The 72089-nt window shown below is 45.1% G+C and overlaps 1 protein-coding gene across 2 annotated transcripts; it reads right to left on the reverse strand.

The window, feature by feature from the left end:
• Positions 1-3474: 3474 nt before the first annotated feature.
• Positions 3475-54637, reverse strand: LOC115162375 (cysteine-rich motor neuron 1 protein). 2 transcript variants are annotated; one of them, XM_029713612.1, is made up of 15 exons: positions 53882-54637; positions 45647-45808; positions 45256-45429; positions 34229-34471; positions 30276-30455; positions 22546-22749; positions 20047-20175; positions 19596-19749; positions 16532-16653; positions 11504-11722; positions 10705-10920; positions 8415-8627; positions 7517-7642; positions 6611-6789; positions 3475-6010 (listed from the first exon to the last, which is right to left on the reverse strand). In XM_029713612.1, exons 1-15 carry the CDS (start codon positions 54168-54170, stop codon positions 5819-5821), a joined length of 2802 nt encoding a protein of 933 aa, XP_029569472.1. In that variant the 5' UTR covers positions 54171-54637; the 3' UTR covers positions 3475-5818. The 2 variants fall into 2 exon arrangements, with proteins under 2 accessions (XP_029569472.1, XP_029569473.1); XM_029713613.1 differs by lacking the exon at positions 30276-30455.
• Between the last annotated feature and the right edge of the window lie 17452 nt (positions 54638-72089).

Below are 72089 nucleotides of genomic sequence, written 5' to 3' on the forward strand. Positions count from 1 at the left end.
AGTGGCTTCTTTGCTGCCCTTCTTGACACCAGGCCATCCTCCAAAAGTCTTCGCCTCATTGTGCGTGCAGATGCACTCACACCTGCCTCCAATTCCTGAGCAAGCTCTGTACTGGTGGTGCCCCGATCCCGCAGCTAAATCAACTTTAGGAGACAGTCCTGGCGCTTGCTGGACTTTCTTGGGCACCCTGAAGCCTTCTTCACAACAATTGAACCGCTCTCCTTGAAGTTCTTGATGATCCGACAAATGGTTGATTTAGGTGCAATCTTACTGGCAGCAATATCCTTGCCTGTGAAGCCCTTTTTTGTGCAAAGCAATGATGACGGCATGTGTTACCTTGCAGGTAACCATGATTGATAGAGGAAGAACAATGATTCCAAACACCACCCTCCTTTTGAAGCTTCCAGTCTGTTATTCGAACTCAATCAGCATGATAGAGTGATCTCCAGCCTTGTCCTCGTCAACACTCACACCTGTGTTTTCGAGAGAATCACTGACATGATGTCAGCTGGTCCTTTTGGGGCAGGGCTGAAATTCAGTGGAAATGTTTTTTTTGGGATTCAGTTCATTTGCATGGCAAAGAGGGACTTTGCAATTAATTGCAATTCATCTGATCACTCTTCATAACATTCTGGAGTATATGCAAATTGCCATCATACAAACTGAGACAGCAGACTTTGTGAAAAGTAATATTTGTGTCATTCTCAACCTTTGGCCACGACTGTACACTCAATTAGTATTTGGTAGCATTGCCTTTAAATTGAAACACTTGGGTCAAATGTTTCGCGTAGCCTTCCACAAGCTTCCCACAATAAGTTGGGTGAATTTTGGCCCATTCCTCCTGACAGAGCAGGTATAACTGAGTCAGGTTTGTAGGCCTCCTTGCTCGCACATGCTTTTTCAGTTCTGCCCACAAATATCTATAGGATTGAGGTCAGGGCTTTGTGATGGCCACTCCAAAACCTTGACTTTGTTGTCCTTAAACCATTTTGACACAACTTTGGAAGTATGCTTAGTTTCATTGTCCATTTGGAAGACCCATTTGCGACCAAGCTTTTGGTCGCAGATGTTGCTTCAATATATCCACATAATTTTCCATCCTCATGATGCCATCTATTTTGTAAAGTGCACCAGTCCCTCCTGCAGCAAAGCACCCCCACAACATGATGCTGCCACCCTCATGCTTCACGGTTGGCATGGTGTTCTTTGGCTTGCAAGCCTCCCCCTTTTTCCTCCAAACATAATGATGGTCATTATGGCCAAACAGTTTTATTTATTTTTCATTCAACCAGAGGACATTTCTCGTCTGGCTTTTTTATGACGGTTTTGGAGCAGTGACTAGTTTTACTGTTGATATAGATACTTTCGTATATGTTTCCTCCAGCATTTTCACAAGATCCTTTGCTGTTGTTCTGGGATTGATTTGCACTTTTCGCACCAAAGTACGTTCATCTCTAGAAGACAGAACGCGTCTCCTTCCTGAGCGGTATGACGGCTGCGTGGTCCCATGGTGTTTATACTTGCGTACTCTTGTTTGTACAGATGAACGTGGTATCTTCAGGTGTTTGTAAATTGCTCCCAAGGATGAACCAGACTCGTAGAGGTCTACCATTTTTTTGAGGTCTTCGCTGATTTCTTTTGATTTTCCCATGATGTCAAGCAAAAAGGCACTCCCAGTGGGTCAGAAGTTTACATACACTCAATTAGTATTTGGTAGCATTGCCTTTAAATTGTTTAACTTGGGTCAAACATTTCGGGTAGCCTCCCACAACCTTCCCACAATAAGTTGGGTGAATTTTGGCCCATTCCTCCTGACAGAGCTGGTGTAAACTGAGTCAGGTTTGTAGGCCTCCTTGCTCGCACATGCTTTTTCAGTTCTGCCCACAAATTACCTATAGGATTGAGGTCAGGACTTTGCCAATACCTTGACTTTGTTGTCCTTAAGCCATTTTGCCACAACTTTGGAAGTATGCTTGGGGTCATTGTCCATTTGGAAGACCCATTTGCGACCAAGCTTTAACTTCCTGACTGTCTTGAGATGTTGCTTCAATATATCCACATAATTCGCCTCCCTCATGATGCCATATATTTTGTGAAGTGCACCAGTCCTTCCTGCAGCAAAGCACCCCCACAACATGATGCTGCCACCCCCGTGCTTCACGGTTGGGATGGTGTTCTTTGGTTTGCAAGCCTCCCCTTTTTTCCTCCAAACATAATGATGTTCATTATGGCCAAATAGTTCTATTTCTGTTTCATCAGACCAGAGAACATTTCTCCAAAAAGTACGATCTTTGTCCCCATGTACAGTTGCAAACCATAGTCTGGCTTTTTTATGGTGGTTTTGGAGCGGTGGCTTCTTCCTTGCTGAGCGGCCTTTCAGGTTGTGTTGATATAGGACTTGTTTTACTGTAGATATAGATACTTTTGTACCTGTTTCCTCCAGCATCTTCACAAGGTCCTTTGCTGTTGTTCTGAGATTGATTTGCACTTTTTGCACCAAGTACGTTCATCTCTAGGAGACAGAAGGCGTCTCCTTCCTGAGCGGTATGACGGCTGCGTAGTCCCATGGTGTTTATACTTGCGTACTATTGTTTGTACAGATGAACGTGGTACCTTCAGGCGTTTGGAAATTGCTCCCAAGGATGAACCAGACTCGTGGAGGTCTACAATTTTTTTTCTGAGGTCTTGGCTGATTTCTTTTGATTTCCCATGATGCCAAGCAAAAAGGCACTGAGTTTGAAGGTAGGCCTTGAAATACATCCACAGGTACACCTCCAATTGACTCAAATGATGTCAATTAGCCTATCAGAAGCTTCTAAAGCCATGACATAATTTTCTGTTTAAAGGCCCAGTCAACTTAGTGTATGTAAACTTCTGACCCACTGAAATTGTGATACAGTGAATAATAAGTTAAATAATCTGTCTGTAAACAGTTGGAAAAATTACTTGTCATGCACAAAGTAGATGTCCTAACCGACTTGACAAAACTATGGTTTGTCAACAAGAAATTTGTGGAGTGGTTGAAAAACGAGTTTTAATGACACCAACCTAAGTGTATGTAAACTTCCGACTTCAACTGTATATATATGATTTTCTTTTACTCTGAAAACTTGGGGTGCCAAATAAAACCTGCCGCGGGCCGCCAGTTGGGGAACCCTGCTCTAGGCTTTGAGAAACACCACACGCAGATCTCTGGCCGTCCACATCCTCTAACACAACACAGATAAGCAGAGCAGAGAAACTAAGCTAAAGAGAAAAGGGAACATTAAAACCTTTGGCAAACTAAGGGAGAGGGAAAGCTGATCACCTTCAGCAGCACTGGGCAAGAGTAGTTAAAGGAACAGATGTCATATCTAACCATGTTACCTCTTTTGAACCCAACAAGCACAGCACACTTCCTCATTGCAAACATGATATCACCATGGAAATGATACAAACACTGAAATGTCTTCCAAAACATTAAAGGCAAAGTCATTTTTGTTCACACATTTTATTTTTTCAAAATAAGTGTAAATGTTACAGTTCAACATCTAAGAAAAATGTATTTACAGTTTGCAACAGTGAAATAAATAAGCTTGAATAACAAAGCAGATAGAAATGGTAAATGGTTTTCAATATCGAAAATGTACAGCGGCTTTGGCTACCAAGTTCATTTGCCAAAAACACATCTCAAACTATAGATTAGTATTAATAAATAAAGCTATGTGAAAAAATAAATAAGGTACTCTTCTGTCCACTACTTTTATCTACCTTTTTTACACATAGGAAAAACAAATAACTGTAAGCTTTTACAAGTCGCATCTTCACTTCATTTAAAGCACATGGTTGTGATTCAAACAGACCCAAATCTACAGAATTACTTTTATAACTCTTCAATAGAAATCTACATTTGTCTCCACCCAGTTTTGACATCACAATGTATCGAGAGAGTGGCAATGTAATTATGAAATCAGGCCCAAAGATTTCCTATTAAACCCCAGTCTGTTTTGTAAAGCTCCAAAGTACAGCTCTTTCACTAGATCGATCAGATTGTTAGTAAGCGAAGACTGTGCTGCAACAGTATGTTAACTTGAGTGGTTTCTCATTACGTGCTAAATATGCCTATTAAATCCCCGATTAGGCCTTTATCCCTCTAGGAATTCTCCCCCACAGCTTTTTAAAACACTGGATCCTTACAAAAGTGCTAATTTTCATGAACATGCTCTGATGTTGTAATGTACTATTATTTACAGTTCATAGCAGTCTCCTTGAACCCCTTGCCCTTGTTCGCTGTAATACGTTATAAACTGGTGGAATGGGGAGACCTTCAGTCAGGTTACCTGGGTATGGAATACACAGCACATCAGTTGGACTCTTCAAAATGTACTGAATTGGGGCTAGAATATGTTATTATAGGAGAAACAATGAAATATGAGAAACATTTAAGGCTATAAAATTAAGGCCACTAATGCACATGTTAACGTTCTCTGGAAACAGTAGCTCCTGTTTGCGCATGGCTGTAAATTAACTTATATAAGTGAGGATTACTGTATATCGACATTCCTCATGAGTCACTCCAGAAGGTCTGGCACGGCTTCTGTAGTTTCTTGTAACGAGTCCTCTTATCTGCAAGCTATAAAATAAGTCTGGATTCATGTTAATCCACTTCACCTTGAAGTCCATTGCCATTTCTACATGATGAAGTTCAGTCAATGGGATGATTCCTTCTGAAGGAAACCAGACTAAGAGTTACTGAGTAGAGAAGGATGAAGGACCATACTGTATTACAGACAGACACACTGGCTTCACGGCCGATGCAGACTACATTCACTCATACTGTATTTGTTCCCTCTCTCCAGGGTGGCTGGTTGTTTTCTGAATGGAACGACTTGGTCATCATCTTTGAGGCAGACAGGAACCACTACAGTAAGTGGGAAGAGAAGAGCATCCTTACTCTGCGTTAATGGAGAACGTTTAGTCTGGTGTTTACAATGTTTTAATCTTGCCACCTTGGAGACCATCACAAAACCAAGAAATACACTACAACTAATACACATAGAAATACAAAAAAAAGAAGCTAAGATGGATACCAAACGTTCTAAAGCAGGAGTATGGGTCTATTTTCCCTGAGTCTGCTGGGTTCTGATGTTGCATTGACTGCGGAGAGGAGAGAGTCATGGATCTAGCCATATATCTGCTAATCCCTCCCATCCAATTTTTTGATTACAACTGGAAGACCAGTTAATTTGGCTTCACATCTAATACAATTGTTGATCAATTGAGTGCTGCGCTGCAGCACATGGAAACCAGCAGACTGGAGACCCTCTAGTCTAGAACCCAAACTGTTGTCCTAAAGCTTTTATACTTCTCCTATTAGCTTCATGTTCCAGCTCCAGAGGAGGCGAGAAGCAAAAATGATCATGTTCACAGTGCAGAGCTCTCTGGCTGAGTAGTAGCCTCTCTGGCTGTCTTTCTGTCTGTGGTGAACTGTATGGCAAAGTCCCAGAATGGCCACATCCTCCTGCCTCTCCTGTCTCTCCTCACTGCACCAGCAGCCAGGCAACAGTAAAGCTCCAAACGCAGGATATAGCAGTATGATAAAGCAACAGGAAGTTGCAATGTTTTGTGTTTCGTTGTGGATCATCAGTTTTACTGCCAGCGAGAGAGAGAAGAGGGGGAATCCCAGACGTGTGTGGCTGTACAGTACAATATATAGTTTTGTGGATCGATCACCATGGAAATGTGTGAAAGAGAGAAGAGTAAGTACTGGGTAGCCCTGCGGGCAGTGTAGAGTTTGGGGGTCCGTTTAGGGGGCTGGTGGTCGGGGGCCTGTAGGGATCTAGCGCTGCCCCCTGCCCTGGCCCATACTCAGCTTGGCCCGGGGGATGCTCATTCTCTCCACACACGGTGAGCTCATCTCTGGGGAGAAGTTGATGCTGCAGTCATTCTTCACGCTCTGGAACTTGTTCTCCTTTGATGGTTCCATGTACACCAACGAGTTCTTATTCACATGCTTCTTCAGGATCACAGTCTAAGAAAGGAGAAGAGAGAGGAAAGATTCCCAGGGTTTCAAATATCAATTCTCTTGCCAGTTATTGATTGGATCCTACTGCTTTGGGTTAGCGTGCACTGTGTCTAGTTTGGACGGGAGAGACTGTGCAGAAAGTATGTGACGATTTACGATTTTCTGTGCCACTAGTTTTATTTCATGGGGGTGTTGTAAAACTATCACATTTGATGATAAACTTGACACAGTTCAAAGTGCTCCTTCAGAATTAAGTCCTGGAAAAAGACATGAATCCCTACTTTATGACACCCTGAACACGGGTTGTAGCAGGAGCTGGAAGATCAAGGAAAACCCACGACCCACCCACAGATTAAAACCCAAAACAACCGCCCGCCCCACTATGGTGCTATGATTTAGCACCACAGGGGTCTAAGTTTGGGCAGCAATGCTGGGTTGCAGCAGGTAGTTTAGCGGTTAAAAGTCTGTGCCCTTGAGCAAGGTACTTAACCCTAATTGCTCCAGAAGTCGCTCTGGTCTGCTCAAATGTAAATGTTGCAATTCATTGGTGAAACTGTGCATTCAGCACAGGGCCTAATGAGCTGATTTACCCACAATGCCTCTCACCTTCTTGGGGGCGCTGTAGCAGGACATCTGCACCCACTTCTTTTTCTTGTTGATGAGGAGTGCCACGGTGAGGAAGATGATGATGGCCAGGAGTAGACCGGCCAGTATCCAGGCTGCTGATTGGTAGATGAGAGCCATCTCAGTTTGGCTGGGGAAGTTCTCTCCCAGGCTGTTCCCGTCTGCAAGGAGAATCAAACAGTATTAATATCAGCTCTCCCCCACAGACTAGACTACACACACTGCTGTCACACCAGCCAATATTTCCATTACATTATTCCAATTCTAATCAATTGAAATGAAAAGCAGCTCGTGTCCTTCCTTAGAGTTTGGCAGTTTTCCCTCGCCAATACATCAGGTACAGTCTTCAGATGAATGGTCTCTGTCCCAGGACTCTTATGGGTTAGTATTGTTTTGGCCACATCGATCCATCATGTGTCATTGTGCATTTATCTCATTTGTCAAAGTGTCCCTATATAATATGATATATATTTTTTTATTTAACCTTTACTTAACTAGGCAAGTCAGTTAAGAACAAATTCTTATTTACAATGATGGACGACGCTGGGCCAATTGCGCGCCGCCATATGGGACTCCCAATCACGGCCGGTTGTGATACAACCTGGATGACATGTCAAGTCACAGGGCTGAGCTGAGGCAGGTGTTAACACCCGGTCCCATATTATTACTATTATTAGTTAACCATCGCTGTGGGCCATAGGAGGAGTGAGTGAGTAAGTGAAAGACAGACAGACAGACAGACAGACAGACAGACAGACAGACAGACAGACAGACAGACAGACAGACAGACAGACAGACAGACAGACAGACAGACAGACAGACAGACAGACAGACAGACAGACAGACAGACAGACAGACAGACAGACAGACAGACAGTGTTAGTGTTACCTGTAGCAGCAATGATGGGAGGTACGGTGGCAGTGGTGATCCAGACTGTGTTGTCCACTGTGGTAGTAACCCTGGTCTTGGGGTCCTTGGTCGACACCATCATTGGAACAGACGTTGTTGTCATTTCTGTAAATCAGGATATCACAACCATAACTCATATACCCATTCGCTCATGTAATGTCAAACACGAACCAAAAACAAATCCCCACATAAGTCAATGTAACAGAAGGTTATTGTTTGGATGAGTGTCTGTAGATAAGGTGTGTTTACAGGACGTGTTCCCTAAGCTTCCATGACCCTCCTTTGTCAAGTGCTGTTTTCCACCGAGCAAATAACCAAAACAAAGATGAAACGGCTACAAATCACAGGGAACAATGCAGGCCTGTGCCGAGGTTTTCCTCTATAGGAAAAGCTGACGGAGCTTTGCCTTCTTGTGCCGCCATTGAGAGTGGCGGGTCGGCTCAGCCGGAGACAGGAAACACGTGTGAATGTGCGGATGCTTGGGGAATGTTTTCGGTCGGAGTGGGTTGTGTCACATGGAATGTTGCTGTGAGTAACCGTGTTTGCCCAAGCAGCGCCAGCAAGACTGGCACTCAGGACGCGACTCACACATGCTTGCCTTATTCTAGCTAAAGACTTTTCCTCCCTTCCTACAAGTTACACTGTGAATAATACTTTTCTCAATAACAAGCTGTACCTTGTCCCAAAGGAACGACTTGTTTTAATGGATACTTAATATGGGTTTCTCACAGTTTTCACAAGACAAGACATAAATACTGTATTCTACACACCAGAATTACAGTGGACATCATTAGAGAGGGTAACAAGCAGTGTGCTCTCACCCAGCTAGACTTTCACACGCACGCACGCACACACATACACACACACACACACTTACCCAGACAGTGAGGGCAGCACTGGCCCTTGCGCAGGACGGGCACCCTGCAGTTGGCAGGCGGGCAGCGCTGGGAGAAACACTGAATGGTTCCGTTATTGCAGGAACAACTGGTGCAAGCGTTGGCCTTCCAGGTGTCCCCAGCCAACAGCACGTCTCCCTCGCTAGAGATACAATACTCCTGCTGACTGGTGCTCACTGGTAGCAGGGGACCCTCTGTGGATGGAGGGATGGATGGAGAGAGAGGCACACCAAGGGTTAACTTTATCACAGATATTCCCCTGGCTCCCAGGCTAACACCGGCAGTATAACATCTCCCAGGCTAACACCGGCAGTATAACATCTCCCAGGCTAACACCGGCAGTATAACATCTCCCAGGCTAACACCGGCAGTATAACATCTCCCAGGCTAACACCGGCAGTATAACATGTTAATCCAGAGCGGTTATTGGAACTGTAGGTCTGTGTTTGAGATAAGATGATTTTAACTGTACTGTAAAAACTAGCAGGAGGCTAGCTAATGACTAGGGAACACATGGCTGCTGTGCTCTCTGTCAGTTAAATCTCAGGCTTATCTCTGTGTCTCATTGCCCCCGGGCCCATAGATCAATGGCCTTCCTGTGACCAAAGCCTTAGTTAGATTGTACACATATCGGCAGTACTGTACACATACTGTACATCATGGGGCCTGTCATTGAAATGTGTGTTATTCCCACATTCGGGAGGAGGTGGTGGGGCTGGAGGAGGAGTGAGGGGCGGGAGGAGGTGGTGGGGCGGGGGAAGGAGTGAGGGGCGGGAGGAGGTGGTGGGGCGGGGGGGAGGAGTGAGGGGCGGGAGGAGGTGGTGGGGCGGGGGAAGGAGTGAGGGGCGGGAGGAGGTGGTGGGGCGGGGGGAGGAGTGAGGGGCGGGAGGAGGTGGTGGGGCGGGGGAAGGAGTGAGGGGCGGGAGGAGGTGGTGGGGCGGGGGGAGGAGTGAGGGGCGGGAGGAGGTGGTGGGGCTGAGGGAGGAGTGAGGGGCGGGAGGAGGTGGTGGGGCGGGGGGGAGGAGTGAGGGGCGGGAGGAGGTGGTGGGGCGGGGGGGAGGAGTGAGGGGCGGGAGGAGGTGGTGGGGCGGGGGGAGGAGTGAGGGGCGGGAGGAGGTGGTGGGGCTGAGGGAGGAGTGAGGGGCGGGAGGAGGTGGTGGGGCTGAGGGAGGAGTGAGGGGCGGGAGGAGGTGGTGGGGCGGGGGGAGGAGTGAGGGGCGGGAGGAGGTGGTGGGGCTGAGGGAGGAGTGAGGGGCGGGAGGAGGTGGTGGGGCGGGGGGAGGAGTGAGGGGTGGGAGGAGGTGGTGGGGCGGGGGGAGGAGTGAGGGGCGGGAGGAGGTGGTGGGGCGGGGGGAGGAGTGAGGGGTGGGAGGAGGTGGTGGGGCGGGGGTAGGAGTGAGGGGCGGGAGGAGGTGGTGGGGCTGAGGGAGGAGTGAGGGGCGGGAGGAGGTGGTGGGGCGGGGGGAGGAGTGAGGGGCGGGAGGAGGTGGTGGGGCGGGGGGAGGAGTGAGGGGCGGGAGGAGGTGGTGGGGCGGGGGAAGGAGTGAGGGGCGGGAGGAGGTGGTGGGGCGGGGGGAGGAGTGAGGGGCGGGAGGAGGTGGTGGGGCGGGGGGAGGAGTGAGGGGCGGGAGGAGGTGGTGGGGCGGGGGGAGGAGTGAGGGGCGGGAGGAAGTGGGCCGAGGGGAGGAGTGAGGGGTGAGGGTACTGAAATAGTGCAGATGGTCACCAACTCTGTTCTTCTCAACAGGGGGTGAGGTCATGTGACCTGACCAGGAGAAACTAGTTATATAGGCTATAACTAGGGCCCAGAGTTTTTCCTAGTCATATCACATTGCCAGGAAAACTCCTGGCCCTACAAATGACCATTGGAAACAGACAGGGTTGTCCACATGTGTTCCTGTCTGGAGGATATATAACAATGTAAACCCAGCCAGTTTGGTCAGTTTTTTTTATAAGCCTGACATTAAACTGTCCGACAGCGTTTAACATGCACCCAGGAAAGACAAGGCAAGGCTCCACAGTCCACAACCACATGCTGCTGATAATGGCTCCAGCTTAGATTTATCCCACTCTGACTGACCACAAACTGACATTTCTTTCTGGAGTTATTCCTGGATGTACTGTAAGGGCTTTTGATATTATCTGAAATTGCTCTTGTCAAGGCTAATTTGATGATGGAGTTCTACATTTACAGAGAAGAAAATGGCTTGGCATTAGATGCTTCCTAGTAAAGCAGCCTATGACAGATGCAGGGGATGTAAGGTACTGTACCTGGGCAGACATGGCAACAGGTGTCCTTGTTCCTGGTTGGGAACTGACACACAGCAGGGGGACACACTTCAGTGTCGCACAGGACGCGGCCCTTCCTGCAGGTGCAGCGTGTACAGTCGTCCAGGTTCCAGGTCTCTCCCTCCACATAGAGTTCCCCCCCAGGGGCCCGGCACACCACCAGGTCCATGCCCTCCGGCTGACCACTTCCTGATTCATCTGGACAGATTATATATAGGTTAGGAAAGAGAGATAACAGCAACACAACAACACACTCAAAGAGTGCAGAGTCTACAAAGAACAAGATTCCCATCTTACTACGATTAGATGTGTGACATCAATGCTGAAAGACTAAAGCCTGGCAGTTACACAACTATGTGTGGTTGACCATAGTTTCCTCTAGTCTAGTACAACTGTACAGATAAAACATTTGACTCCCCAATAGGATTGACATTTGTAAGGAGTTAATGTCTTGTCTACTGACAAACGGGCGACTGAAAGTTGTAGACTTCTTTCACATCTAAATATTTGAACAGTCCGCTGAGTCACTCCCATATAAATATCCTGAGTGACTCTGGGAGGGGTGTGGATGAAGAGGCGTGGGTGTGTAACTGTGTATCAGTGTGTGTTGCTCCTTACAGAAACACAAAGTGTTCATGGAGCCTGAGGCCTGGGTTGACTACTGGGGCAGTAAGTGGGCTCTTAGGAGAGTGAGATCCTAGGGGACTGTGACCTGCCAGACCTGTGTGTGTGTCTGTGTATGTGTGTGTTGATAGACCAGGTGGCTCCAGACAAGACGTACCTTCACAAGTGGGGCAGCACTGGTCAGGCCTGACCACGAGGTTGGTGCAACTGGGCACAGGGCAGGATATGAGCACACACATCTCTCTCCCAGTGTGGCAGTAGCAGTCGCGGCAGCCGTCGTGCCAGCTCTCGCCCTCCTCATAGCGGTGCCCGTTGGAGGTCAGGCAGTAGCTGGGCATAGGGGTGGGGGCAGTGGTGCTTGGCAGGTGGCCACTATCTGGAAAACAAACATGAACACAGACAAACAGACATTAGGCAGGGAGGGAGGCTGGTGGCTTGAACCTGTGAGAAACAGTCACCAGGAATGTTTCAGGGCATGAGAAATTCAAAGTGGAAATTTCATTAAGAAGAACTATTTACGGTTTATAGTAAAGGCAGCAAATGTTATTGTCTTGGCTCTGTTACAGTTCCTGGATCCTCTCAGCTCCACCTTCACCAAACACCAATATGTGACCTTCATTTTAAAGTCCCTTTATTTCCCAATAATACATTTACAACAGCACCACAAATAAATTAAGTTTAATAATTTCCCTGAGGTTTTTGGCACCGGACCCAAAACTGAGGTCCTGTGTTTCTTTTGAGGGATAGGTTTAGTTTATAAAACCCCGCAAATGCCAATAACTGGCCTCCAATGTGTTACAAACCCAGTGTGGCTGTTAAGTCCTGGGAGAACAGAGTTTTAGAATAGAACGAACTGCAGTAGTTCAGTGAATCGCTGTCCTGTCCCTTTGTGGGTAGTTGTTTTTGCATTGCTTTCGTGTATAGCCTGCGAAACGGTTGGACTGTCGTTTCTTTGTTTATTGTTTTTTTCGTGTTCACTTTAATAAATAAATATGATGAGCACGCAACCCGCTGCGCCTTGGTCTAATTCCTACGACAGCCGTCACAGAACTAACCATGGACCAAGCAGCGGAGTAAGGAGCAGGAGGAAGAAGGATGGACATGGGCGGAGATGAGGATGAGCATTTCCAGGGCTATGGAGGAGTTAAGGGAGCCCGAGAGGCAGCTCCAATAATGTTTTTTGGGGGGGCATACGGGTAGTTTGGCTGGGCGAGGATTGAGCCCCAAGCCAAATCCCCATGCCTTTTTTAGGCGACATATGACTGGACAGGTCCCGTGCTTAGGGGTGGTGCGTATTGTGGCGTGGCCAGGTATTTTCAGGCCGGTGTGCGCAGTGCCAGCGCCCCGCATTTGCCAGGGGGAAGTGGGCACCCAGCCAGTACGAGCGGTGCCAGTTCTGCGCTCGAGACCGCCAGTGCGCCTCTACGGTCCAGTGTTTCCCGCTCCTCGCACTAGCCTTGAAGTGCGTGTCTCGAGTCTGATACCTCCAGTACCAGCAACACGCACTAGGCTTCCAGTGCATCAGCCCAGTCCAGTATGTCCTGTTCTCGCACTAGCCCTGAGGTGCGTGTCTCCAGGCTGGTACCTCCACTACCAGCCCCACGCATCAGGCTTCCAGTGCGTCAGCCCAGTCTCGAGCTTCTGAAGACAGTGCCCCGTCCAGAGTGTCCGACGACAGTGCCCCGTCCAGAGTGTCCGACGACAGTGCCCCGTCCAGAGTGTCCGACGACAGTGCCCCGTCCAGAGTGTCCGACGACAGTGCCCCGTCCAGAGTATCCGGCAACAGTGTGCAGTCCGGGACCGAGTGAGACGGCCTACAGTCCGGGACCGAGTGAGTCTGCCTACAGTCCGGAACCGAGTGAGTCTGCCTACAGTCTGGAGCTCCCAGAGGACAGTCCAGGGTCTGTAGTGACTGGCCTTCGGCAAAGGTATTCAGTGGGGGTGGACTGGTCAGGGAGGGGACTAAGACCTGAGCCTGAGCCACCTCCACTCTAGCAGGTTTGGGGAGGGGGGGTGTATGCACGAGTGCCGTCGTTGACGGCAGCCACCCTCCCTTCCCTCCCTTTAGTTTAGGGGTTTATTTTGGGGTTGTTGTCAGGTGCATACGGGGTCTGCACCTTTGGGGGGGGTACTGTCACGTCCTGACCAGTATAAGGGGTTATTTGTTATTTTAGTTTGGTCAGGACGTGGCAGGGGGTGTTTGTTTCATGTGGTTTGGGCTAGGTATTTAGGTAGAGGGGTATTTGTTTTATATGGTTCGGGGTGTGTGTGTACTTAGAGGGGTGTTGTATTTATGTGTTCCGGGTTTTTGGTTTATGTTTTTGTATTCTAGGTTGTCTATGTTGTGTATTTCTTTGTTGGCCTGGTGTGGCTCTCAATCATGTACATCGTTGTTTCTGATTGAGAGTCATACTTAAGGAGCTTGTTTTTCACCTGTCCCTTTGTGGGTAGTTGTTTTTGCATTGCTTTCGTTGGTCTAATTCCTACGACAGCCGTGACAATCGCACCATGTTTTCACATCCAGGGCGTATGTTTGTCTCTTCTCTCTTAAAACACTGATATAACACACTGTTATACACACGGAAAAAGGTACAGTTCCCCAAAAGTTTCCTATCCAAAAATACTTGAACAGTCCATTGAGTACCTGATCCAAGAGTATCAAAATAAGGTCAACAACAGGACCGTGGAATAGACAGAAGTGTCTATGTGTGGGGAAATGGGGTGCCACTGCACTGGCGTCTCGCTAAGCAAGAAAACAAAAATATATGCCAAGCTAAAATATTTATAATATTACTGAAAAAAATAAAATAAACACATTAAATAAAACTGGCAGTGTATAAATAAGCTGTTCGCAAACTTTCTTTAACTTTTGTGGTTGGTGAATCTAATCAGACATGCACACACAGGAGTCAAAACATCCATTCATAACAGACCAGCTAAAGGTCCCAGCAAATCACATCTGCTACATAGTGGGAGAAAGTCAACACTTCAGAGAGACTCGTATCTCTCTAATTCACAGTATATCATCTACTCCTCACCCTGGATCCATTTTACAGGACACAGACACGATCACCCTCACAATCACCCACACAAGGTCACACACACACAAACACACACGTACTGTATTTATTTATCTGTATATGTTATGTATGTACAGTTGAAGTCGGAAGTTTACATACACCTTAGCCAAATACATTGAAACTCAGTTTTCACAATTCCTGACTTTTAATCCTAGTAAAAATCCCCTGTCTTAGGTCAGTTAGGATCACCACTTTATTTTAAGAATGTGAAATGTCAGAATAATAGTAGAGAATGATTTATTTCTTTCATCACATTCCCAGTGGGTCAGAAGTTTACATACACTCAATTAGTATTTGGTAGCATTGCCTTTAAATTGTTTAACTTGGGTCAAACATTTCGGGTAGCCTCCCACAACCTTCCCACAATGAGTTGGGTGAATTTTGGCCCATTCCTCCTGACAGAGCTGGTGTAAACTGAGTCAGGTTTGTAGGCCTCCTTGCTCGCACATGCTTTTTCAGTTCTGCCCACAAATTACCTATAGGATTGAGGTCAGGACTTTGCCAATACCTTGACTTTGTTGTCCTTAAGCCATTTTGCCACAACTTTGGAAGTATGCTTGGGGTCATTGTCCATTTGGAAGACCCATTTGCGACCAAGCTTTAACTTCCTGACTGTCTTGAGATGTTGCTTCAATATATCCACATAATTCTCCTCCCTCATGATGCCATATATTTTGTGAAGTGCACCAGTCCTTCCTGCAGCAAAGCACCCCCACAACATGATGCTGCCACCCCCGTGCTTCACGGTTGGGATGGTGTTCTTTGGTTTGCAAGCCTCCCCTTTTTTCCTCCAAACATAATGATGTTCATTATGGCCAAATAGTTCTATTTCTGTTTCATCAGACCAGAGAACATTTCTCCAAAAAGTACGATCTTTGTCCCCATGTACAGTTGCAAACCATAGTCTGGCTTTTTTATGGTGGTTTTGGAGCGGTGGCTTCTTCCTTGCTGAGCGGCCTTTCAGGTTGTGTTGATATAGGACTTGTTTTACTGTAGATATAGATACTTTTGTACCTGTTTCCTCCAGCATCTTCACAAGGTCCTTTGCTGTTGTTCTGAGATTGATTTGCACTTTTTGCACCAAGTACGTTCATCTCTAGGAGACAGAAGGCGTCTCCTTCCTGAGCGGTATGACGGCTGCGTAGTCCCATGGTGTTTATACTTGCGTACTATTGTTTGTACAGATGAACGTGGTACCTTCAGGCGTTTGGAAATTGCTCCCAAGGATGAACCAGACTCGTGGAGGTCTACAATTTTTTTTCTGAGGTCTTGGCTGATTTCTTTTGATTTCCCATGATGCCAAGCAAAAAGGCACTGAGTTTGAAGGTAGGCCTTGAAATACATCCACAGGTACACCTCCAATTGACTCAAATGATGTCAATTAGCCTATCAGAAGCTTCTAAAGCCATGACATATTTTTCTGGAATTTTCCAAGCTGTTTAAAGGCCTAGTCAACTTAGTGTATGTAAACTTCTGCCCCACTGGAATTTGAATACAGTGAATTATAAGTGAAATTATCTGTCTGTTAACAATTGTTGGAAAAATTAAGTAGACGTCCTAACCGACTTGCCAAAACTATAGTTTGCTAACAAGAAATTTGTGGAGTGGTTGAAAAACAGGTTTTAATGACTCCAACATGTGTATGTGTATATATACAGTGTGTATGTATGTATATTATTGTACTGCTCTAGGGATGTCATTTACTATCATGTATTGATTTTTTTATTTTTTTTATTTTTTTTCACTCTTTATGAGATGCAGAGAACCCCGGAAGAAGAATGATAATTTAATTACCATAGTGAATTATTGTAATATTTGTTTATGTGTCAATTAATCCCATAAGGGATGGTTTGCCAATTGCCGATTTGACCCGAAAATAAAATGTAATTCATTCACTCACTCACTCACTCACTCACACATGCTCACTCACACATGCTCACACACACACGCTCACACACACACGCTCACACACACACACACGGTCACACACGCTCACACACACACTACTTTTGTTGTTATGGAAGTGTAGTCGTGTGACCGGCTGACCCAGAGGGATGAATATTGATGCGGACCAGATGAGACAGACAGACAGATGAGCACCATACCTTTGCACATGCAGATGGAGCAGCCCTTCCTGTTCTGCCGGTAGCCATCACTACAGTGCTTGTCACAGGTGAAGGGGGGACACTTGACACAGCGACACATCTCACAGCCGTGCTTATTCGTCCTGTGGGATAGATAGAGCACACAGATGTCTTTATCAGATATGTAATGTGAGAGGGCAAGATAAGAAGGCCGTCTTTACAGCTCAAATGGTGCATGTTTCAGTGAAAGCTCAATAGCCAGTGGTCTTGTGAGCGGTCTGGTGGAATGCTGCTGTGGAGCCAGATGGTCAGGTATGGTATAATAGATACATGGTTCTGTTATCCCCTGGTATATTAGTTGCCTTTGAAGAGGCCAGATAAAAGCAGCACCCTGGAACACGTGAAAGCCCCATGGTGCACAGCGCAAACACCATACCAATGCTAGAGTCTAGGGCACTGGGTTTAAAGCCAATTTGGATGCTTTCCATTTGATTCAACCTATTCAGATAGTTACTGTATTGCTACCAAAGCCTTTGGCTGATATGTGAGGCCCAGAGCAGGGCCAGATGATATTAATGCAGCCAGGTTGATTAAGGGACATAGGTACTGAGAGGCCCTGCTCTCTATGAACTATGAGCTCATCATCATGGTTGATTTGTAAACAGAGCAGGGAGTTCAGTTCTGTAGAGAGCAGATACAGACCCAGACACAGGGACGAGTTAGTACCAGAGGAAAAACAAACCCTGAGGAGTTTGAGAGATGATCTACATGGGGACTGAAATAAAACTAAACCCCCACTAAATGGCCTAAAGCTATGGAGGATACAAACAGAGAGAAAACAGCCTGTAATTTAGATAGGAACAGACGCAGATCATGTGACCTAGTTGGATCCAGCTATGGATGTCATCTAATGCACACTGATCGCACAAAACATGAAGAACACCTTCCTGGCCTCCCGAGTGGCGCAGCGGTCTAAGTCAGGCTTTACTTGGCTCATCGCGCTCTAGCGATTCCTAGTGGCCGGGCGCCTGCAGGCTGACTTCGGTCGTCAGTTGAACGGTGTTTCCTCCGACACATTGGTGCAGCTGGCTTCCGGGGTTAAGAGAGCGGGTGTTAAGAAGCTCGGTTTGGCGGGTCATGTTTTGGGGGACGTATGACTCGATCTTCGCCTCTCCCGAGCCCGTTGCGGAGTTGCAGCAATGAGACAAGAACGTAATCACGAAAATTGGGGTGTAGGGGTAAAAAATTACAACAACATTTTAAAAAAATTAAACCTTCCTAATATTGAGTTGCACCCCCCTTTGCCCTCAGAACAGCTTCAATTTGTTGGGGCATGGACTCTACAAGGAAAGTGTTCCATAGGCATGCTGACCCATGTTGACTCCATTGCTTCCCACAGTTGTGTCACGTTGGCTGGATGTCCTTTGGGTGGTGGACCATTCTTGATACACACAGGAAACTGTTGAGAGTGAAAAACCCAGCAGCGTTGCAGTTCTGGACACACTCAAACCGGTGCGCCTGGCACCTACTACCATACCCCGTTCAAAGGCACTTAAATATTTTCTCAACAGTTTCCTGTGTGTATCAAGAATGTCTCAAGGCTTAAAAATCCTTCTTTAAACTATCTCCTCCCTTTCATCTACACTGATTGAAGTGGATTTAAGAAGTGACATCAATAAGGATTATAGCTTTCACCTGGATTCACCTGGTCAGTCTGTTTCATGGAAAAAGCAGGTATTCCTAATGTTTTGTACACTCAGTGTAGATGAGCTGCAGGTTGAGAAATTATGTTGTTCAGATGGGCTCATCTATTACATCACTCCAGCCTCTCTTTCTATTTGTGTCTCCCACGCTCTCTCTTTTTCTCGAACAAGTAACCCATCTTTTCAATTAAACATTGAGCTCGTTAGGTGGGATTAATTATACTATTAGTCTCTGTCGGCCACATAAATAAAACAGGAGATTAACCCTGTGTCTCACAGCAGCCGATCCACTAGCAGAGGGCACATCTCTGCTGAAACAGCAGTAAAGGCAGTATGGAGAGGCCAGGCTGAGCTCTGAGCTGGCTGGACCCTCAGTGTACAAACACAGAGACAGAAAGTCTGGCCACCTTGGGAGCTGGGCTTTGTTTAAAGGTGGTGTGTGGAATTTTGTGCACCATGCTTGGCTCTGGGGCTGCTGTCTCTGTGCCGGCCCGGGCAGCAGGAGAATGCCGTGCACGTCCTGTCAGATCCGATGATGATTTAGACCCATTGAGGAGGGGAAACGCTTTAAGTCCTCCTTTGTGTCCTGCCCAAGGCGCTCAACTGTGCCAAATGTCAATGTAAACACACCTTTAGGGCTCTGACCCACTCTGACAGCCCACTGCTCAGTGGTCACGCTTTCTCCCCTCTACACTGTTGAGATAAGAAAACTGGACTGTTCAAAGCAAGTATAGTTTATGAGGTTTGTATTAATCGTGGTTTAGTCACATACGCCACAAATGATATAGTTGATGATATACTCTAGAGTTCTCTGCAGAGGTCATAAATGCAGCCAATTTATACAAAGCCGTCTCTGTGTCTTTTCATTGGTCCATTTTAGAAGCACCACTCTGCTAGAAAGGTGATGCATTACTTAGCTCATCGAGGATTCAGACTTCTGAAGCCAGTCCTGACCGATGCTTATGAGTGATGAAGCCACCGCTTCCTGCTCCTCTTCCCCCTCGGGTTGCCTCTCTGCTGGCATCCTGTGCAGACATATCAGGCCCATCTTGAGCGGAGGCTCCAGAGAGCATGGTTCAGATACCAGAAGAATCTCATCGTATACAATTCATAAAGGCCGCTTTTGTGCAGATGTGGTTTTTTTAGCGTTGTTTTGAGACGGAAAGATTATTTATGAAATGTGTTTTTCCAGCTAAAGAGAGAGTGGATTGTATGTCAGGACCCATGTCAATAATAAACCACACAAATCACCATTCCTTCAGGCTTTGGCCTTTCAGTCGTGACCAGTGGGTCTGTAACAGCCTTTGAGCTGCGTGGAAAATAAGGGGTGAATAATGAGTAGTGCTTAACTTTAAGATGTGGAGACCATTCAGAGGACTTACACATATCCGTAGGGGCAGGTCTTGCTGCAGGTCAGGGGTCGGCACTTGGGCATTGGAGAGCTGCACTCACACACCTCGCAGTCAAAGTCATCCTTCTCGTATCCCACGGGGCATTGCAGCGAGCAGTATTTCCCCAGGTCAGGGCAGGAGTAATCTGAAACAGTTCACATGGAGGTCACCTTACCATAGGCTGGCTCATCCATCAACACCATGTTAGTTTTCTATAGGGCTTTTCATTAGCGAATTCCAATGACAAAAAAACTGCAAATACCATGCAGCCATGGTAACAAATGAGGTGCGACAGATATTTGCTTTATGTTTCTGTATTGGAGACAATGTGCCAGGGATTTGACATTTGGAACAAGGTCCAGTATGTGTGTGTTTATGGTATGTGTGTTTATGTGTGTTTATGTATCCGTGTTTAACTCTTTGCGTCTGGTGTGAGACTCACGGTTGAGGCACTGGCAGAGCAGGCAGCCGTTGTTGTCCTGCTGGAAGCCGTAGGGGCAGTCCTTCCCTGAGAAAGAGCAGTTCTCCAGACGAGGACACAGCATAGGGCTCACCGTCTCATACGAAGGCTCTGTGGGACAGAAAAGCAGGTTATAACCTTCATATGCTGCTGCTATAACTCTCTATGACATGTCATACTATACCTGCCTCTGTGAAGCCTATAACACTCACAGACATGTCATACTATTCTCAAATGAGGCTTTTATGAGAGCAACGAGTAAAGAGCAGTACACTTAGACACACAATGTTACACATCCATCTCCATGCCAACAGAACTGGTTCAGTGTTCACGTTGCTGCCATCTGAGAGAGAGCGCTGTGATTAGAGATAAACGCAGGGCCATTACACCAGATATAGGTGCTCTCTATCAGAGGCTTTGATGACTCTCACATGTTGTCTAAACGACCTGGAGGAGTGCAGGAGCACGGCTTGGCTCTAGCCCAAACAGAGAAGCCCCTGTGTGGGAGTCTGGTGAGTCAGAGGCTGGCACTGGACAGACCCAGAGGGCCACATCATCACTGGAGCCCACCAGGGATGAGGTGTAATGCTGACTTGAGTCACACATGTACAAGCCACAACCAGGGGAAGCTAGGTGGGGGTCTAGTTGGGGGGGCCCTCCATTATCTTGCTACATTCAGAGGGAGGAGCACCAAACGAGCTGTAACTAATTACGCTCACAAAAAAAAAAACAGTGATCCACTCCAATTAAGCTTGATCCGGCAATGCAGTCCGGAGGCTCCGTACGGTAGGTGTGACGTGATTGCGGAGCCTCGGGAGGCTTGCGGAGGCCAAATCAAGCTCTCTACCGCATCGCCGTGAGCCTCCTATAATTTTGGAACAATGCAGAGAGCTCCGTATAGGTCCGCACTGACATGATTGGTTGAAGGTAGGTTGGGGCGGTACGTCCTGTATAAACACAAACTCACTTCCTTGACAACTTCCTTCACAACAGCTACACTCTGCTCCGTGAAGTGCAGGAAATATGAATGCCCTGACTTCTGCAGAGGCCGCATGGCAGTAAATGCTGTATGGCCAATACAGACACCGGAATGACCATAAATCGGATTTAACCCCTCAGTCTAAGCCACGCCTCATGCAGGTGGGTCTCATATTGCGGGCTGGGCCAATAAAAAATCACAAAGGAGCCTGCAGCTGAAGAATGCTCCGTGGCCTCCCCTTTAATGAGCGGCCAACATGGCCTCCACATAGCTTCAGGGGGAGAGACTATCTTACAGTTCAGTTCCACCAGTCAGGTTCCGAGCTCAAACTGACTGTATTGTCAAACACAAATGTTTTTGTAGTTTGGTCCAGCGTAGTAGGAACAGTTCCATTTACCGATGAAGACGTTAATTGCCAGATGTACATTGACATGTTATACATCGGATGTAGCTACATTGACATGTGAGGGGGTGGCCATTAATGGGGGTGAATTCCTGAGAATCAGCTGGCGAGTTGCAAGTTGTTTATGATATTAGTTTTGACAGGTACACTATGTTGGCTATATCAAGAGCTCAATGGAATGCCAGATGCAATTGGTGGTTGTGCACCTGACCCTTACACAATACATCAGAAACAATTAAATTAGACATTGTAATTAGATTAAAAACTGTGAGTTCATGTAACGCTCTTTCCTGCCCTATTAGGCTAGTTGAACTGAAAATTCAATCTTCCATCAAAACGTTTGGTATGTCCATTGTCTGTACATGCAATATAATACTTCAGAAGAAGTGCAACGTGAGATATTTCCTTGTGAGGAAATTGACTGCTTATGACTATGTGGGCTATGTCTAGAACATATTTAGCATTACATTTGACCTGTTCCTTATGACTATGTGGGCTATGTCTAGAACATATTTAGCATTACATTTGACCTGTTCCTTATGACTATGTGGGCTATGTCTAGAACATATTTAGCATTACATTTGACCTGTTCCTTATGACTATGTGGGCTATGTCTAGAACATATTTAGCATTACATTTGACCTGTTCCTTATGACTATGTGGGCTATGTCTAGAACATATTTAGCATTACATTTGACCTGTTCCTTATGACTATGTGGGCTATGTCTAGAACATATTTAGCATTACATTTGACCTGTTCCTTATGACTATGTGGGCTATGTCTAGAACATATTTAGCATTACATTTGACCTGTTCCTTATGACTATGTGGGCTATGTCTAGAACATATTTAGCATTACATTTGACCTGTTCCTTATGACTATGTGGGCTATGTCTAGAACATATTTAGCATTACATTTGACCTGTTCCTTGCTAGTTTCAGACCTAAATCTCCAACTACTTCAACACTAGCCAATCGTTTTTTCTCAGTTGTATGTTTAAGGCAGTTATAAGCCAGCTGTAGTCCCTGCTACAGGCTGTATGTGATCAAATACAGTATGTGCATACAGATATTATTGTGTGTGTGTCTCCATACGAACCCTCGCAGAAGGGGCAGCATTCTCCAGGGATCTTGACTGGGTTCTGGCAGCTCTGTTTGCAGGCCATGGCGGTACAGTGGGGCTCTCCATCCACACACTGACAGAAGGTGCAGTCATCCTCCTTCCACTGCTCCTCGTGGCCACGCAGCTTGTTGTTCACCCAGCAGCTGGCCTCTGTGCTGTCCATAGACAGGAGCTCCACATCTGGACACACAGAGAGGGAGACAGACAGAGGCTGGGATCAGAAGGAGAGAAGCGTGGGAACTATACTGTGCTGTTTGGTATGCCACCCTTACTTGTAAACGCTGTGTGGTACATATGCCTTGTGACACACACTCTACTTCCTAACAGATTCAATAAAATCATCATCAATGCCGTTGTCATCATCAACTACAGTGGAATTAGACACATTCATACAACGCGTCATAGCCACGTAATTGAGTTAACAAAGGACATGGTGGAATCAGAGGTGAGGGAAGCAGGATATTCCTGGTGGGACCAGGAGAAACTGGCCAACCACCAAGACCGGTGGATGAACCCTCAAGAGCTCCTCAAGGAGTCAGAGAGTGGATGTAAAGCAAATGTACTGGGATCTAATGTATGTAAGTAGAGCTGGATGGAAAAGCATGTCATATTGGAGAAAGATGAGTTAATTAAAAACACAGCGAGACATACATATCTCATTTCCTGTCTCTGCAGTGTCTAGTCTTTCCCCATAAGAGGAGTTAACCTCAGCCACGTGCATGTCACACAGATAGAGTTGCATCCGTGCCCCCGAAGGCCAAAGAACAGTTCAGGGTTCAGTGCCATAAATTTCACTCCAAAGCAAAAAAATCCCATTTAAGAGCATTAGAGTGCCTTCAGAAAGTATTCACACCTCTTGACTTTTTCCATATTTTGTTGTGTTACAGCCTCAATTTGAAATGGATTAAATAGAGATTTATTTTGCCACCGGTCTACACACAATGCTCCCATAATGCTACACACAATGCTGAAATGTCTTGAGTCAATAAGTATTCAACCCTTGTTATTTCAAGCCTAAATATGTTAAGGAGTAAAAATATGCTTAACAAGTCACATAATAAGTTGCATGGACTCACTCTGTGTGCAATAATAGTGTTTAACATGATTTTTGAATGACCACCTCATCTCTATACCCCACACATATAATTATATGTAAGGTCCCTCAGTCGAGCAGTGAATTTCAAACAGAGATTCAACCACAAAGACCAGGGAGGTTTTCCAATTCCTCGCAAAGAAGGGCACCTATTGGAAAAAAATAAGACAATGAATATCCCTTTGAGCATTGTGAAGTTATTAATTACACTTGGATGGTGTAGAAATACACCCAGTCACTACAAAGATACAGGCATCATTCCCAACTCAGTTGCTGGAGAGGAAGGAAACCGCTCAGGGATTTCACCATGAGGCCAATGGTGACTTCAAAACAGTTACAGAGTTTAATGGTTGTGATAGCAGAAAACTGAGGATGGAACAACATTATAGTTACTCCAAAATACTAACCTCATTGACAGAGTGAAAAGAAGGAAGCCTGTACAGAATAAAAATATTCCAAAACATGCATCCTGTTTGCAACAAGGCACAAATTGATGTAGTTCTGTCCTTGAGCTGTTCTTGTCTATTAGTGTTCTGTATTATCATGATTCATGTTTTGTGTGGAATCCAGCAAGAGCGGGGATACTAATAAAAGACCAATACCAATGTAATACTGCAAAATAATGTGGCAAAGTAATTAACTTTTGGTCCTGAATACAAAGTGTTATGTTTGAGGCAAATCCAATACCACACATTACTGAGTAGCACTCTCCATATTTGCAAGCATAGCGTCGGCTGCATCGTGTTATGGGTATGCCTTTCAGGAGCATAAATAAATGGAATGGAGCTAAGCACAGGCAAAATCCTAGAGGAAAACCTGGTTCAGTCTGCTTTCCACCACTGGGAGATGAATTCACCTTTCAGCAGGACAATAACCAAAAACACAAGACCAAATCTACACTGGAGTTGCTTGCCAAGAAGACAGTGAATGTTCCTGAGTGGCCGAGTTACAGTACCAGTCAAAAGTTTGGACACACCCACTCATTCAAGGGTTTTTCTTTATTTTTACTATTTTCTACATTGTAGAATAATAGTGAAGACATCAGAACTATGAAATAACACATGGAATCATGTAGTAACCAAAAAAGTGTTAAACAAACCGATATATGTAAAATTGTAGATTCTTCAAAGTAGCCACCCTTTGCCTTGATGACAGCTTTGCACACTCTTGGTATGCTATCAATCAGCTTCACCTGGAATTGTCACGTTTGTGTGTATAGAAGGACCAAGGCGCAGCGTGCTCTGAGTTCCACATTTTATTTTTGTGAAACTTTACAAACAAAAAAAATAAAAAAAATAAAAGAAACAACCAACACTTCGTGACGACAGAGGTGCTACATGCACTGACTCAAAATAAGATCCCACAAACAGGTGTGAAAAGGCTGCCTAAATATGATCCCCAATCAGAGACAACGAGATTGGAAACCAAATCAGGCCAACATAGAAATACAAAACTAGAGTACCCACCCTAGTCACACCCTGACCTAACCAAAATAGAGAATAAAAAGGATCTCTAAGGTCAGGGCGTGACAGGAATGCTTTTCCAACAGTCTTGAATGAGTTCCCACATATTCTGAGCACTTGTTGGCTGCTTTTCCTTCACTCTGCGGTCCAACTTATCCCAAAGCATCTCAATTGGGTTGATGTCAGGTGATTGTGGAGGCCAGGTCATCTGATGAAGCACTCCATCACTCTCCTTCTTGGTCAAATTGCCCCCACACAGCCTGGAGGTGTGTTGGGTCATTGTCCTGTTGAAAAATAAATGATAGTCCCACTAAGCGCAAACCAGATAGGATGGCGTATCTCTGCAGAATGCTGTGGTAGCTGGTTAAGTGTGCCTTGATTTCTAAATAAATCACTGACAGTGTCACCAGCAAAGCACCCCCACATCATCACACCTCCTCCTCCATAATTCATGGTGGAAACCACACATGCGGATATCATCTGTTCACCTACTCTGCGTCTCACAAAGACACGGCGGTTGGAACCAAAAATCTAAAATTTGGACTAATCCCAAATTTGGACCAAAGGACAGATTTCAACCGGTCGAATGTCCATTGCTCGTGTTTCTTGGCCCAAGCAAGTCTCTTCTTCTTATTGGTGTCCTTTAGTAGTGGTTTCTTTGCAGCAATTCGACCACGAAGGCCTGATTCAGGCAGTCTCCTCTGAACAGTTGATGTTGAGATTACTTGAACTCTGAATAATCTATTTGGGCTGGAATTTGAGGTGCAGTTAACTCTAATGAACTTATCCTCTGCAGCAGAGGTAACTCTGGGTCTTCCTTTCCAATGGCGGTCCTCATGAGAGCCAGTTTCATCAGAGCTTGATGGTTTTTGCAACTGCACTTGAAGACATTTTCAAAGTTCATGAAATTTTCCGCATTGACTGACCTTCATTCCTTAAATTAATGATGGACTTTCATTTCTCTTTGCTTATTTGAGCTGTTCTTGCCAAAATATGGACTTGGTCTTTTACCAAATAGGGCTATCTTCTGTATACCAACCCTAACTTGTCACAACACAACTGATTGGCTCAAACACATTACAGTTTTCTCCAACTGCTTACACACAAAATCTTTTCATGTCACACGATTTTTGAAACCTCTCACTCAAAGTGCAAAACTACACACCAAATATCCAAAACCATAAGCTATTTCTCAGCCTTTGACTCAGTTGTCAATTGCATAAGACACTTTTTTCAAAACACTACACACAATTCTCTACCTAAAACACAAAAATCTAACAGGAAGTGACTTTCTTTCCTTTTCCAAACACAACCAATCAAAATGCTACACTTATTCACCAGGTCACACACACACTCCTCACATGTGCAAACACTAATTGCTTAACTGATCACTAACCAATCACTGCTTTACTGTAGTATAGGCCTATAAATAGGTCAAAGGTCAGATTACCTGTTTTGAACAATGGATGCCAACAATGGACAGAGAGCAAGAGGAGTAGGAGGGAGAGGCAGGGGACAACAACGAGGACAAATTCAAAGACTTGAAGTTGGAGGAAGAAGAGGATGAGGGCAAAGAAGAGAAGGAAGGAGAGCCATCTCTGATGAGATTAGGGCAACACTTGTTGATCATGTGATCAACCACGGTTTGACCATCAGAGAGGCTGGACTGAGAGTCCAGCCCAACTTGAGTCGATTTACAGTGGCGTCCATAACTCGAACCTTCAGAAATGAGAACAGGTATGCAACTATCTAATGACTATTTTAGCATTACAGTAATGTACTGTAAAATACGTATGACTGCATAGTATTGCATAAACATTTGTAACTGTAAGCCATCCATTTACTGCACTGCATTGAAAGAATGAGGTTGGTTATCATGCTGTACTACGTTTTTGTACATTGTTTACAGTTCCTATGCTGAACACATACTGTGTTTGAATTCTGTACAGAGTGGAAAGGCAAAGACATCATCGAGGACGCTTGTTTACAGATGTACAAGAGACTGCAATTATAAATATGGTTTTGGCCAACAATGCAATTAGGATTTGAGAGAATAGACAGCATATCTTGAATAATGACACCATATTTAACAACATCAATGCTGTAAGCCTGTCGACCATACAACGCATCCTCCAACGGCACCGAGTGACGATGAAACAACTTTACAAGGTGCCATTTCAGAGAAACTCTGCCAGAGTCACGAATATGCGACATGACTTTGTAGAGGTATGTATGCAACACTACTTCCAGTACTTCAGACATACCATATTTACTCATCTGTATGTCCTTTTGTCTGTTACAGAGTATTGGAGCTGGATGCCCATGTAATTCGCCATGAATTTATGTGGATGAGGTTGGCTTCAACCTCACCAAAACCAGGCGCCGCGGAAGAAATGTAATAGGACAGAGGGCAATTACCAATGTCCCTGGACAGCGTGGGGGTAATAACTTTGTGCTGCCATCACTCAAAACGGGGTCCTCCATCACAATGCCACACTGGGTCCGTACAACACTGGCCATATGCTCACTTTTCTGGATGCAATTTACACAATGCTTGTCCCTGATCCAGATCAGGAGCCTGATAGATTTGTGGTTTTATGGGACAATGTTAGTTTTCACCGGGCTGTTCTGGTCTTAAACTGTTTTGCCACCCATCCACAATTTGTAGTTTTGTACCTACCCCCATATTCACCTTTTCTAAATCTCATAGAGGAATTCTTCTCAGCCTGGCGCTGGAAAGTGTATGATCGCCAACCCTATGCCTGCATGCCGCTTCTCCAGGCAATGGAGGACGCATGTGGGGACATAGAGGTTGCCTCTGTCCAAGGTTGGATACGCCATGCTAGGAGATACTTCCCTCGATGTTTGGCAAGAGAAAACCTATCTTGTGATGTGGACGAAGTATTGTGGCCAGACCCAGCCCGGAGAAGAGATGAAGTGTAGCTTAGCACTGGTGACTGGTAACAAGTACAGTGTACTTGTTACCCCTCTCAGCAGGTTACTTTCACTGTAGAACATTGTATTGAAATGTAGATATAAGCCTATGAAAGACCAAAGAGCTTTAGATTTAGAACAGTGTTTACATGGTATAGCCAAAGATTTACTATTATGAAAGCAGTGTTTGCCATTTGATGCAAATGCTTCATTCTGACGTGTTTATGGCATTTCGAATGCAGTGTTACATTTTGAAGGCGACGTGAGGCATTTTGCATTGTACGTGCAGTTTTGGGAATGGTGTGTACAGTTTTGAAAACGTGTGTAAGCAGTTGTAAAAAACTGTAAGAAGGAAAGAAATTCCACAAATTACATTTTAACAAGGTACACCTGTTCATTGAAATACATTCCAGGTGACTACCTCATGAAACTGGTTGCGAGAATAAGAGTAAAGCTGCCATTAAGGCAAAGGGGGGTTACTTTGAAGAAGCTCAAATATAATATATATTTAGATTTGTGTAACACTTTTTTTGGTTACATGATTCCATATGTGTTATTTCATAGTTTTGATGTCTTCACTGTTATTCGACAATGTAGTAGGTGTGTCCAAACTTCTGACTGGTACTATAAATCTACTTGAAAATCTATGGCAAGACCTGAAAATGGTTGTCTAGCAATGATCAACAATACAATCTGACAAAGCTTGAAGAATTTGGAAAATATTCGGCAAATGTTGCACAATCCAGATGTGGAAAGCTCTTAGAGACTTACCCTGAAAGACTCACAGCTGTAATCACTGCCAAAAGGTGCTTCTACAAAGTATTGACTTAGGGGTGTGAATACTTATGTCAATGAGGTTTTACCCATTTGTTTGAAGTCTAGGACCACAACATAATGAAGCCTGTTTGAGAGGCAACCCAGAAAACACATGGAGCTCCATTTGAGGTGATGTATGTCCTCTGAATTCTGGGAATCTATTTTGATGACTTAAGAGTTTACCATAAATGATCATGATTGTTTTTATTCAACAATTTATTGTGAAGAGAGGCAGGCCATTACCACAGCAGTGCTGTGAGGTGGAGTTGGAAGGTGGTCTGAGGGTAGTGTACTGAACCTGTGTGTGTGTGTGGTGAAGGAGTGGGTCTCCCTAAAGACGGAGTCCTATTTGCCCGATTTGATTCCAGCAGAGATTTGGCTGCTGTGATTCCTCCATCTGTGTGTGATTATACTGAATATGAAGCAGTTCTGCTTTCCTCTCAATCTATCCTTTTATTTCTCTCTCTAGCCATCTCTCACACTATCAATAGCAAGCCTAAAAATACAAATTATAATGCCTTCACACACAGCCTTGAAGCACTTTTAGGGCTGTAGGTGACTTGACCTGTCTACAAATAGATTAGAACAGGTGTGCAGCTTGGGTTGCTCTTAATAACGACGACAAACCAAATACCACCCCCCAGCTTAGAACAGTAACACTGACAATGGCTTCATCAATGACTGGAGCTTTCCATGGCCAAGCAGGGACACAAGATGAAAGCATTCCCCAAAATCTCAGGGGCTGAACATTCCAGGTGTACCTCCAACACTGACCTCCAATAACCTCCCTCGGTCTCCCTCCCTCTCATGTGTCTGATCAAAAACACTGGCAGCCAAATCTGTCCACCACCACTATGCTTCACGAGACCGTCATTTGTTGGCCATATGCGCTGCCGAAACCCAAGCCTTTTAACAGCTCCAACCGCAGGTACCAGCGTTTTTACCTGCCTCTGAGGGCATGTGTTTTAGTGTCGAGGACAGGTACAAAAGGGGTCTCCCTCCATTAAGGCTACCAGATATAATGAAGCCAAAGCACTCACTCAAAGGAGGTTTATGTTCCTGACCTCCTACCCATTGCTCATTCTTTTGACCGGTCCTTGTATGTGAAGCATGTTAATGACTGCTGAGTCCAGCTGAATGTAAACGGAAGCCATTAAGGTAAGGATATTGTACAGCGTGTTGGGAGCCCTGGGGGAGTCTATTACAGCCCTGTCTGCTCCGTACGCCTGCATGCCTGCCTACTAGCCTCCCTGCCTGTCTGGCCACACTCAGAGCAACACTAATGACAAACGGCCTCCCAAACTGTACCAGCTCACCTACACCAATCATACAAAATCTCACATACCTATAAAACTATCTGTAATAGATACTGTTGTATAACTTTAAAATGATGTGTGTACCTATGCATACAGGGCAGCATTCTCCCTCTGGGATGTAGAAGTTCTCACAGTCCAGTTCCGCACATTCCGCTTTGGAGCAGAAGGATATCCCTCCTCGACACTGGCAGAGCCAGCAAGGGTCCATACGGTACACCTCCCCCTCGGAAAACTCCTTCCCGTTGTGGACACACTTGGGGGAAACTAGGAAAGTGGAAGGGGAAACAGACGCTGTCAACCTGAACGACATGTGGGGCTCTTGATGGCTAACATACATTCACGGCTGATGAATGAACATACTATGCTAAACCATCCCATTTGGTGTGTATTAAATAGCTTATCCACCCCAGGTCAGAATGAGTTTGTTGCTTCTGTAACCGTGCATTAACTCAGATGCAATAATTACAGTGTAGCTAGCTGTAGACGGAACAGAAGTGTATTTGTGTAAAGTCGTGCTGAGCTATGCACTTGAGCCGAGAGCCCTGGGGACTGGACTCCAACAGCATTAGACAATGAAGCCAGCTCCATTGGGTGGAATTTAGCAGAGATCTGTGGAGTCTTGGTGGAGGTAGCTCAGCTCAGCTCAGCCCAGTGCTGGGTAAAAGAAAACAGCAGCGGGCTGGGCTGGCACAGTGTGGTCTGGAGTGCTGGGCTGCAGACAGCAGACAAGCCATGTAAAGCCAGCGTAAGTACCGGAAACCTCCACTGTCTGTCTCCAAGCGCCGGTCCACAGAACAATGACTACTGTACGGATCATTAGAGACCCCTAACAAGCCCTGAGCAGCCGCCTCGCAGACGCTACCGTCCAGCCACTGCACACGAAGCTCCTGGAACACCCCGAGAGAGTGGGTGTTTGTATTTGTGTGAGAAAGAGAGTGGTAAAGGAAAAGCACTCTCTTTATTTAGTATTTCATTCATCAAAGACAGCTTTTATCGCCATAAAGGTCTATAATTTCAGTGATTGCCATATGTAATTTTATTGGATTACCAGATAAACCATTTGTCTTTGAAACTGTCATTGGCTATGACTATGACTCAGTGACTCAGGGCCTTGAAAGACCACATTAACTTCTCATTAAAACCATGACCATTAAGTTACTGCAAGAGAATGGTTACGTAAGTAGACCCTGGTCATTGTTTAATATACGGTGGAGCGGAGGGACAGGTACCAGCAAACCACACACATGAGAAGTCTGCCTCTGGCATTCAAGGGTGCCCAGATGCTAACAAATGTAGCTAGCCCTATTAAGGTTTCCATGGGGGGAGGCAGCATCTGTATACCATACCCTGGTAGAGTGCTGTTCTGACCCCTCACCTTTCTCCCTGCTTCCTGGACCAGCCCTGCACTCTAATACAAAGCAGGTGGGCCAACTGAGTTGAAAGTAAAGTGAGGATTTGTTCTCTCTCTCTCTCTCTCTCTCTCTCTCTCTCCCTGCCTGCCTGCCTGCCTGCCTGCCTTGCGTGCAGCATAACCAAGCAGACAAAATGCAATAAGTACTTTGCCGGGCAGAAATCAAAAGGCATGGCAACATTTTTAATGCTTGGGAAACAATAGGAAGTCACATGACAGGATGTTCACATGTGATTTCCGCAGTATTTGTTAATGGTAATCCCTAAAACAAACTTGCGGCAGAGACACTAAATTCCATTCATGCATTCTGATTTCCAGTCCAATCCATATTGAGGATGGGATAGTGGCTGGGGCTGAAGGTGCCATAAAACCCTGTGCTGGCCCACCCTAAAACATTCATGACAAACTCACATGGTGTGACTTGTCTTTCCCAGCAAACAAAAATGCAAAACCCAAATGATAAACAATAAATCTTTATTTTTATTTATTTTTACCCCGTTTTCTCCCCAATTTCATGGTATCCAATTGGTACAGTCTTGTTTCATCGCTGCAATACCCATACGGAGGCGAAGGTCAAGAGCCGTGCGTCCTCCAAAACACAATCCAACCAAGCCGCACTGCTTCTTGACACAATGCTCACTTAACACGGAAGCTAGCCACACCAATGTGTCGGAGGAAACACAGTGCACCTGGCCACCGTGTCAGCGTACACTGCGCCCGGCCCACCACAGGAGTCGCTAGTGCACGATGGGACAAGGACTTCCCTGCTGGCCAAACCCTCCCCTAACCCGGACGACACTGGGCCAATTGTGCACCGCCCCATGGGTCTCCTGGTCGTGGCTGGCTGTGACAGAGCCTGGACTCGAACCCAGAATCTCTAGTGGCACAGCTAGCACTGTGATGCAGTGCTTTAGACCACTGGGCAATTCGGGAGGCCATGATAAACAAGAATTCTGAGGGGATTTTTCTCAGTTTACGGCTTTAAAGTTCTTGAAAAGCATGTACCATACTAGTCTACATCAAGTGTCCTGTCCTGACCTAAATCCATGCCACATGCGACTCCAGACTGTTTGCTCATCTAAGGGTTGATAAACAGTAGGCTGCTGTAGCATGGTCATTTGGGACCATCTGCAATGTCAGATAACATCAGGTCAGAAAGACCTTGCCAGCTCCTGTCCAGTCACCCAGACTCATTCTTCAGCCAGAGCTGGAAACGGTCTCTCATCAAACATGGCCAAAACACACAGGTCCATTGTCATATTAGTCTGTCCACTGACCAAAAACCCACCAAAAGCCAACCTCTGGTCTGTAAAATCATGTGCTCAATGCCTAAGGTTGCTGACAGCTGGGTACTATTATGTGTTTCACAGAGAAATATTATAGGACGCCCAAACTTTATTAATAATAGTGTGTTTTGTGGATGGGGCTTGGTGTTTGTGAGTGACCCAACATATGTGGGATGTTTCTTTTCTGAGGAGGTCTTTGGGGAGACTGGGGGGGATACTAGGGGGTAGGTGCCATGTCTTCATCCTCAGTCCCTCTCTGTGTGATTTCTGATGTGGGCGCAGTCATGCAGGGCTAACCGCCAGTAGGGCAGGCACAAAGGGCGTCAAGTCCGGACCCAAAGAGCAGCAGACACTTGTTATCAAAACACTGATCCCCTAGCCTCTGCAGCCGCCATTCAGCCCTCACCGGCCTGCCTGACTCGATTACACTCCCCCTGGCAGACTGGAGCACATAAAAAGCATTCCCATCAATGAACTGTTGAACCTTTTCCTTTTGGACGTGTGACCAGACAGGAACTCTTTGACACTGCACTTCTGTTGAGCATATTGGTAGCCTAAGCACTTTTCTGGTCACTGCACTCATTAAGTCCATTCATTCCGGGACACGGCACACATTTATGGACGCAGAGGGGCCAGAATGGGAATTTGTTCTGTTGGTAAAACAGCAAATATTTGCTGGGAGCGCAGAGTAAACAGCCAGGTTCAGGTCCCCTCCCTCCCTGCCTAACTCCCTCTCTCCCTGACTCTGTGCCTCCCTGACTGGCTGATTGGCTAGCTGCTGTGAATGTGAAATCTAACTCCGGGCTGTTGGAGGAGGAGAGTGACTTGGCTGCACTACCAACATCTGCTCTCTCTCTCTCTCCCTCTCTCTCTCTCTCTCTCTTTCACACACAAACAAACAAACAAACAAACAAACAAACACACACACACACACACACACACACACACACACACACACACATACACACACAAAGGGCGAGAACACCAGTTGCGAACACGCTCCACAGAGACAATCTGCCTAACGAGGCTCATTATGATTACTATGCCTAGAGGCGTTGAGATTATTTGCGGATATACCCCTGAAAAAAAAAGTGAACCGTCGTCACACTCTGCAGCGGCGGAGAGACTGATAAACAACCCAACCGTAATTACCATCTCATTACTGACTGTCCTTTTCATCACAGGACATTTAGTCAACTGGGATTCTTGGGGGAAATTGTTTTCTGATTAAAATAATTACCTCCGCAAAGGCATAACATTTCACACCAGCACCACTTCTCTCAGCAAGAAAACAAAGAAGACTACACCAATTCTTGGCCTGCTAGGTTTATATACATTACCTTTGAGGCATTCGAACACATCGCAGCAGTCCCCTGGCTTGCCGGTGGCCTGGCTGAGTGGCGCAGTCTTCTGGCCGGAGGGGCACCGGGGCTTGTGGCACGCGCGGAGGTCACAGGTGCACTGGGGGGGCACAGTGGGGCAGCAGCCAGCAGGGGGAGTGTAGCTCTTGGTCAGAACCGAGCCCTCAGGGCAGGAGGGCACGGACAGAGCAGGGCATGTGATCCCGACACACTTCAGCTCCTCTGAAATATACATACACACACACACCGAGTCAGTCACATACAATAACAACCCTCAGTGAGGCATACTGTAACACCACCTTCCACCCGGCTCCAGTCTACAACAGTGCCCACACTGTTCGCAGGGCGGCAGGGGAAAAGGGGGGAGAGGAGTGGGTCTCCCTGGCCTGCATGCTAGTGTTAGTGGAACAGTGTAGAACAGTGGTGCTCATGTTGCAGGCTTGGGGCTGAGTTCACAGCTCAGTACAGTCATCAGATCCCCTTCACTCCGTGGCAGCTTTACAGCATCCTGTTAGGACGGAGAGTAAGAGCTACGCTAGGTTCTAGACACGACAACCTCTCAGCACATCCTGTCTAATGCCTGCCCTGATCTCTGCCTAACCACTGGATCCAGCTCTCACCCCAAACAGCCTCTCCGTCTCACCACCCATTAATACAAGGCCATGTTCAACACTGGACTTTTTCTCCTGCCCTGAGCCTCATTTTAGAAATCACACTACACTTAGCATAGCAGGAAGCCAGAGCCAACATAATGGTCCTGATACCCTGGTTAGGGGGTGCAGGGGGCTCAGGGGTATACTTTGGACACCATTCAGGAAAAGAAAAGTGGACTGGAGTGCCCCTCTGTACTCATATTGTAGAAGAACAGTAGCTACCTTACAAAGCTTGGCTTACCCGATCCTTAACCACTGTTTATTTTTGGTTCTACCATGTCACTGTAATATATACAGAGTCGAGGGATTGGGTGCTGCAGACTTACATCCTGTCCAATAATTGTCAATGTCTAAGTCATTTCACAGATCTGCTCCTAGGACTAGGCTAGAAAGTAGATCTATGACTTTAACGGAGGACTAGAGAAGAGAGAGTGGAATGGTGGAATAAAGCAGTGTATGATGATGACAGTGGAGAAAATTGGTAATTATGTTTCTATTTCATGTATTCCCTTGGGCCTTTACGAAAGGGAACGCCATGAAGCTGATAAATTACTAATAGCCTCATAAGAGAGGGACATTTAATGACTATGATTGCGTATGAGAGGAATACTTCTGGTTTTGGTGGAGAGAGGATCAAATGGGTTGAAAAAGTTTGGGTTTGGTGGATCGTCTAAAAGCTGGTTTGTTGATGTCCTTCCCAGACTTTCGGCGGTTCCCTGGTGCAACACGACTCTAGCATAGGATGTGTCTTATCCCTAACATTTGAGCACCTGTAAGAGGATCCCTGAGGCTGTTCCCACCAGATGGGAAACTGAAATGACAAATGGAGGGACTGGAGCCCAGGGTTCTGACTGTTGCCCCACTGACAGACAGTCCAACTCCACATACAGCCAATGATTCTAGTATTACTTTCAGTGGTCAAACCCTCCGAGGTTGAACATATCGGTCTGACCCAATGCTCGCTCGGCATGTTAATTGTCTGGTTAAGAAGTCATTTGAAGTTTGCCTGACCCAGAAAAGATGAAATGTTAAATTGTGACTTGAGCAGGAGAATCATATTTGGGGTGGGGGAATATCTGACAGATGAAATTAAGGATGAAGGTGTTGGATTTTCCTACCCTGAATAAATAGTGCAGGAGTGTGAGGTAGCGGTCTTCACAGGTCCACCCAAACCGAATACCCCAGCCCCGAACCAAGACCTGAGCCGTCCGGGTCCAAAATTCTAGCTTTTCCAGCAGGTCCGGGTCAGGTCCAAAAAAAATTCTGAGTTACAATTCATATAAGGGAATCAGTCAGTTGAAATAAGTCCATTAAGCCCTAATCTATGGATTTCACATGACTGGGCAGGGGTGCAGCCATGGGTGGGCCTGGGAGGGCATAGGCCCACCCACTTGGGAGCCATGTCCACCCACTGGGGAGAGGCGCAGACAATCAGAATGAGTTTTTCCCCACAAAAGGGCTTTAATACAGACAGAAATACTCTTCAGTTTTCTCAGACGATCCCGCAGGTAAAGAAGCCAGATATGGAGGTCCTGGGCTTTCGTGGTTACATGTAGTCTGCGTTTGTGAGTCCGGTTGGACGTACTGCTCAATTCTCTAAAACAACGTTGGAGGCGGCTTATGGTAGAGAAATAAACATTAAATTCTCTGGCAACAGTAATGGTGGACATTCCTGCAGTCGGCATGCCACTTGCATGCTCCCTCAAAACTTGAGACCTCTGTGTCATTATGTTGTGTGACAAAACTGCACATTTTAGAGTGGCCTTTTATTGTCCCCAGCACAAGGTGCACCTGTGTAATGATCCTGCTGTTTAATCAGCTTCTTAATATGCCACACCTGTCTGGTGGATGGATTATCTTTGCAAAGGAGAAATGCTCACAAACGAGAATGTAAACAAATTTGTGCACAAAATTTGAGAGAAATAAGCTTTTTGTGCGTATGGAAAATTTCTTGGATCTTTTATTTCCACTTTACATGTTGCGTTTACATATTTTTTCAGTATATAAGGCCTAGCCAACATATAAAGATATATTTCTTAACCAAAAGAGCAACTTCGCTGATAAACATAAAAACAATTGTCACTCGGGTCCAATTGAAACGGACCGGTTAGGTTACGGGTTGGGTCTAGGTCTGGTTAATGTTGGGTTCATTCGGGTTTGGTTCTGATTGTTTTCGTAGCCGGGTCCCCCTTTCAGGGCCGAGTGGCGCATCTCAGTGCTAGAGGCGTCACTACAGACCCTGTTTCGATTCCAGGCTGTATCACAACCGGCTGTGATTGGGAGTCCCATAGGGCGGCGCACAATTGGCCCAGTGCCGTCCTGGTTAGGGTTTGGCTGGGGTAGGCCGTCATTGTAAATAAGAATTTCTTCTTAACTGACTTGCCTACTTAAATGTTAAATAAAAACAAAACATAAAATAAATACAAATATTGGGTCCATTCGGATCTCTTTCTGATTGTCCTCGGGTTCATTTGGATCCGGGTCTGGTGGTGATCGGGTCCATTTGGGTTCGAATCCAACTTTTTGAATCCAAAAAGACCTTTAGTGCGAGGTATCTGTACTGTACTGTTTGCTCTAGGAACCTGTGAACAGTGGGGGCAGGCACAAAGCTCGCATTGATAAACTTTGTTACTGAATAGTGTCATAGAGAAGGGGGAAAATTCCCCTGAATTAAGTCGAGCAACAACCCTTTTAACGGTTTTTAGCCTAATTCCTGCATTTGAGTTAAATAAACTTCAGTTAGATAGAAATAATACCTCTGAAATCAGCCTAACAGTAGTAAGTCAGTATCAAATCAAATCAAATGTTATTTGTCACATGCGCCACATTACCGTGAAATGCTTACTTTTCCAACAATGCAGTGTTGAAAGATTAGCCCCCCCCCCAAAAGGAAATAGTAACACAGTAAAATAACAATAATGAGGCTATATACAAGGAGTACCGGTACCGAGTCAATGTGCAGGGGTACGAGGTAGTTGAGGTAACTGTAGGTCGGGTTAAAAGTGACTAGGCAATCAGGATAGATAATAAACAGAGCAGCAGCAGTGTATGTGAAGAGTGTGTCTATGTGTGAGTGTGTGTACGTGTGCTGCTGTCCAATAGAGTGATTTGCGTATAAAGACTTTTTAAACCATGAATTAAATGTTGTGCAATGTTTGCATTGAATAAACTTTCAGTGTATTGTATGTGCCCCAGTCAAAGAAAACAGATTGCTCATTCACTTCTAACAATGGGTGGACTGGAGTACGCTTGGAAACAAGCTGGCAGACATACTAGTGTCATTCAAATGAATGATATTGTAGCCATTCGTGGAAATGCTCCAAATCAAGGAGGTCCAATTAATATACTTTTCTAAAAGATACATTTATGAGCATAACAGGCATGGAAACAGCATGGTAAACTCAGTGGAAGATAGATTTCAGCACATGTTTGTGTTCTATTTGGAAGCACCAATGGGGTAATTAGCTAGTCAGTGGTCACTAGAGCAATCTCTGTATCACAATGGTTGCTATTCTCTAGCTCCAAACAAAAACACAAAGTCCTAATTTGGCATGCTTGATAAATTCAGTCTGTAGAATGGCCAAAATATTCTCTTGTTGGGGTGGTGAGATAGTATGGAACCCTAGCAACACTCCAAAGCCTTAATACACACACACACACACACACGCACGCACGCACGCACGCACACACACACGCAACCTGAAGCCGGGCTTGAGGTGGAATCCGAAAATTGGTTTATTACCACAGAATGGGCAATTGTAAACAATGCATATTTCTGGCATCTCAGAGCCCATTCAAGAAAAAAACCTCTTTGTAAATGAGCCTTTTTTCTACAGAGGGCACAGATGCACAGTATTTGTCTGACTAGAGCAGCTCTGGTAGGCAGAGGAGGCTGTGTTGACAGCCTGAGTTTACTCATGGAAAAAGCACACAATGTGAGTTCTGTTCAGTGACTGACTTTGGAAGCAAGTCAGCAGAGAACAAAGCTGTCTTAGTACAGCTGCCCTCCGTGGGCTTCTGGTCCGTCCTCAGGTTTTATACAGTTTGTCCGCAAAGGGACCCATCAGGCCTGTCTCTCTCTCACAAAAGCTGTGGAGGTCTGGCAATGTGCCCACTGGCGGTTGGGGCTGAAAACGTCTGCATTGTTCTCTTTAATAAAGAACTAAGTCTGAAAGGTGGCAAAAGCCACAGGGTCACAGGAGAGAGAAACATAGACATCTGAACCTCACACTCTAGTTAGAACAGTCAGGAGAGAGAGCAGCAGCAGCCCACCGTCCACACTCAAAAACACACACAGACCTCACAGCTCCTCGCTCTCTCACTCTCAGGCTAAATATTTGTGGCTGAAAAACGGGATCCTGGTGTCTCAGGCAGCAGAGCTGCAGCTGCGGGTCGAGTGCTCTCTTCTCTCAGAGTAGCTCAACACACCCTTCCCCATATTGTCAGATCTCCAATGAGATTGGCCCAGGGAAAGTAAGTGAGAGAGGCTGAGCTTTTATGATGCTGAAAGGGCTGAACAATGTCTGAGAAAAGGGGACTGATTCTTTTCAATGGGCCATTGTCTACAACAGAGCTGGCGCAGAATGCATGGGAGTGGAAGGATGGCACAACTATGGTCCAAGTTGTATGAAACAGGAACAAACGGGCCATGAGGGGAGCTTCAAACAGAGTTAACGGTCTCTGGATCAGCCTTAGAAGACACTGAACATAAAACATGATTTGGGCTGCTATGCTCTGCAGCTGCCCAGTTTGTGGCAGTTAAGGCTGTTGAGTTACGCAACAGTGTTGGCCATCTGCTCGTGTTTACTTACCGACGACCAGGAAAAGCAGAGGCTGGTGATGTGATCTGTGGCCAGGCTAGAGCTGGAGAGCTGGGGCAAGGGCTGGAGGGCAGAGATGGATCTGAGGCTGGCGGCAGGGGCTGGGGCTTGGTTTGGGGCAGGGCTTGAGGGACGGAGCACGGTAGGGCTTGAAGGGTTGGGGCTGGGGCTTGGGAAGAGTTGTGGTGTCTGGTGATCAGGGCTATAAGCTGACTGACTCGGAGCAGTGAGAGGAGACAGTGATCCCAACTCGCCTAGCGGAGACGCTCTTTGCCTGAACCGCCACACAAGCTGTGTTTTGTTTCCCCTCTGAAATGAATGCCATGAAACACACACACACACACACCCGCACACACACACACACGCACCCACACACAAACAACACACACACTTGGACATGAGCAGGCTCGCTGGGCGCGACAAGGGCCGTAGTTTCCGCAAATGACACACAAACACAGAGCGAGGAGAAAGCTAACACCCCTGCCAGCTACTGGCAGTCTGGAATGGTGAGTAATAGCAATACCACAAAGAGGCTGCAGCCAAGTAGAACTAATGATGCTTTCAGGAGAAGGACCCGGGCGGGAGGGAGTGTGGTGCTACAGGTGGGCCAACTCCGTAGTACCAAGCTTCATTTGTACCATGGCATCATGGTGGGCACGGCTCCCGTTTCTGACCCGCATCAACTCCACTTTCTCTCTTTTTCCTCCCTCCACTTCCTCCCTTTTAAAAAGTACTCATACGATTATACTAAACTTCAATACTGCCCCATTTTTACAAATGATGTATACAAACACTAGGAGCAGTTCCATACGAATGGAATTCTACAGTATTACATTGCATGTATTTAAGTATTGTGTTGTTGCAGTGGGGACAGTAACATTAGTACTCTCAAAAAATGATACTTTAAGGAAAATGGCTTTAAATATTTATTTATTTTTATGTTTAGCTCACATAATATAATTTAAACTTATGAATTAAGGTGTCTGTATTATAATACATGTGGCAATGTAGACATTAATAAATGCATTTCTATAGCTTCCAAAATACCAACATGGAGGAACGGTGGCTTCAGAACAGTGTGTCAGTCACCTAGTATATACAGTACCAGTCAAAAGTTTGGACACGCCTGCTCATTCAAGGGTTTTTCTACATTGTAGAATAACAGTGAAGACATCAAAACTATGAAATAACACAAATGGAATCATGTAGTAACCAAAAAAGTGTTAAACAAATTAAAATATATGTTACATTTGAGATTCTTCAAAGTAGCCACCCTTTGCCTTGTTGACAGCTTTGCACACTCTTGACATTCTCTCAACAAGCTTCATGAGGTAGTCACCTGGAATGCATTTCAATTAACAGGTGTGCCTTTGTGGAATTTGTGGAATTTATTTCCTTCTTAATGTGTTTGAGCCAATCAGTTGTGCTGTGACAAGATAAGGTTGGTATTAGGAAAAGAAACCTATTTTGTAAAAGACCAAGTCCATATTATGGAAAGAGCAGCTCAAATAAGCAAAGAGAAACAACAGTCCATCATTATTCAAGACATGAAGGTCAGTCAATACGGAACATTTCAAGAACTTTGAAAGTTTCTTCAAGTGCAGTTGCAAAAACCCTCAAGAGCTATGATAAAACTGGCTCTCATGAGGACCGCCACAGGAAAGGATGACCCAGAGTTACCTCTGCTGCAGAGGATAAGCTCATTAGAGTTACCAGCCTCAGATTGCAGCCCAAATAAATGCTTCACAGAGTTCAAGTAACAGACATCTCAACATCAACTGTTCAGAGGAGGCTGCGTGAATCAGGCCTTCATGGTCAAACTGCTGCAAAGAAATCACTACTAAAGGACACGTGTTTCTTGGGCCAAGAAACACCAGCAATGGACATTAGACCGGTGGAAATCTGTCCTTGGTCTGATGAGTCCAAATTTGCGATTTTTGTTTCCAACCGCTGTGTCTTTGTGAGACACAGAGTGGGTGAAGAGATGACCTCCGCATGTGTGGTTCCCACCATGAAGAATGGAGTAGGAGATGTGATGATGTGGGGGTGCTTTGCTGGTGACACTGTCAGTGATTTATTTAGAATTCAAGGCACACTTAACCAGCATTGCAATCACAGCATTCTGCAGCGATACGCCATCCCATCTGGTTTGCGCTTAGTGGGACTATAATTTGTTTTTCAACAGGACAATGACTCAACACACCTCCAGGCTGTGTAAGGGCTATTTGACCAAGAAGGAGAGTGGTGGAGTGCTGCATCAGATGACCTGGCCTCCACAATCACCCGACCTCAAACCAATTGAGATGGTTTGGGATGAGTTGGACCGCAGAGTGAAGGAAAAGCAGCCAACAAGTGCTCAGCATATGGGGGAACTCCTTCAAGACTGTTGGAAAATTATTTCAGCTGAAGCTGGTTGAGAGAATGCCAAGAGTGTGCAAAGCTGTCATCAAGGCAAAGGGTGGCTACTTTGAATAATCTAAAATCTAAAATATATTTACATTTGTTTAACACTTTTTTGGTTACTACATGATTCCACATGTGTTATTTCATAGTTTTGATGTTTATACTATTATTCTACAATGTAGAAAATAGTAAAATAAAGAAAAACCCTTCAATGAGCAGGTGTGTCCAAACCTTGGACTGGTAGAGTATATAACTGCATTTCACCCATATTAACCTTCTGAGGTCAGCCATGAGGACCAGCCCATGGTTGGGAGTTTAAAGTTTAAAGTACACTGATGTAACGTGATATACAGTAGTTGTGCAAAACAACCCAACGGATTACATCCACCTTCCATTTTCCCAGATCTGCTCTCTGTAGGCCATTACAATATTACATCATATGAGCAACATAAATCAAATCAAAGTATTAGTAGCTACAGAACATGTCCCTGTTCTGAAGGCCACATCGGGAAACTCCTTGTGCCCAGCAGCTTAAAGCCTTATCATTAATCAAAGTCATAAAAGCACACACCGGGCCGGAGAACTAAGCAGAGGCCATTTTCTGCACTTGACACAAATAACTTGTTAAGATGGCTTCCTTGACTATCCCTAGCCAGCTCCATATCTGGCTCCCTGGCCTGGCCTCCTTCTCTTCCACTAATCTGATCAATCCTCAGAGATTCTGTCTAATACTTCCTCCTTAGCGACACATGGTGCCTGTGTCAATGTCACCTCACAGCACCCATCATGACATTGATCGCCGTTTGAAGTCCAACAACGTGCGTCAGCATGCGGAAAGTACATATATAAAGAACCTTTACAGATACTAAGAGATGGCTGTTGGTGATCAAGCGCTGCAGACAGTGAAGTAGCAAATTACGTTTGCGCCCTAAGTCTTCAAACAAACAGTAAACAGGAACACCAGTCAGGACGGTCGGCTCGCCTCAGAAGGCTACTCTACAATCTGAACATGAAGAGCCAGTCCCAAACCACTACCATGTGTAAATGTACAGACAGAGGATGCTATGTTCAAATACAGGGCTGAAAAAGTGCTTAAAGTACTGGCAATAATTTTGCTTCCTTCTTCAACTGCGTGTGAAGAGGGGTCGGAATCACTGTAAATCTCATGCAGCGAAACCAGAGCTTATATTATATTTAGACATCACACGCTAACGGACACATTCATACCGAGCTAAAGCACTACTTGGTGAGATGGGTAGGCCCACGGCCCCTCTAAAGTCCCTGCCACTATGCTAGCAGGAGCACTGCAACCAGGGTTATTCATCATAAAAAAAGCACTGACGACAGACAGCAAGATCTCCACCGAGCCAGTCAGGCAAAACAAGTTAATTATGACTGCCCTGAACACACACACACACACACACACACACACACACACACACACACACACACACACACACACACACACACACACACACACACACACACACACACACACACACAAACCCGTTACTTAATGAGCGGCTGTTGGAAGGGTGTGTGAGGAATGGTGAAAACCCATAGGCTGCTAAAAAATGTTGTTTACTGTTTTCAGTGTTGTCATTTCACGCTGTCGTCCTCTCTTGGCCGTCCTTGACAACAGGAAGTTGCGAAATGCAGCAGTCAACTAGTGTATATTTTTCATAGTGACACAGGAGAAGCTAATGACACTCTCTCTCTCAACAATACAATATGAGCACAGTTTCCCACATGTCTAGAGGGACTTACTGAACAAATTTGGCTTAGGAGAAATATCCAAATCCACAGCCAAGGGACTGTAAATGCTCTGCAACAACCCCAACATTTCTTTGTAGATCTAATAACCTCAGATAGGGCTCTATGGCTCGTCGCCAGCTACACTACTACAGCTACACTGGCTGCTCTACCCCATACATCATTATATTATCAGGAATTATACAGATTTGCAACAACAGATTTTTGCTGAATTATCCAATAAAAAAAAAGAATGAAAGTACAAACGTAATCTGATGTGGCAAATCTAAAACAAACTTTTTAGTTCTGGATCTAGTCAAATCAAATCAAATTGTGTTTGTCACACGCGATGAATGGTGCCTGTGTAAACTTTACCTTGAAATGTTTGCTTACGAGCCCTTCCCAACGATGCAGAGTTAAAAAATTATAATAAAAATATGAATAAAAACATGGAATTGGGCCTCCTAAGCTGAACAAATGTGCTCAGTATACTGACGTGAGTCCAGCCTTCTGGCACAATGTGGCTGTATAGTATTATAAAGCAACTAATGATAACTAACACAGCGAGACAGAGAAAGTCTCTGAGTTCACTCACTGGCACTTTTTCAATGAGACCAATGTTCTTCATACGTACAGAGAGAACTGCCATATTGGCTTTATGCATCTCTCTCACAGTTCTGTCAAAGGGGCGAAATAGAACCCACCTCAATAACAATTCTCACTTAAAAGTGCCAGTCAGAGAGTCGGCTACATGGATACTTACACATGGCCTCTCTATGAATCACATTTAAACAAACAGCCCATAATAGTCACTCTGGTACCTGAGCTCTGTGGAGTTCCATCTTCCTCCTTACTCAGGGCTTTAACCCTGGACAGGGACAGCATTCAGCCAACACACTATACTGTTACACTTTACAGCCTGAACACTGTGTAAGCAGATTTATAACACTTCATATTTCCGCAGTGCATTCTCCTCATAATATAACTTCTCTCTGCCTTTCTGTCTGTCTCAGTGTTGGCATGGAAAGGACTTTGAAATAGACTGACTGATTGTCAACTACACCTCTGTGATTTTTCACAGGCTGTGCTGACTCGCTGTACTGTATGAGTCAGGTAGCACATGACTCTACGTAAATATTAGGGTACATGCCTATCACTATTACCACATATGCTTAATAAGCTGAGATCAACTCAAATAGAGATTGTGTAAAAGACAGCAATACAAGGATTTTGTAGGATAAAAAAGGTCAGATCTGTTTTGGAATCTGCATCTACATTTTGTTCACTGTATCTGCTACTACATCAGCCCACTTTCTGCAATATGACTTGAGCAGTTGTTGGTTAGCTTTGGGTTAGTTTTAGGTTAGTTCAAGGTTACCTGCGGCCTCCTGGCACTGGCTGCGGTTGATGTAGGCGAAGTGGTGGTAGCAGCTCTGGGACTCACACACACAGCCCTGTCCTGTCAGGTTGCACCCAGAAAACATGCAGGCTGGGTTGGAGGGGCCCACAAACTTCTCCCTGTGCCTGTCCCGGTGCTCATGTCTACGGCTCTCTAAAAGAAAGAGAAGAGGGGACAGGACATAGTTAGTCATCATGAGTCACTGACAATAGCACCACACAGATCCACACTGGGGCACCCTCATGCAAAGCCTGAGCTTGTGTGTCATCACTAAGATATGTTAGTCACCAGCGTTCAACATCTGATACGGATTAGCAACGTTCAAAGGATTGCATTCTTTGCTCCTGACTGCTAGTTGCGGGAGATTCACCTGTCTTGCCGGCCCTCATGCAGGATTCCATGTCAGGGTAGGAGAAGGAGCCCAGGCAGGAGTGACGGACGTCACACACACACATGGCCCCCGCTCTGTCACAGCCCGTCTGCAGGGGGCAGCGCTCATCCTCCAACCCAGCCTCCGGGCTGTCAGGCAGAACTGTGGAGAAGAGGAGACATGATATTAGAGGAGAGGAGAGAACAAGAAGAGAAGCATCATCAGAGCGATCCAGCACAGGGTAGTGGGGCCTGGGCTGCATCAGAGCGACCCGGCGCAGCATAGTGGGGCCTGGGCTGCATCAGAGCGACCCGGCGCAGCATAGTGGGGCCTGGGCTGCATCAGAGCGACCCGGCGCAGCATAGTGGGGCCTGGGCTGCATCAGAGCGACCCGGCGCAGCACAGTGGGGCCTGGGCTGCATCAGAGTGACCCGGCGCAGCATAGTGGGGCCTGGGCTGCATCAGAGTGACCCGGCGCAGCACAGTGGGGCCTGGGCTGCATGAGAGCGACCCGGCCCAGCATAGTGGGGCCTGGGCTGCATCAGAGCGACCCGGCGCAGCACAGTGGGGCCTGGGCTGCATCAGAGCGACCCGGCGCAGCACAGTGGGGCCTGGGCTACATGAGAGCGACCCGGCCCAGCACAGTGGGGCCTGGGCTGCATGAGAGCGACCCGGCCCAGCATAGTGGGGCCTGGGCTGCATCAGAGTGACCCGGCGCAGCACAGTGGGGCCTGGGCTACATCAGAGCGACCCGGCGTAGCATAGTGGGGCCTGGGCTGCATCAGAGCGACCCGGCGCAGTATAGTGGGGCCTGGGCTGCATCAGAGCGACCCGGCGCAGCATAGTGGGGCCTGGGCTGCATCAGAGCGACCCGGCGCAGCATAGTGGGGCCTGGGCTGCATCAGAGCGACCCGGCGCAGCATAGTGGGGCCTGGGCTGCATCAGAGCGACCCGGCGCAGCACAGTGGGGCCTGGGCTGCATCAGAGCGACCCGGCCCAGCACAGTGGAGCCTGGGCTGCATCAGAGCGACCCGGCGCAGCATAGTGGGGCCTGGGCTGCATGAGAGCAACCCAGCGCAGCATAGTGGGGCCTGGGCTGCATCAGCCATCCCTCCCTGATCTATTCCTGCCCTACATATCGTGCCATAACACCGCTGTTGAGCTGATGTGTTTGCTTTTGTTCCACAGCGAAGGGCCCTCCCAGGGTTCCCCTCTGCTGGCTGTACTAATTCCTCCTCTGCTCTCTGTGTGCCACCACCTACACCATGGCCCATGCCAAACCATGTGATTAGTGTTTCATTTTAAGGTTAAAAAAAGTGCCTGTCCCTCATTTTAAGGTGAACCGTGTTATGCCAACTGAACTCTTATTTTAATACGGTGAGACTATTATTTTTTATTATTATTTACTACATAAGAAACATTGAACATCTGATAGTCAAATCATGGTGTAAAAGCAGGTGAGCTGGTTCTATTCTTTTTGGCCATTTTCTGGTGTTTTGTGGTGGAAAAATGAGTAGGTCGAGCATAACACGTCAACACTGTTACCCATAGATAGACAGGCTAGAAATGTAAGAAAAATAAATAAAACTCCCTGTTGCACACAGCAAGCTTCCAATCCCCCCGTCACAAGGGGATTTATGGATGATTTAAGATGAAATCCTCAACCCTGTTAAGGTAAACCCTGTTACGGTCAACCATGTATTACGGTCAACCCCGTTACTTTATTTGGCACTTAATAGTCACTTACAGTAGTATTTTATTTATTTAACCTCTTGAGATGGGAAAACATGTTTTCATTAAGGTGAACATGTGCTCATCATGACAGAATGTTACAATTATGTGAAAGGAATAATTCACTAACCAAAAGGGACTGATTTCGTGGAATGACCCAGCTCCTCCAGGCTGAGCTCTACACAAACACATCTAATGACAATGCTGGGTGGAGGGTGGAGGGTGGAGGGGAGACAGGGCCCCTCTCACCATGTGGCTTAATTACCACCAAACCCCTGGGATCAGAAGACCCACCACGTCAGCTGCCGGGGCGAGCCCCCCTTTCTGCTCCTCAGGGACCCCCACAGGGTGGCTCTGTTCATGCCTGATGCAGTGCTGCCTGCCACAGAGTAAACAGGCTCAAACAGAACACGCCACAGCACAGTGCTCTGCTCCTCTCCTCTCCCTCCAACGGCTTAGCCCCTGGGCCTCAATCAACAACGTAAAGACTTGATTACTGCTTATCAAAATATGCTGGCTTCTCTCACAGACACATTTAGAACTGTTGTAGAAAATGAGTGCCTGAGCAGTGCGATGGCTATACTTTTCATTCTTTCCTTTCAGAAAGGGAGGCCTTGCTTTCATACTCTGCTATGGGCCAGGAGACAATGCAGTGATGATTCATTAAATATGATGGTGTATGAATGAAACATCTTGGCTGGCTTTGAAGAAAATACTTAAGAAAAATTACGTAGTTAATTTATTAATAAGAAATTGAGAATTGTGTTAATAGATGTTGAGGGAAAACAGGGAGGAACTTCTAATCCTTTCAGAAGTGGTCCTTGAAGCAGAGCTCTCTGTATGTAGCCTATAGTGGTCACCCAGACTAACCCATGGCTCTCTCTGAGGTGTTCATTCTGGAGCTCGAAGTGTGAATGTGGCCAAACAGAATATTTTTCAGAGACTCTAAAAGTGATTATTTCCAGAGTTAAATATTGGGTGGCAGACAGTCATGGTCTCTATGAGCTAAACCAGATTAGACATTGGGGAGAGTAGAGGGGGGAGGATGAAGTACCCACTACCCATATTATCTTTGGCTTGGCCTTGAAATGTCATCTCATAGAAAACTCCTCTGTCTATCAGGCAGCCTGGGTAGACCAGCCAGCTGGTAGAGAGAAAGGACAAGCAGGCTTTTCAAACAGACCTCTACTGCCTCGCCAACACTCTTCTTCATTTCCTGTCACTTTTAAATGATCCACACCTCCAACTTTTTTCTATCTCTGGACTTTTCTGTGCCTAGGAGAGTATTTGTACGTGGCAGTCATTGACACTGGGTGTCTGAGTCTGTGGGATGCTTCAGGAGTAGGAGGCAGGAGGTAGACAAAGCATAATGAGAGGATGGGGGGGGGGTGAACCTTTAATTACTGTAGCTAATGATTAGGTTGACCCTCAGCTGGCCTGGCCTGGTCCTGCTCTGACTCTGGCCAGGGCTTGGATCACAGCTGGGTCTCTGGGGGAGTCCTCTCAGCCATGGAGACTGCTTGTCTTGGCATCTGGAGCTGCGATGGGAAAGTTGACCTCTGAGACCCTGTGGCTGATAGTGGGCTAAAAAGGAAGTCTTTGAAATATTAGATAATGCTAGAGGAAGAGGGAAGTGGACAGCATGTGAAGAAGTACTGGACAAGACACAGTGTCCAGTCTGTGCTCTTGAGGACAGACATTCTGTGAGGTGGTATGTAAGTGCTCTGGAGAAGGTGGGAGCTTTGAAGAGAGAAGAGGGGGCACTAACACAGTGAGACAGCTAAAACAAAAACACCCTGGCCAAACATTGATATCACTCAAGTGGTGCAATACCCTTTGGGGGTGAAGTTAGTTATCTACATGTTTGGATTCACAGGCAACTTTCCCTAATCACAGCTGTCATAACAATAAACAACCACTTTATTGTTAAATGTGCAACCAGAGGGAAAAAAAACTCTAGACCACCTTTACTCCACACGCAGAGATGCATACAAAGCTCTCCCTCGCCCTCTCTCGCTCTCCATTTGGCAAATCTGACCATAACTCTATACTCCTGATTCCTGCTTACAAGCAAAAACTAAAGCAGGAAGTACCAGTGACTCGCTCAATAAGGAAGTGGTCAGATGACACGGATGCTAAGCTACAGGACTGCTTTGCTAGCACAGACTGGAATATGTTCCGGGATTCTTCCGTTGGCATTGAGGAGTACACCACATCAGTCACTGGCTTCATCAATAAGTGCATCGATGACATCGTCCCCACAGTGACGGTACGTACATACCCCAACCAGAAGCCATGGATTACAGGCAACATCCGCACTGAGCTAAAGGGCAGAGCTGCCACTTTCAAGGAGCGGGACTCTAACCCGGATCCCGCCTTGTCCTCTGACGAACCATCAAACAGGCAAAGCGACAATACAGGACAAAGATTGAATCGTACTACACCGGCTCCGACGCTTGTTGGATGTGGCAGGGCTTGCAAACCATTACGGACTACAAATGGAAGCACAGCCGCAAGCTGCTGTGACACAAGTCTACCAGACGGGCTAAATAACTTCTATGCTCGCTTCGAGGCAAGCAACACTGAAGCATGCATGAGAGCATCAGCTGTTTCAGACGACTGTGTGATCACGCTCTCCATAGCCGATGTGAGTAAGACCTTTAAACAGGTCAACATTCACAATGCTACAGGGCCAGACGGATTACCAGGATGTGTACTCCGAGCATGCGCTGACCAACTGGCAAGTGTATTCACTGACATTTTCAACCTGTCCCTCACGAGTCTGTAATACCAACATGTTTCAAGCAGACCACTATAGTCCCTGTGCCCAAGAACACCAAGGTAACCTGCCTAAATGACTACCGACCCGTAGCACTCACGTTCGTAGCCATGAAGTGCTTTGAAAGGAGGGTCAAGTCTCACATCAACACCATTATCCCAGAAACCCTAGACCCACTCGAATTTGCATACCGACCCCAACAGATCCACAGATGATGCAATCTCTATTGCACTCCACACTGCCCTTTCCCACCTGGACAAAAGGAACACCTATGTGAGAATGCTATTCATTGAGTACAGCTCAGCGCCCTCAAAGCTCATCACTAAGCTAAGGACCCTGGGACTAAACACCTGCCTCTGCAACTGGATCCTGGACTTCCTGACGGGCCGCCCCCAGGTGGTAAGGGTAGGTAACAACACATCTGCCACGCTGATCCTCAACACGGGGGCCCCTCAGTGGTGCATCCTTAGTCCCCTCCTGTACTCCCTGTTCACCCATGACTGCATGGCAAAGCACGACTCTAACACCATCATTAAGTTTGCCGACGACACAACAGTGTCCTAATCACCAACAACGATGAGACATCCTATAGGGAGGAGGTCAGAGAACTGGCAGTGTGGTGCCAGGATAACAACCTCTCTCTCAACGTGATCAATACAAAAAAGATAATGTGGACTATAGGAAAAGGAGGACCGAGCACGCCCCCATTGTCATCGACGCGGCTGTACATTACATTTACGTCATTTAGCAGACACTCTTATCCAGAGTGACTTACAGTAGTGAATGCATACATTTCATACAATTTCATACATTTTTTTTTTTTCTGTGCTGGCCCCCCGTGGGAATCGAACCCACAACCCTGGTGTTGCAAACACCATGCTCTACCAACTGAGCTACAGGGAAGGCTAGTAGTGGAGCAGGTTGAAAGCTTCAAGTTCCTTGGTGTCCACATAACCAACAAATGATCATGGTCCAAACACACCAAGACAGTCGTGAAGAGGGCACGACAAAGCCTATTCCCCCTCAGAAGACTGAAAAGATTTGGCATGGGTCCTCAGATCCTCAAAAATTATACAGCTGCACCATTGAGAGCATTCTGACTGGTTGCATCACTGCTTGGTATGGCAGCTGCTCGGCATCCGACCGTAACGGACTACAGAGAGTTGTGCGTGCGGCCCAGTACATCACTGGGGCCAAGCTTCGTGCCATCCAGGACCTCTATACCAGGCGGTGTCAGAGGAAGGTCCTAAAAATTGCCAAAGACTCCAGCCATCCTAGTCATAGACTGTTCTCTCTGCTACCGTACGGCAAGCGGTACCGGAGTGCCAAGTCTAGGTCCAAAAGGCATCTTAACAGCTTCTACCTCCAAGCCATAAGTCTCCTGAACAGCTAATCAAATGGCTACCCAGACTATTTGCATTGTCCCCCCATCCCACACCCATTTTTACGCTGCTGCTACTCTCTGTTTATTATCCTTGCATAGTCACTTTACCTTACCTTTACCTTTACTTTACTTTGCCTTTACCTCTAATTTTATTGTTGCTCCTTAATTATTAGCTATTTTTCTTCTTCATTATTATTATTTTTTGACTTCAGTTTATTTCAGTAATTACTTTCTTAAAACTGCATTGTTGGTTAAGGGCTTGTAAGTAAGCATTTCACTGAAAGGTCTACACCTGTTGAATTCGGCACATGTGACAAATACAATTTGATTTGATTTGATTTTAAGTTGAAAATGGTCCTTCAAAATGACTGCATTTAATAGACAGTATGCAAATCCAGTCCAAACGTCGTCATAAGCTTACACTTACTGGATATTTTGCATTCTGTTCAATATCAATTGTACAAAATATTTTCTCATTGACTGTACACGTTTGTCTACTACAGACATCACATGAATACTTGGTCTACTTCCTTCGACCTCCATCACTCTTCCATATTGACCACCCAGAACAAGGAGCAGAGAGAGAAGCAGGGATCAGAGAGCGGAAACATTTACCCCCTACTCCTGATTGCGACCCAATCACTTTAATACTCTACCCCTGGCATGGGAGGGAAATCCCGGGTCAACCCGGGCCCTGTGAGGTGTTTATTTACCCGCACCCAGCCAACTCTGCTGGGGGGCCACGTGCATGTGCTGGGGCCCACCGCTAAGGGACCAGAGGCACGACTCAATCATGGAAGCCATTCATTTGAACCCATTCAAAGTTGTTAATTTGACAGAGGAAGTAGCTGGGGGTATGAAAGGGGATTAAGGCCTCTGAGCACAACCTTAAATAAAGCCCAATCAGGGACACTGTCTCCTGGGACACCCTAGGGTCAGAGACCCCCGGACCTCCAGACCCCACAGCGTGATGATGGAGGGCAGGGTCATGTAGATCCGGCCCCAACGTGGGACTGCTTTCCCTCACCTCTGCTAATGTCAGTCCCATGCAATCCCTTTATTTCAGTCTGGATAGAGACCAGGTGAGGGACTGACTGGCAGGGTGTTTGATGTGATCCTGACCATGCCCACCTCTCTCAGGGGGAAACTCTTGTCCTCCCTCACCAACTGTGTAAAGAGCTAATCTTGGCTAGAACACATGCACGCCTGCATGCACGCACGCACGCACACACGCACACACGCACACACACACACACACACACACACACACACACACACACACACACACACACACACACACACACACACACACACACACACACACACACAATGGTGATGGATGGGTAGCCTAGAGGCCCTATAAGAGATTTAGAGAGCCAGCCTCTGGAGTATAATCTTCCTGGGAACCAGGGATATCATGTGCACAACAGCCTTATAGACTGTTAGTATACAACTGGTATAGGACATGGGTCTGATAGGAGGGAAGGCAGGGACACTACAGTGTGATTCATGGTAAGGTCATTCAGAGAAATCTGCCAATTTTGCCTTGACCCCAAGGGAGCCCTCAGAGCCACATCACAGGCCCACTGATTGTGCAGCCACATCACAGCAAAACACTTTCTACAAGGACAGCCAATCTGTTTCAGGATCAAATTAAGACAGAGTACTTCAAGTGTACATGCACAGTTACAGTCAACATATTTCCCATTGTTAAGCCGCCCATGCTTTTTAAATATTCATTATTGTTTAATCTCAATTCAATGACTTTTTAGAGATGTCAGGTTGGGCTCTGGCAGTAAAGTCTGCACTCTAGTAAGACTGACGTGGAGGCATGCTGCCAAAGCGGTTGCCAAACCTATTGTCATGCCTGCAAGCGAAGAGAGCTGGAGTTTAAATGGGGAAAGTGAACAGTCTATCTAACATGAGATATCCTCTGTTGGCAGTCAAGAGCTACTTAAACCTTGAAATCTGGTCCAACCAACCCACTAAGAACAGAGACAATGTTAACACAGCACAGTCAATAGAATCATGAACTGGCCTGCACACTGTAGTGCAGCCAAGCCAAATGACAGTAGTCACTTACTACGGAGATGAAACGTTTATGCCCTGAGCTGAGAGTGATCTTGGTGAACAATCGTGTTGTTGGAACCTCAAAGCCAAACCTCCTATTCTTCCATCAATCAATAAGAAATGATTTCCTAGTAGCCTTATATAAAATAAAGATTTTTGTACCACTCTAGGTTATGCTCACATTTCAGAATGGGAAACAATACCAACATTTAATTGGGACTACTTTATTCATAAAGTGATAAAAGTCTTATTTTAGACATAGGCTACCCACCTTTACAAACTCCTATATCAGGGAGCGTTGCAGCTCCCGTTTGGCTGACAGCCGCGCAGGTTAGTCCTAAGGCGCAGTAGCCCAGTTCCCAGTCCTCGCCGCCGCACGGCTCCCACTCCAGCCGGCTACACTGGTCGCAGCATCCGCACGGGTCCTTGGCTAGAGTCCGGCCGCTCTCGCAGGCTTTCGGCGGACACGTCCGGATATCACAGGGCTTACATTCATGAGCCATCAACACACGCACCAGAATTGAGAAATGCAAGAATGTGACCAAACACTTACTGAACATATTTCAAAGCTGATGATGAGTCCAACAAGTTCGGTACGTTAAAAATGTTAGCAGACTATTTTCTTCTGTCAAGTGAATCGCCACATGAAATCCGCGAGGTCCGTTGGATGTTATTCCAGAATGTAAAAGTTGCCGTTGAAAAATGAATTAAAAAAGTTGTTGGTGCCTGCGCTGTCAGTACATTCACTACAACAGACTAGGCAGCATATAGCCCAGTCTACAATAGCCTACCGTGGAAAAGTGAACGGATGCTGCAGGTCTGGTCTCTCCGGTAGAAGAGATGCCAATAGGTATGTGTACTTTCAGTGTCGTTTCAATTAAAATAATATGATGCTACTTTCACGCCGCGATCTACGACATCCACTGCGCGCGTGTGTCTGTCTTCTGCGTTTGGAGAGGAGTGAGGATGCCCTAACACCAAAACACGGGGATGCAATCTGAGACCCAAATTGACATTACAGGCACATAGAAATTAGCAGCACCCCTTCCTCTTGACTGACATGGACGCCATCCAGTCACAAGTAGCGAACGGAGGGAGGATTTGAATTTAGATATCCCCTAATCGTTCGGCTGGTCCTCTCATTTTGTTACGCAATAGGTATGTATTCTCAATATAACCTTGACAGTCCCGTTGAACAGAATGTTCTTTCCACTTTTACTTTTATTTTATACTTTTTAACTTAATGACAAATGCATAGTTGAATTTTTTTTAAATCACATTTTCATTTAGAACATGCTGTTTTCTATTTTAATATATTTTCAATTCAATTGAGGATTATGGTAAATGCTCATTGTAACTGATTTTGAAATATGAAATTGATTATTATGCTTGTATGCAATTCAACATATACATGTTTTTCAATCAGTAGGCTGCACACTAGGGCATCTCAAGAAGCATGTAGACCAGCATTCAGGTGTGATCTCAGTTAAACACAAACACAAAAACATGCTGGGCACATTGCTTAATTCGTCGAATAGAATTAATATCTGCACACTGGACATCATTCAATCCCAATAACTCCAGTTGTTGGCCCATGTCAAAGTATAATTTGCCTATCCAATAGCCCTTGTCCACTTCAGAGAGCTGTTAATAAGCAAGGCTCAGCCACATCTTGAGTTCTCTCTGCCCATAGAAAGACAGTGCAGTGACCAGTGGAGACCTAAAGTAGTGGTGCCAATGACCAGTGGACATCTTGGTCAGGTCTATATGAGGTACGTCATATTGTGCCACTTACAATACTGTTTACAAAGTAGCCTACAACATCCCCTGTTAGCTGTTTAGCTCGCCAGTATTAAGCCATGTTGGCTATAGGCCCTAGTCATGTGTATTGTCTTGAGATGTTCAGCAAAACTTAGCTACCGTTAAAGATAACTCCTTAAGACTGGACATTCGGTGCTTTTTTTTAAACATGGTGGGTCTCTTGAGAGTCCACTGCTGTAGCTCAGAGCTCAGAGTGGGGTCCCTGATGGCTGATGGGGGCCCCGGCTTCATGTCATACAGTCAGGGTACTGGAGTCAATGATTCTCACACAGAGGACAGGCCGCTTTCACTTAGCTGCAGTTGTTTTTATACACATTGTTTATGTTATGACGACATATCAGATATTGGTCCAGAAAAGGTCTTGTAACATACAATATTTCTACATTTGTTTATGTTCCTTGTCGGCAAAGCACCACAGTTTATTGAATCTTTTTCAGCTCACTATGACTCCTGGTGGTAGTCTGTTTTGGGTCTATGTTTCTCTGCTTATGCTCATGAACTGAAAACAGTGCTACTCACTAAAACTCAACAACTGTTAAGACATAATCTAGTGGGGTTCAATACTGGATTTGGTAAAGGATAAATGAGTCCTTGTGCACCGATATTCTCTCTTTTCAATGGAATTTGCTCTCTTTTCAATAGAATTTTCAACCTTTACTGTATAAAAATTATTCATATATACAGCTCTGGAAAAAATTAAGAGACCACTGCAAAATGATCAAATTCTCTGGTTTTACTATTTAAAGGTATGTGTTTGGGTAAAACGAGCATTTTTGTTTAATTCTATAAACTACTGACAACATTTCTCCCAAATTCCAAATAAAAATATTGTCATTTACAGCATTTATTTGCAGAAAATGACAACTGGTCAAAATAACAAAAAAGATGCAGTGTTGTCAGACCTCGAAAATTTCTAAGAAAATAAGTTCATATTCATTTTTAAACAACACAATACTAATGTTTTAACTTAGGAAGAGTTCAGAAATCAATATTTGCTGGAATAACCCGGACTTTCAATCACAGCTTTCATGCGTCTTGGCATGTTCTCCACCAGTCTTTCACATTGATGTTGGGTGACTTTATGCCACTCCTGGCTTTGTTTGATGGCTTGTGACCAACCATCTTCCTCTTGATATCAGTCCAGAGGTTTTCAATGGGGTTCAGGTCTGGAGATTGGGCTGGCCATTACATGGTCTTGATCCAGTGGTCCTCCATCCATACCTTGATTGACCTGGCTGTGTGGCATGGAGCATTGTCCTGCTGGAGAAACTAATCCTCAGAGTTGGGGAACATTGTCAGAGCAGAAGGAAGTAAGTTTTCTTCCAGGACAACCTTGTACGTGGCTTGATTCATGTGTCCTTCACAAAGACAAATCTGCCCGATTCCAGCCTTTCTGAAGCAACCCCAGATCATCACTGATCCTCCACCAAATTTCACAGTGGGTGCGAGACACTGTGGCTTGTAGGCCTCTCCAGGTCTCGCACCCACTGTTAAATTTGTCATCAAGCATTATCCCACCATCATTAATCAGCTAGATTCAGACATTGTGTGGTGTGTGTATTAAGGCGTCCGCATGCTACCCAACCGAAACAGTTCGGAATTGTTTGCATATATTATGACGACATTTTGTGACGTTTTTGTTCGTTTTGGACTTCGGTGAGGGTTGCTTCCGGCTGTTTGGGCATACAAAATTGTTTCTGGAGGTCTACGCCCCTTTGTCCGTGATTGCTCAACAGTAAAGCTTCTTCAATAAAGTCTTTGTTGTCATTCAACAAGAGATGACTCGTTTCCATGCACATTTTTTAATTGAAAAATACTGCCCCAAACATCTGAAAAATGTCAAAGTGAATGACAGATTTCTTGTATTATTTTAGGCTGCAGTCCCAAACACGTTATTTTTACCCCCCTCAGCACTTGCGCTAGCCACTTTCCCATGGAGGAATCCCTGTCGAAACCAGATGCAGTTTGATTGCTATCTTAATAAGTGGAGGTCCAATTCACTAACGTTACCCCCTCGGTCCTCGATTTAGCTTAAGGGAGCGAGTGAAGAACTTTGATCACTTGTGGGGTGGCTGCGAAGTGTCAAATTTAATCAACATTGCTGCATTTTCGGAATGTCAGACACAATTCGTTTTCTAAAAAAAAATATGTAGATGACATTCATTTTAGCATTGGCAAATTGGCTTAGTTTTGTAGTGGGGACCCTATAAAGCGTAGCTAGCTTTATAATTCTTTTAGGGGGGGAATTCTGAAATGTATTGTAATAAATGACCAAACTATAAAACTAGCTAGCCAGCTATGGGTAACTGTAGCTAGCTAGCTACCTGACAGGAGTGCTAGCTAGCTGCGTTAGCTTGCTAGGTACATTAATAGCTTTGGGTTGGTTGTTTTTAAGATCAATTTCAAGATTTCCATCAAGGACGTTGCCTCAGATCATCACTCTCCCTCGCTTGGTCAAGCGGCATTTAAGGTAAACTCGGATGTGATGATGTAAAACGTCATTCAAGGGCTGAGGGTTAAGGGCCGAGGGCTGTCTTTGAATTTGGACTGCAACCTTAGATTCATTCGGACTATTTTGATGAAGTGTATACTGACTACGATGTTTCAAAATGGACAAACAGTACTATTGCCGCTTTTTTCTCGTTTTTCAAGCGAAGTCCTTTTAAAGGATTATGCGGCCACTCTGAAATGTCATTCCGCGAGGGACTATGTAATAAAGGTCGTCTCAAATCCTGAAATTGAGATCCAAACAGAATTGGATCTGTCAAATTCCTACCTGAGCCCGACAGGATCTGGTCATTAAAACAAAAAATCTATATACGCAGAGTATACATGACATAGACTGACCAGGTGAATCCAGATGAAAGCTATGATCCCTTACTGACGTCACCTGTTAAATCCATTTCAATCAGTGTAGATGAAATGGAGGAGATATGTTAAAGAAGGATTTTTAGGCCTTGAGACATTTGAGACATGGATTGTTCATGTGTTCCATTCAGAGGGTGTGCCTGTGAATGGGGTATAGTAGTAGGTGCCAGGCCCACTGGTTTGCACACTGGTAGAAACTCCAAATGCAGTTGTGCCAAGCTTGTAGTGTCATACCCAAGAAGACTCGAGGCTGTAATCACTGCCAAAGGTGCTTCAACAAGTAAAGGGTTTGAACACTAATGTAAATGTGATATTTCCACTTTTTAAAAACCTGTTTTGGCTTTTTCATTATGGGGTATTGCGTGTAGATTGATGAGGGGAAAAAAATATTTAATACATTTTAGAATAAGGTTGTAACGTAACAAAATGTGGAAAAAGTCAAGGGGTCTGAATACATTCCAAAGGCACTGTATCTGGCCATGTGGCACAACACTACCATGTCTAAGACAGAAAACCTCTTGATGTCTGTTGACACACGAGTCAGTTTGCTAACAGCGGCCTTAGTCCATTCAGAAGTTGTTTGTACCGTAACAGCAACATGTACACACCACAGTATGTCTCCCCCTGTGCACTACTGTATGTGGCACAGAGAGTCCTCATCCTCCCTCACAGCCCCACTCTGTTCTGTTAACCCTCTCTGGAGTTAGCAGGTAGTGAAACCCACCGGTTAAAGCAGGGAGAGCGACAGTGGGTCGATGAGATAATGAGCTAGTCTTAAAAACACTTGGGTTTGCTTTCTTACTGTCTGGCAGTGAACTTTAACATGCATTTTCGGGTTGTATCTGAAATAATTGATTTGTGGTCTACAGTTTAGTATTTTCAAAATGACATACGTGTCATTTTGAGGCAGAACATTATGAGGTTTTCAGAAATATATCTTTTTTTTCAGGTCATTATCATCACGTGTCAGACTGAGAGCAGCGAATAATTAATGAACTTTTGTCTGTAACCTAATATTCTGTAGGCCTATTATTTTACTGTGCAACATTCAAATCTAGCTCATTATATAGTTTTGATAAACTGTTTTGAAAAACATCGATTTTTACTAAAGGTAGGCTATTGCCTATTTGACCAGTAAGCTTCCTACTGAAGGATGGAGTCTACCATCTGCATTCCTGTGTCATTTCAAACAGTTGGGATTTGTAGGTCTAGGTTAAAAGCCTATTTCCGCTATGACAACACTACTATAATTGGATGTAGAGCATTTTGAGGTTTTCAGAGATCTTTTCACTTTGTTTCTGTTGACCATATTTTTTAGATCACAGGATTTTTATGTGGTGATTTTAGGACGCTAAATAGGCTACTGTCAGCGAGTCACTCAGCTTTATGCTGACAAATATCACACTTGACTCGAGTCATTCAACATAAGTTAACAAACTGTTATTTTATATAAAGAAAATAGCCCAAAGAAAATAGCAAAATAGCTTACTAAATAGGCCAAGTCTAAAAAAACAAATTAAATAGCCTAAATAAACTAGTAAATTGAATAAATAAAACAATAAATGAAATAGCTCAGGTCTTGAAATTATGAGCAACCTTTTCCCCCTCCGTATCTACATTGTGCATAAATTAAGCCCATACAGACGATTTGCCTGTTGGTTTTTCTACACTGTACGCTCTTTAATTCAGTTTCTTTTTCACATCAGCAAAGAACAACTCAATGTTTCAGAAACGCACTTCATATATTCTAGGCTATCACTCTTTTCCTCTGCGTCCTTCACCTCTCCCACAACAAGTAGCCTATTTTATCCCAGAGCAAAGTGGCTCGTTTTAATATATGCCGTTTTGTCACAAAATTATAATTTGACACATTTGGTTTGATGAGCAATCCTTTAAGAGAATAACATGTATAGGTGTGAAATTGTGAAATGACTTTGTTTTGGTCGGTATTTCACATATTTTCACACAGATCCGAGGTCAGTATTTACTGATCCCATACAAGTTCACATGCTCCTGTTTTTTCTCCCAACAGTCCTCAGGTGAAGTAGGGACTAGCATCATCTGCCCCTGTTAGGCTGGCATGTCACATTTGTTTGTGTAGGTGTTAAACGTTAGGTGTGAGTGCAAGTGAGTTGAAAAGGTAAAAGGTTAGGCTGTGTTTGTTTCCTTGCAGTGGTAGATTGATGCTCTGTGTGTAGGCACAGCTGCTGTGGGCAGGACAGAGGCACAGACCCAGCTCCCTGTAGTGTCAACAACAGATGACAAAAGCCTTATGTCAACCATGAGGTAAGATCCTGAGGAAGAGGCGTCTTGATCTTCTAAACAGCATTGGGGAGATGGGGAAAACAAGGCAAGGGAGAAGGGGTAATAGTCATTAGCTGGCTTATACTATATTTATAATATATAGTATACTATTATACATAGTGCCTTATAAAGCTTGCTATAAATATGAATAACAGTCAGACACACAGAGAGTGTTGCCGTAGAGGAGTGTAATGATAGAGGACACGTTAGTAGCCATCTAATGCCATACCAAATGATTTTACTATTATGGTAAACATCCAATAACACCTCCTTCATGTGCAACATCTGCCGTGGGCAACAGGTTCCAACACAAACACTGCATCCAGGAAACCAGCCTCCAGCACGCATAATCAGCTCTCGCTAGACAACCCTGTTCTTGTTTCCCTAACCCTCCTTCCCTCCTCCCTCCATCCCTCCTTACATCTCCTCTCAAACGGACCGACTGCTGGTTGCTGGTCGCCCGCTGCTCTCCAACGACAGATCGGAGACAGAGGTTAGTTTCCATTCACTCGTAAAGATCCAGCCTCCCGAGAGGTACAATTACCTATTTGCTCGGGATCAGCTTTTAACTAGGTCCAGCTGGCTACGCAAAGGCCACTCATCTTTCCCTATCGTCCAGCAGGGTTTTTCTTTGGCAGGGTGGAGGAACACCAAAGCTCAGGGAACACTTCTCTCTCTCTCTCTCTCTCTCTCTCTCTCTCTCTCTCTCTCTCTCTCTCTCTCTCTCTCTCTCTCTCTCTCTCTCTCTCTCTCTCACTCTCACTCTCACTCTCACTCTCTCTCTCTCTCTCTCTACATGCAGTGTGAGCTACTAATCAGATCTGGCTTTGTCTGGAAGGGAAGGGAAAGCTGTGGTATTTCAAGAGCAAATCATTAGGAATCATTTGTCTGTCAGAACCTCAGTGATTGGGAACAAGCCGAGTGTGACATACAGAGTTCAATGTCATTATACCCACTCTGATAAAGCCAGTTGGCCTCAGTCTAATACAAGGCCTGCTTGAAACCTTTGTTGTCTCTGAACTCAAGCAACTCATTTTGACTTTTTAAATGAAATGTTATCTTTGAACAGAGCTCTTTGTAACTTAGAGGTGATGTTTCAAAACTTGTGTGCTTGTTTGTGTGTACATGTACTGTACATTTCTGAGTCCCAGGGCAGGGAGCAGAGAGCTGGTGGGTTACCATACATTCTCAGTTCCTGAATGTGCTGGTGGACTGACTCATGGGCTAAGGAGCACCAGGGGGGCTGCTGCTGTTACTAACTCCCCCAATCTGCACCCCCAACCTGCAGCGTGTCCATCACTCCCCCCCATGACCCCAGGGTGCAGACACAGAGACCCTGGTTGTCTCATCATCCCATACATGAGGAGGCCTACAGTACAGCTGGAGGGGGTTATTAGGGTGGGGCCACGTTTGAGGGGCTGCCACAGACCCACAGTACAGGGCCCATGGTGACGCAGCAAGCCCCCTCCATGGCCACAGGCTATGTGTTACAGCCTAGAGGGCTATGTGTTGAGTGTGTATGTAGTGGGCAGCGTGCGGCACACCTGATTACAGGCCTGAGGATGTAAGGAGGGATATATGGGCCTGCTATCGCACACGCTATGCTTATCAGGGAACGTATAGCACTGAGCTGGGCCTCAAGGCCATGGTGATGGCAATGCAAACATAGTGACAGTTGAAAGAATTTTCCAGCCGTTCACATGTCTATAATGAATAGCTGTGGAGATACGGAGCTGTTGGTACTGCAGTACAGTAAGTAACAGAGCATGCTGAATGGCCCCGCTTAAACACAAGCAATGTTAGTTAGGTCATCTGTTTCTTATACACTCATCGCCTACTCACTCAAAAGAGAGAAAACATGAATATGAGAAGGAATGATAATGAGCCTAAACAACGTTTCTTTAGCTTTTGATGGCATGGCATGTGGCAGAAAGTTGATGAATACAACACAACACTTAGTTTTGCCCGTCTCCGACATCTGTACAGCATATTGAGGTAATAACAAACATGGGTTATTACTTTCCTTTTCCATAATTATTATCCAGAGGGACTTTCAATTCTCACTATACACCCTTCATTTGTTGGGGCCTCTGTGGAGAAACTGAGGAAACCCCAGTTGTGTAGTGGTGCCTGGAGAAGTGGGTATACTCTAATTGTTCTCCAAAATGTTCCAAATATTCTTTGCCCACCCGGCAAAGGAAAGGCGCCCTGTGTGAAAAATTCTATGAGAAACCGTGACATACACTGAATGACCTAAAATTATGAATCCCATATTGTTTTTTTACAGTCAGGTCAATCCAAGCTGTACTGTGCAGTAGGCTAATAGTAGGGCTTCTGTTGAAACAGATAAACTGAGTCAGAAATTCACAGGTTTTAGATTTTCCCAATTTCTTTTCAGGTTTTCATTCTCAAAGTCACATTTTTTTTTTATAGAAAAACATTCAACTTGTATGTTCTAAGTCCATAACAATGCTTAAACCACATCAGGAGACCACTTTTGAGGTCTGGGGAAAATCTAAGAAATTAGAATTTTTGAGAGTAGTTACCCTTTAATTAAAGTGTGCAGGCACCTAGCACCATTGTTTGATTTGCATGTTTCTGTAGCAAATGAGATGGAGTTTGCAAAATAAATGGCCACTGGATGATCAAATAATCATGATATCACCCTGACAGGTAGAAATAGGCTACATTGTAGCTAGTTAACATTAATATTGAACACAAATATAAACACGACATGCAACAATTTCAACAATTTCAACAATTTTACTGAGTTAAAGTTCATATATGAAAATCAGTTAATTGAAATTAATTCCTTAGGCCCTAATCTATGGATTTCACATGACTGGGCAGGGTGCAGCCATGGGTGGGCCTGGGAGGGCATAGGCCCACCAATCAGAATGAGGTTTTACACATAAAAGGGCTTTATTACAGACAGAAATATTCCTCAGTTTCATCAGCTGTCCGGTTGGCTGGTCTCAGATGATCCCGCAGGTGAAGAAGCCGAATGTGGAGGTCCTGGGCTGGCGTAGTTACACGTGGTCTGCAGTTGTGAGACCGGTTGGACGTACTGCCAAATTCTCTAAAACGACGTTGGAGGCGGCTTATGGTAGAGAAATTAAAATGTAATTTTCTGGCAACAGGTCTGGTGGACATTCCTGCAGTCAGCATGCCACTTGCATGCTCCGTTAAAATTTGAGACATATGTGTCATTGTATTGTGTGACAAAACTGCACATTTTAGAGTGGCCTTTTATTGTCTGTGTAATGATCATGCTAGTTTAATTAGCTTATTTAATCAGCTGTCAGGTGGATGGATTATCTTGGCAAAGGAGAAATCCTCACTAACAGGGATGTAAACATATTTGTGCACAAAATTTGAGAGAAATAAGCTTTTTGTGCATATGGAACATTTCTGGGATTTTTTATTTCAGCTCATGTAACATGCGTTTATATTTTTGTTCAGTATAATAAAGAAGGTTTTTGGGAAAGAGTCTAGGCTTATCATTAGCCTCGTCCATTTTTTTCCCAGTTCCTTAATTATTTTAAAGCTGGACGTTTTATTTGATATTATGAGGCATGTCTTACCTTGCTTCAAAGTAGCCTATAGACAAAATCCTAACATAGAAACGTGGAGGCAATTATTTAGATTAACTTGCTCCTGTTCTATTGGTTTTCTTTAAACTTTCTTTCATTGTCTTGCTGCTAAAAGCATTATACTAATCATATTAGCAACCCATGACAGTTGTTGCATCTTTAAATCCCCCCTCCTTCTTACAGATGTTTCCATCTCTGTCCATGAAACCACTTGCATGTGCAGTGCGCATTTAGAACATCCACGTGTAGGCGTACTGCGGTGTGTACGTGTGAAGAAATAATATTTGATCAAACTTTTAAGGTAAACATTTCGATCTGTTCCATCAGCCCTTTTAACTGATACGGTGTATACCTCCACTGCACTACTTTGATACTTAGCACTACACCACTGGGAAACCAACGGAAGTGTCCAACTTTACAACTCACCAGGTTCAGAGTGGAGGGTCCAAACACTGGAGGCATCTCTCCTTTTCTCTCTCTCTCTCTCTCTCTCTCTCTCTCTCTCTCTCTCTCTCTCTCTCTCTCTCTCTCTCTCTCTCTCTCTCTCTCTCTCTCTCTCTCTCTCTCTCTGTGGGGTCTGGTCTAGATGGAGTTAAACACTGTCTTCCTCTCAGTGAAGGGTTTGTAATAACCAGGGTTAACAGCAGGTTGACAGGGTGACAGACACAGCAGGCATGTGTCCATCTTGTTGGATTCTCTGTGACCTTTTGAGCTGTCAGAGAACAGCAATGTTGGAAGGCCAGGGAGAGGGATGTGTTCTGGAACTGAGAATAAGAGAGTGCCCCTGGCAATAAGTACACCCGAGAGTTAGAGGGTTCATGGAGTTCACTAGCACTGATAATAGGTTATACACCAATCTGGCTTTGAAATGTGGGAAAACCCCATGAGATGACCCTACTGTGTGAAGTGATGTCCACAAGTAGTAAATCAGGCCTGACCCCTAACATTGTGTGAGAGAGGCAATGGCATAAATATTATTGTGTAATCACTGTTGTTTAACATTTAAGATAATGGGGACGTTTTCATCCCTGCTTTCTCAGGGACGTGAAGGGATACAGGAAACGGACTCCCCAATACTTCAAACAAACCATGAGCTGTCTATTAGGATGTACTTATCATCAAGCACTTACATTACATAAATCCATTCACAATCAATGAAGGAGAGGAAGAGGCAATCTTTGTTTTTCCATCAGCGGTCCATTGGCTGACATTTATATGTCCATTGTCAGAGGCATGGGTAGAGTTGTAATGGCACACCCGTGACATTGTGGACCTTGACTACTCATTCAAACAAGGACCAACAGCATCACTCACACTAATAGAGATGTAGTGACACATAGTGTCTCTGGGTTTGGTGATTGGCACCTCAGAACTTGTGACTCACTCACTCATGTAGAGTTGGAGTATGGAGTTGGAGAGGGGCCTCAGTGAAGCTTTGCTTCAGTTCTGGCTGAGCTCCTCTGGCCTTGGACCATGCTTGTGACAGACGGCTTACAGTGGGCCTCTCACCATCCGCCACCACCGGGAAAGTAGGACCTTAGAGAGGGATGGTCACAAGCTTGTTTGACATTGTCACGGTTGTCTGAAGGAGCGGACCAAGGTGCAACGTGTTTGTAGTTCCACATTATTTATTTATTCGTGAAACGTAATGAAATACACTAAATACTTGAACTAACAAAACAACAAACCGTGACGCAGAGAGAAACAAACACTACTCAAAAGATAATAACCCACAAAACAGGAAGAGAAAAACCCCTACTTAAATATGATCTCCAATCGGAGGCAACGAGGATCAGCTGCCTCCAATTGGAGGTTAACCCAAACAACCCCAACATAGAAATAGAAAAACTAGAACTTAAACATAGAAATAGAAAACATAGAAAAACACAAAACACCCCCTGTCACTCCCTGACCTACTCTATTATAGAAAATGACATCTTACTAGGGTCAGGACGTGACAGACATTTGTAAGTGGCATACTAGCTCACCCAATCATGCTTGAATGGAATGTTAAGTGTGACTTCTCAGAAGCTTAGTCTATTAGTATTTGTGTTGGTGGAGAATTACAGAGTGGATTGGGAACTTAAAATTCCCACAACAACTGCCCATTACAATGTCACTTCATATGTAGGATCAATGACACTATGGAACCAGCATAGCTTGTAGAGGATGCGTTTAGATGAACAGGAGTCAGGAGTCCGGACCATAACTCAAAGAGTGTGCTAGTGTCCCTCCATGATTGTAAACAGGTCATGTGTGGCAGGGCGCCTTATCATGTGAATGATCTGGAAACCTCTCACCTTTTGTGAGTGTCCGGGTGGTGGGAGTGGGACGGGCCAGGCAGGGGAGAATCTCCCCAGGTAACTGAGGCTCCAGATTTACAGCCAGACATCCATCTGGCTCTGGAATGTCCATGCCCCCTGTTTCAGCTGTAATTCTGACATAATTACAGTGTTACAAACTCAAACATTAAGGTGAAACAACCACTTTGGTGGCGGAAAATAATTACTTGTCTCTTTTTGGGTTAGGACATAAGGGCCAGAAAAGGAACATGAAATATGTGAGAGTATGACCTTTATGAAGGTGAAGGAAAAATTCTGACATCACTGCAATGGCCTGCGTGTGTGTACATGCAGTCTGTCTGATTTGAATATAGTGTTTACAAGTCATTAGGTGGAAAGAGGGAGCTAGCTAGGAACTAATCTCTGTTTGACAAGAATAAAGAAGAAGCCTGGAGGCTGGCGATATAAGTCTAATAGCTATCCGGACTATCTGCAACTCTTTTGAATCATACATACAGTATGCTGCTGCTACTGTTTATTATCTATCCTGTTGCCTAGTCACTTTACCCCTACCTATATGTACATATCTACCTCAATAGAACTCAGAGGGTTTTCTTTAATGGAAGCTTCTCTAATGTCAAACATGTAAAGTGTGGTGTACCGCAGGGCAGCTCTCTAGGCCCTCTACTCTTTTCTATTTTTACCAATAACCTGCCACTGACATTAAACAAAGCATGTGTGTCCATGTATGCTGATGATTCAACCTGGTCCTGAACATCTTTAAAACTAAGAGCATTGTATTTGGTGCAAATAATTCCTTAAATTTGAGAACTCAGCTGAATCTGGTAATGAATGGTGTGGCTGTTGAACAAGTTGAGGAGACTAAATTAGTTGGTGTTACCTTAGATTGTAAACGGTCATGGTCAAAACATATAGATTCAATGGTTGTAAAGATGGGGAGAGGTCTGGCCGTAATAAAGAGATGCTCTGCTTTTTTGACACCACACTCCAAAACGCAAGCTCTGCAGGCTCTAGTGTTGTCTTATCCTGGTTATTGTCTAGTTGTGTGGTCCAGTGCTGCAAAGAAATACCTAGTTAAGCTGCAGCTGGCCCAGAATAGAGCGGCACGTTTTGTTCTTAATTGTAATCAGAGGGCTGATATAAATACTATGCATGCCAGTCTCTCTTGGCTAAGAGTTGAGGAGAGACTGACTGCATCACTTCTTCTTTTTATAAGAAACATTCATGTGTTGAAAATCCCAAATTGTTTGCATAGTCAACTTACACACAGCTCTGACATACACGCTTATCCCACCAGACATGCCACCAGGGGTCTTTTCACAGTCCTCAAATCCAGAACAAATTCAAGAAATCGTACAGTATTATATAGAGCCCTTATTGCATGGAACTTCCTTCCATCTCATATTGCTCAAATAAACAGTAAACCTGGTTTCAAAAAACAGATAAAGCAACACCTCGCAGCACAACGCCTTTCCCCTATTTGACCTAGATAGTTTGTGTGTATACATTGATATGTAGGCTACGTGTTTCTTTTTAAAAATGTATGTAGTTCCGTCCTTGAGCTGTTCTTGTCTATTGATGTTTTCTATTACGTCATTCTGTATTATGTTTCATGTGTTGTGTGGACCCCAGGAAGAGTAGCTGCTGCTTTTGCAACAGCTAATGGGGATCCTAATAAAATACCCCCCAAAATTTCCTCATACACATCGACTAGGTACTGGTACCCCATGTATATAGCCAAGTTACCTTTTCGTTACTCATTGTGGATTTATTCCTCGTGTTATTATCTTTTCTATATTTGTCTCTCTGCATTGTTGAGAAGTAAGCTGTTAGTCTACACCTGTTGTTTGTGAAGCATGTGACAAATAAAATTGTATTTGATTGATTTGATTTTGATATGTTTGTATTATCTTATGTCATATGTTTTGCTGTGACAGTCTGTTTCGGGAGAGCCAGGACTTGGGATGTAATGTCTAACTCCGTTACCAACTAATGTAAATAGACCTGCACTTTTTACACTATGTGGTGCTGTCACCCAGTGGTATACCATATACATTACCTGCTCAACCACTGTCTGGCTTCTCTCGTACTCATTCATCCAACAGGTTGAAAAGAGACCAGCTTGTGTGCTGAAACAAACTCATGAACCAAACTGTCTCTCAGAGATACAGCATCACCTAGCCTCCAGGACTATGGACAATATATCTCAGACTATAGACTCCAGAGAGTAGAGATCAAAGCAGGAAGTTGTGTTGGCTCACACAACTGGAGCTCCTCTTCCTTCTTTTATTGGCTGGACTATAGATAGCTTCCTGTTTTTACTGCTGGTCAATGCCAACAAACAATGATAGGAAGGGCCCTGTTCTCTGTCTAGACAGGAGTCTGTCAGGCCAGGGGCTACTGCTCTGTCCGGTCTGGCTCAGGTCAACATGTCCCAAGGCTGATTCATATTTACCATGTACTATATACTGCCCTGGAGCTGTGAAAATCACCTTGATCTGTCTTAGCCGCTACTACACAGGGTCATTCTGATGGTTTTGCAAGTCTAATGTAAAATATGAAGGAAAGTGTCTCTCTGTTAGATATCATAAACACACAGTGAATTTGGAAAGTATTCAGACCCCTTCACTTTTTTCACATTTTGTTATGTTACATCCTTATTTCAAAATGGATCCCCTCATCAATCTACACACAATACCCCATAATGACAAAGCAAAAACTGTTTTTTAAACTTAAAATTTGTTTATTGTTTATGAAATATCACATTCACATAAGTATTCAGACCCTTTACTCAGTACTTTGTTGAAGTACCTTTGGGGCAGCGATTACAGTCTCGAGTCTTCTTGGGTACAACGCTACAAGCTTGGTACACATGTATTTGGGGAGTTTCCATTCTTCTCTGCAGATCCTCTCAACTCTCTCAAGTTGGATGGGAAGCATTGCTGCACAGCTATTTTCAGGTCTCTCCAGAGATGTTTGGATCGGATTAAAGTCAGAGCTCTGGCGTGGCCACTGAAGGACATTCAGAGACTTTTCCCGAAGCCACTCCTGCATTGTCTTGGCTGTGTGCTTAGGTGAACCTTCACCCCAGTCTGAGGTCCTGAGCCCTCTGGAGCAGTTTTTCATCAAGGATCGCTCTCTGTACTTTGCTCCGTTCATCTTTCCTTCGATCCTGACTAGTCTCCCTGCCGCTGAAAAACATCCCCACATCATGATGCTGCCACCACCCTGCTTCACCGTAGGGATGGTATTGGCCAGGTGATGAGCGGTGCCAGGTTTCCTCCAGACGTGACGCTTGGCATTCAGGCCAAAGAGTTCAATATTGGTTTTATCAGACCAGAGAATCTTGTTTCTCTGTCAGAGTGACCATCGGGTTCTTGGTCACCTCCCTGACCAAGGCCCTTCTTCCCTAATTACTCAGTTTGGCCGGGCTGGCAGTTCTAGCAAAGGTCTTGGTGGTTCCAAACTTCTTCCATTAAGAATGATGGAGGTCACTGTGTTCCTGTTACCTTCAGTGCTGCAGAAATGTTTTGGTACCCTTCCCCAGATCTGTGCCTTGACATAATCCTGTCTTTGAGCTCTACGGACAATTCCTTTAACCTCATGGCTTGGTTTTTGCTTTGACATGCACTGTCAACTGTGGGACCTTATATAGACAGGTGTGTGCCTTTCCAAATCATGTCCAATCAATTGAATTTACCAATCAAGTTGTAGAAACATCTCAAGGATGATCAATGGAAACAGGATGCACATGAGCTCAATTTCGAGTCTCATAGCAAATGGTCTGAATACTTATGTTATTTATGTTTAATACATTTACAAACATTTCTACAAACCTGTTTTCGCTTTGTCATTATGGGGTATTGTGTGTAGATTGATGAGGCAAACAATGAATTAAATATTTTTTAGAATAAGGCTGGAAAAATAATGTGGAAAACGTGAAGGGGTTTGAATACTCTCCTCTCTCCTCTAACACTATTTGATGTGCAATTTGTCTCATTGTCACAGGTGTTGAATGGCACGTTGTTCCAAAAAATGTGCTTAACATTTTTTCTTGTGTGTTTGTACGCTGTACAATAACTGGTACAGAACTATTTGATTGTCCAACTTTCACTGTGGTACATCTTGTAGTAGAGGAATTCGAGTTTACAAGCTGCAGTAGAATGAATCAGCCAGGAGAGGGGAGAATGGCATCACTTTCTATGTTGTGTTTTCTAAGGTCTCCTTACTGTTTTGGCCTTGGAAGGCTTACAGTCCCGGTTGGGAAGATGTTGTCAAATCAATTTGGATTAAGAGACAAAGCTAAAAAAAAATCATGCAAGCAACTTTAAGTGTTCATGATGTCACTGTAGCAACACTGTAGCATGTAGCAGCACACCTCTTTTGAGCCCCCCCATGCTGCCAGCCTGCAGTAGATAATAACACAGTGGGTGCATCCCAAATGGCACCCTATGCCCTATATCGTGCACTACTTTTGACCAGATCCATATGGGCCTTGGTCAAAAGTAGTGAACTTAACAGGGTATAGGGTGTCATTAGAGACACAGGCTGTGTCTTTATTAGAGTGTTGTTTGCACTGAGTGGCCTGTGGCAGCCAGCACCAGGGCAGCACATCACAGTGAATCACTGTTTCATAGTGACACTGCTGAGATAGACAAGGCCAGACTCTCTGGAGCCAGCTCCCCTATGCCTTCTCTCTCTACCTGTCACTTTAGAGACCAGCACCACTTAGAGACCAGCACCACCGTAAGAGGAGGGAGGGAGGGAGGGAGGGAGGGAGGGAGGGAGGGAGGGAGGGAGAGAGAGAGAAAGAAAGAAAGAAAGAAAGAAAGAAAGAAAGAAAGAAAGAAAGAAAGAAAGAAAGAAAGAAAGAAAGAAAGAAAGAGGGAGAGAGGAAGAGAGAGGGGGAGGAAGAGAAAATGAGAGAGATTAGAGGTAGAGGGGGAGAGAGAGGGAACGAGAGAGAGAGAAAGAGAATTGAAATTGAATTGAGAGAGCGCAAGAGAGAGAGAGAGAGAAAGAGAGCGAGAGAGAGACCACAGAAAGCCTTGCCCTGATGGGATGAGTTTGTCTGAGCTTGGTGTGGAGAGGAGAGGCTGTCATATGCTCCGGCTGACCACCAACACATCTGGGTTTGGTATAATGGGATGCAGCGGGCTGAGGGGTTGTCTGCCAGTTTGTATTCTGTTTGGCAGAAGAAATATGAACGGCTCACTCTGATTCACTCTAACTGGCATTTGTGTGCCTGTGTGCAGTCGTGCAACTATTTCCCCCTCCACTTTTCTCAGGGTCATTACTGGCAGGCTTTATGCGAGGGATTCATTTCCTTTGTCTTTCAGAAGTAGAGTGGACGCTGTGTGTCTAAGCCAGCCTCAGGGTGGAGGACTCTCTATTATTACATGGTCTGATTACACATTTACTGCTCTTAAAAACACCAGCCCTATACAGTATACACCCACCTATGTTGTCTAACCGTCCCTGTGCAACATTTCCACCTCTACTCTCTTTCTAGCACTCTCTTTTCAGTCTACTCACACAATGAAGAAAAGTACTCCTCCTGAGCCGAGGCTCTGATTACAAATTCAGGTTG

The sequence above is a fragment of the Salmo trutta genome, chromosome 25 (genome assembly GCF_901001165.1).
Source record: "Salmo trutta chromosome 25, fSalTru1.1, whole genome shotgun sequence".
Classification (NCBI taxonomy): domain Eukaryota; kingdom Metazoa; phylum Chordata; class Actinopteri; order Salmoniformes; family Salmonidae; genus Salmo; species Salmo trutta.

What these genes read in the sequence shown, in the direction of transcription:
- LOC115162375 (XM_029713612.1), bottom strand. Translation starts at nt 54,170, where the DNA reads ATGTTCAGTAAGTGTTTGGTCACATTCTTGCATTTCTCAATTCTGGTG. An exon ending in TGTGTTCGAATGCCTCAAAG is followed by an intron (nt 30,456 to 34,228) that starts GTAATGTATATA and finishes CCACTTTCCTAG; the next exon opens with TTTCCCCCAAGTGTGTCCAC. An exon ending in ACCTGCCCCTACGGATATGT is followed by an intron (nt 16,654 to 19,595) that starts GTAAGTCCTCTG and finishes TCTATCCCACAG; the next exon opens with GACGAATAAGCACGGCTGTG.